This window comes from Olea europaea, chromosome 2 (assembly GCF_002742605.1).
Source record: "Olea europaea var. sylvestris chromosome 2, O_europaea_v1, whole genome shotgun sequence".
Taxonomy (NCBI): Eukaryota; Viridiplantae; Streptophyta; class Magnoliopsida; order Lamiales; family Oleaceae; genus Olea; species Olea europaea.
This window is the reverse complement of record NC_036238.1, coordinates 11,904,952-11,957,848: the sequence shown is the minus strand read 5'-3', so window position 1 is coordinate 11,957,848 and position 52,897 is coordinate 11,904,952. Positions and strand designations below refer to the sequence as shown.

General features: G+C 34.3%; 1 protein-coding gene across 4 annotated transcripts; it reads left to right on the top strand.

Moving 5' to 3' along the window:
- Window positions 1–16,294: 16,294 nt before the first annotated feature.
- Window positions 16,295–28,989, top strand: LOC111411024 (protein tesmin/TSO1-like CXC 5). 4 transcript variants are annotated; one of them, XM_023041604.1, is made up of 8 exons: window positions 16,295–17,030; window positions 18,193–18,303; window positions 19,621–19,798; window positions 26,712–27,068; window positions 27,141–27,262; window positions 27,337–27,431; window positions 27,984–28,433; window positions 28,532–28,989. In XM_023041604.1, exons 1-8 carry the CDS (start codon window positions 16,666–16,668, stop codon window positions 28,690–28,692), a joined length of 1,839 nt encoding a protein of 612 aa, XP_022897372.1. In that variant the 5' UTR covers window positions 16,295–16,665; the 3' UTR covers window positions 28,693–28,989. The 4 variants fall into 4 exon arrangements, with proteins under 4 accessions (XP_022897372.1, XP_022897378.1, XP_022897384.1 ...); XM_023041610.1 differs by having other exon boundaries at window positions 16,296–17,030; window positions 27,159–27,262; XM_023041616.1 differs by having other exon boundaries at window positions 16,296–17,030; window positions 28,017–28,433.
- The last annotated feature ends 23,908 nt before the right edge of the window (window positions 28,990–52,897 follow it).

Genomic DNA, 52,897 nt, shown 5'->3' with positions numbered 1-52,897 from the left:
TCCTCCTTCTTTGGGCGAGCCATCTTCCTCCTCTGCTGCCCCGGCACTTGTGTGACTTGGATAGCAACAATCGGGGGGCGGTCGGGGCAGCAGCAGGGGCTGCCGTCCTCTCATTTATAGCCACCCTAGTGGGAATTGTTGTTTGACGAAGGACCGGGGCAGCCCTCGCCACTGTGGGCCCCTTCGACAAACTGGCAGCCCTCTTCCCCCTTTCTTTGGAGAGCTGGCTCTGGATCCTCCTCTCCTGCAGGCTGGAGCTGCTTGCTCGCAAACACTAGGTCCTCCGTTTGCTTCTTATAAGCAGAGGAGGAGGTCTTCAGGGCCCTTGCCTCGACCATCATCCACTAGATAGTATTGAAGTCAGGCTTCACCGACCTCTTCTTGTTAAAATCGTCTACAGTAAAACAAAATGGATTAGCACAAGTACAATGAGTTCGGAAACAAATTACAATAGGTGCATTCCTGATAGTTACCTTGGGAGGCCATCAGTTCGTGCGTAACGAAGTGCCTGTTCTTCTTGATCAGCTCGTGATAGAATCTCCTCTTCAGTGGGAGCTGATAGACAATAAAAACTATGTCAAACGCCTCAGTGGATATCTCACACTGAGGAAAAGTGCCTGCAAACAACAAACACAAGTCAGGAATCGAACAGGAGCTCGAAAGAAATTCAAACACAGGGCGTCAGCACTTACTGAGCGATGAATACTTAGTTGGAACTATGATGGGCGCCAGGGGGTCCCCCTCCATCATGTCCCACCTTCCGGACGCCCAACACCACGACGTCTTTTAGTCCTTTATTGAGCTTGGCAGGTCTAGGACAAATGGAGTGTGGGCCCCCCAGGAGGTTAAGTAATACCACCCTTAGTCTTATCCCCCTGGCCGCCACTTTGGGGATGTAAAGGGTCTGGAAGACCAAAAAGGGCATCTCCTCCCCAAGAGACTCCTCCTTCCACAACATCCATGAGCCCACCGTCTGGCTTCAGGAGTTCGGGTTTAATTGGGTCATGCTAACTCGTATGACCTAAGGACACACCGAAAGAAAGGGTGGATAGGCAATCTAAGTCTAGCCCTAAAGATCACTTCACTCATAGCTACACACCCCGGCCTAGGGTAACAAGCTCGCTCATCGGGCTCCGACAATATAAGGTCTACGCTATCAGGGATCCTATACTCTGCTCTAAGTCTACCTAGGTCGGCCTCTCTTAACTTCCATGGGTAGTCAGAAGCCTCCCAATGTTCTGACATATCTACTTGGCTAATAAGCCTCTGCCAGATGTTCTTCCCCCTTATTATGGCCTCAACCACCTCATCGGACATCGTCAATATAGGCTCATCCACCCGAACTATGCCCAGTTCCCTCATCGAAGCGCTACTACTCTCAGAAACCATTCTTAGAATTCAAAAATAACGCGAAGAACTAGGAAAATACTTACTGAAATGAATGGGTTGGGTTTTTCTACGGTCGAAAAATAACAGATGGCCCTCTGTACTCGTCGGAAACTGAGAATATCACCGAAAAGCGCTTGAAACTCGCCAACAAATCTAAAAGCAATATGGATTCTGAATTTGCAAAGGTGAAAATGTTCGAATGGCGTTAAGTCCCCTTTTTATAGGAAACCTCAGATGATCCCCACCGTTGAATTCAAACGGTGTCCATCTAGACTGTTCATCTCGTCACAAATCTGGATTGTTGAAATGAAATGCCAGATTTGATCAACGCCCAAGATCTTACGGTGCCCTTTACGCACGCATAAAATGTGTCGCCTTTGGCAAGCAACAGCCGTCAGCAATAAGTGGTCGCAACAGCCCTTTTTCTGGGGACGGGCATCACATCCAACTGTCGCCTTGGAACTATGTGACAACTGTCACATCGATTAACGTCATAATAGGGCACTTCAGATCAGAGATAATCCATCCTAATTCACCTCAGATGAATGCACTCCCCAGCTTTGAAAGCTTCGACGCCACTGAAGCGGAGCCCCCTATGGGTCACCACCTCGATCGCACGACTCCAGCTTTGAAAGGCGTTAGCCATCTCCCAACGCGTCGTCCCCTGTGGGTCAGCACACCGATGGCAGATGAGCTCTTCACCTAGCTTTACAAGCCTCGGCACCACTGACGCGAATTTTCCTGTCGGTCACCACCTCGGTCGCACGATTCCTCAACTTTAAAAGGCGTTAGCCATCTCCCAACGCATCATGCCCTGTGGGTCAGCGCACCGGTGGCAGATGAGCCCTTCACCTAGATTTATAAGCTTCTGTGCCACTGACGCGGGGTCCCCTATGGGTCATTGCCTCGGTCGCACGTTCCCTCAAGCTTTACGAAGTGCCTTCCTCCAATCCCTCGTCCTATTTGGGTTGGAACATCGGTGGTGAATGTGCTATTCCCCCAGCGGAATCACCTCTACGACTCAGCGGAACACTGAAAGTTCGTCACTAAACAACGAATGATCGACCCAGAGAACGCCCCACCCACATCACCTCAGTTATCACTCGCCTCAACCAACAGGTGTTCGGCACATCTGCTCACTTCACCCTTTTACGCCAGCACCTCATCAGAATCCACAGTACTCACTCCAAGGCCGGCATACACAGTCGGAAAAACAAGTCCACCCATGATATGAATATTCATGCCTAAATTTGGGGGGATCACTGTTACGCACCTAACTAAGCCACTTCCACTTCGACACTAAAACCACTTCGACACAAGGTCACATCACTCTCCGAAACTCCACGCATCCAGCTGAAGTGGTTTCGAAGCGATGTCAATTCCTGACGACCTCAACATGACGCACTGCAAGGTGAATAGATCCAATGAAGCAATCGAAGTGTCCTTCGATGCCGAAGCGTTGAAGGGCCCTAGGCACTTCCTTAACAGATCCCTCCACTGCCACTGTCAGAAATAATATAATATAAATAAAAATATTTGGAGTGGGTATTGGGGATAGGAACCGTGTTCGTCCTTCGCATTCAATTATCTAACCACATAAGGAAATGGTATTTTGCCATCCCTATTTTTCTCCTACATTTGTCGCACATTCTCTTGTTTCTCATGCAATACAGCAATAGTCAATTTTTATTTCAATTATGGCTTAATTTAAAATGCATTAAATTCCCAAAAGAATGAAAGAGAAAAAAATTTGAAGTGCGGGACCGGCTCAGCCCAAAATTAGTAAGATGTACTCGCATTTAAAAAGTAATCTAAGCCTAGCCAGAACCATGGATCAACTCAAACCTGCAACATGCTTGAATCAGGCCCTCATTGTTGGTGGGTCGGTTCTATCTAGCACGTATCTGGGTCTCTCACTTAAACCTTTTATTTTCAACTTAATTTCTCAATAACATCGTGTTGTTCGTATGTATTAAATTCCTATTCGATTATTATATTTGACATTCTAAATGCATCTAGTCTGATATGGAATTAAAACCACTAATTGGTAATGGAAATGTTTATTTAATGAAAGTACACAACAATCAAAATTAAGTATTCACACCCTAAATTTTAGATGGATTTATGACCGGATATTTTCCCTTTTGCATTGAGGAAATCTTCTGTTGCTCTCTTATTAGGCTTCAGAAATTTCTTTAGCACCTTATGAATACCCCAAACTTGGCTCCAGCCCCAGCATCGCCTCTGTTGAATTGACTTCAACACCAAATTTGATTGCACTTGGTAGCTTGGCTCCAACAAGCTCCTCCCTAGCATGGCTTGCTTTAGCTGCACCTTGAATGATGTCCTCTCATATTGATCGAACAATGTGCTTTCTTCATCCCCAAACCTTTTCAGAATTTCTTCAATTTCATCCGTTGTCATCTCTAAGAACAAGTTCTTTATCACTAGAAAAGGACAACGTGATTGAAATGGATAATGGGCTTAAGGGTCACGATCCTTAAGGATGAGTGACTCAAAAATCCCTAATATATTCTAATTGCACAATGATGTTGACAATGAGAGACGCATTATATAAAGCGGTTTCATGCTGACAAATAATAAATATAGCACAACTATTTATGTGGTAAATCACTTTGACATTTAGGTAGGTGGTTACATTTATTAATATAATTTAAATTAGGCTATATTACACAATAGTCTCTAACCTTTGGTCAAAATTAGCAATTTGTCCCTTGTCTTTCTTTCGTCTGATTTTTATCTCCAACCTTGAAAAACTAATAGGTTAATGACATGTTAACAAATTCCATAAAAAAAATAGGCATCAAGTTAAGCCAACTGACTAACACCATGACTTTTAATGAAGGACAAATTAGTCTGCTCGTTATTTGCCTCCCTCTTTTTTCTATAAAAACAATAAACCAAAAATTTAAATTATTTTATTAATAAAATATTAAAAAATATATGTATATAAAACCACCGCTACCCCCACTACCCTCCCTCTCGACTAAATTTTTGGAGAAATTACTCCTTGATTTTACACATGCCACCACATGTGGTAGTGAAAGGGAAAATCCAAACCCCCCTGCCCCCTGACAAGGTAGGAGGAGGGTGTTCGTGGAGGAAAATATTTCTTTTAGATTTTAATCTTGTTAATTTATTTTCTTTTTTATTCTCCTTTTGTTTTTTCATTTAGCCCCTGTTTGATTCCCATTTTTGGGATAAAATGAATTATGGAATAATAGTTTTTTTGGAGAATGTGTGGTTAAAAAGTAAGGAAAATTTTTTGAAATTCGTGTATAATTATTTTATAGAAGAATGTGTGGTGGAAAATGAGTTTTAAAAAATGCATTCTTGAAAAAATAGAGATCAAATAATGGCTTAATAAAGAGTAAACTGTAAAATTGGCCTTTTCCTTTTTTGTCATTATGGTTGGAACATTTTTTTCCTCTTAAATAGGTCCTTAGTAAAAATTATTATTATTATTATTTTTTTTTCAAAGATTGGAGAAAAAAATTAGACAAAAAAATATTAAGGACTGCATCACTACTTTGACCAAAATTTGGGACTAAATTTGCAATATCCCTTCAGTTTTTTATTTCGAGAAGTAATAAACTATTTCATTTATATCATAAATGCATTTGAAGAAATTAATAATTCAAACAATCCGGTATACGAAATCCAGATATGGATACTATAAATCTTCATTTATTCGTGTTCTGTATGTTAATTAGCATTAATTAGGATTTGATTGTACTTTGTACCAGATATTATTTTCTGGCTACGGGAAATCTATTTACTATTTCATAAATGTGCATTAGTATTTATCTGGTAGGTCTACTTAAGAATATCCAACATGTTAAATAAAATATTAGAATTTCATGTATCAAATATGAATATTTTCGTAATCTTGAGTAATATAAATACCAGATAAAAAGTTTTAACATATTATTTCATGTAAATTTTTGATAATTTTTAGTTAAATAGGAGTTTACTAGCACTCTATGCTTTATTGCTTCATTAAAACTAGGGTAAATTTTAGGGAAATTTGGCCATTTGGACTAACTAAACAATGTATTTGATAAAATGGCCTTCGACCAATAATAAAAAAAAAAGAAAATGTAAAATATTTTAGTTGGTAAAATGCCAAAATTCTCCTTTAGTTGTTAACTTGATGTCTTCCAATTTTTCTCATTTCATCCCGTCATTTTTCTTTCAAATTTACCTTAAATTCTTAATTTCATTTTTTTTTTTTGAAATAACATTTTCTTCCCCTATTCATCTTCTTCAAGTTCTCAAAATTACATTCACCTAATTTCTTTTCTTCAATAGGGGGTTTGGTTAGCATACATTTTATATTGAAAAATCACATTTACATTTGAAGAAAGAGGAAATATGCTCTTAGAAATCTTATTTATGTTGTATTTTTATTATTAAATATAGTATTAAATAATATTTAGTTGGTATTGTTTTCTTATTTAGTGTGTTTTTTGTGTTATTTGCAACCATTGGATGTAATAACACTCCAACTACTATATGAAATATAAAACGTCACTTCAGTCATTATCTGTAAATTAAAACGATACTATAGTACTTATCTGCTACAGTTTGATTTTTTCAACGAAATGACTCTAATAATAGACTCACTAACGTATATAACACAAAAGGATTGATTAGTCACAAAGAATGATTGAAATGACACAACTTTCATGTTATTGAAATGGTGGAATTACAAGTTATCACACTTATATGTATCGATTAAGTTAAAAAAACAAACCAATTAACTTTTGTTTGTGTCATGTACATATTACAATAGAAATAAGTTTCACTTATTATTTTTCAGGAAATGAATGGACCGTGACTATTTATACTCATATTTATACATGTAACAACACAAGTGTCATTTTCATGTCCAGTAATGACACTTGTTATGTTTTAAAATTTTCACTAATGTCCAATTTTTTAAACAAAATAACATTTAATAATGGACTCCCTAACTTATAAAATATAAAGAGTTTGACAATGTCATAAATAATGTAAATGAGTTTCACTATTAGTTTTCGGGACATAGATAAAACGCAGTTGCTTTTACTCGTGTTTACACGTATAACCTTTATTGGAGCCTCATTTTTTTTTTTTATCAAAATACATTCCTAAACAGTAATTTGATCCTATTGTATTCACATATTTTTCAATAAAATAATATTACAAACAAACTCAAAACATTTTCTTATTTTTTAATCACACATTCTCCATTATAACACTATTACAAAAATCATTTTTTTTAAAAAAAAAAAGGTAGCTCAAACAACTACATAATGTCATGAGGGTCGTTTTCATATTAATAACGACACTTGTGTTGTCATGTTGATTTTTCCTACATTTTTATTAATGTTTTTTAAGTTAAATGTTTGCGTTTCAATTATACATTTATCTCTAGTTTGTTGTTATTTCATGATAATAGCACATATTATGTTATTAGAAATATAAGTATCCATGAGAATGATACAAGTGTTGTTACCGAACTCATAAGAGGAAGATGAGAATGATATAAGTGTTTTTATATTTGTTACAAAATTTCATGAGAACGGAACAAACATCATTACTAAAATGAAAATGTTTATGATTCATTAGGAGGTCTAATATATGAGATCATTGTACTGAAATAAAACTATAATATAGGAAAAATCAATAGAATGGTACAAGAGCCGTCACTGAAATGAAAACGACCCTTCCGTCGTTCTATCTATAAATATGAGTTGATAAATATACTCATTAATTGTCAGTCTAGCATCCCAATGATGATAGAAATGTCATTATGATTGTAAATTTATTTGTTCATACGAACGACACTTGTGCCGTTACTAAGATGAGAACGTTAGTTGTCTATATGAGAATAATACTTATATAGTTACTGAAATGAAAACGTTTATGAGAACGTCACAATTGTTATTATATTTGATTTATAAGTGTCAATGAGAATGACACAAGTGCTGTTTACAATCCTTGGGAACGGTATCACTGCCTTTGCTGAGATGAAAAGTTTTAATAGAACAGTACAAGTAACGTACATAAATATAAACTTCTATTATTATTATGAGAATTGCACAACTTAGGGTATCCAATTTTAAAGGTTGTTGCGTTGAAAACAAACGAAAATATAGGAGAAATCAACATAACAGCTCATATGCCGTTATTAATAATAGAATGGCACTTGTGCAGTTTTGTCTATCATTACGAGTTTAAGCAACCACAACCTATCCTCACTTCATGAAATAATAAGTTGAACTTATTTAACTTGCAAGGTGGATATGTCATTTAAAAAAATTAAGAGATATGCTCATTACTTGTATTTTATTGAAAACAATAAATCACTTGTGTCGATATTGAGATGAACAATTCTAAGAGAACGACACAAGTGCCGTTTAAAGAATGAATGTCATTTGTGCCATTACTAAGATGAAAAATTCTAAAAGAATGATATAAGTGCTGTTAACGAAAGATAATTTTTTCATGAGAACGGCACTTGTGCCGTTACTGTAAGGAAAACAACACTTGTGTTGTTCTGTTTATAAATACGAGTATAGACAGCAATGATTCATCCATTCCTCGAAACTCTTTTCAACTGCAAGATGAAATTTTCGTTTGCAAAAATTGAGAAATGTGTTCATTAATTATATTTTCTAACAAATCAATACAATGATTTATGATTTCACCAACTCGATATTGTATAACTTATGTCAATTCAATCGTTTTTATCACGTGATCAACATTTCTAACTTTCTTAAGTTAGGAGGATCCATGTTTAAGGTCGCTGCATTGTAAAAGAAATAAAATATTTGAGAAATCAACAGAACGATACTAGAGCTGTTAAATGACACTTGTATCTTTCTGTCTATAAAAACGAATATACGTAGCCACGACCCATCATACCCCGAGAATCAATAAGTCGAACTCATTTCACTTGTAATATAAATATTTCATTTACAAAAGTTTAGAGATGAGCTCATTGATTATCTTTTCTAACGAATCAATATAATGACTTGTGATTTCACCAACGCAATGTCGTATAATCTATGTTAATTCAACTGTTCTTTTTCTTATAATCAACTTTTCTAACTTTATTAAGTTAGGAGATCTAATATTTGAGGTTGTTACATTGGAAAATAAGCAAAATATTTGTGAAATCAACATAATGACATAAGAGCTGTTAAACGGAACTTGTGTCGTTCAGTCTATAAAGACGAATATACATAGCCATGACCTATCCATGTCCCCGAGAATCAATAAGTTGAACTCATTTCAATTGTAATATAAACATTCCGTTTATAATAGTTGAGAGATGTGCTCATTGATTATGTTTTCTAACGAATCAATACAATGACTTGTAATTTTACCAACTCAGTGTCGTATAATTTATGTCAATTCAACCGTTCTTATTTCATGATCAACCTTTCTAACTTTCTTAAGTTAGGAGATCTAATGTTTGAGGTTATTGCGTTGGAAAAGAAGCAAATATTTGAGAAATCAACAGACTGACACAAGAGCTGTTAAATGACACTTGTGTTGTTCTGTCAATAAAGACGAGTATACATAGCCACAACTCATTCATGCCTCGAGAACCAATAAGTTGAACTCATTTAGGTTGTAAGATGAACAATATATTTACAAAAGCAGAGAGATATGCTTATAATTTATATTTTAATTAAACAATAGAATACCTTATGTTTTCACCAACTTGATATCACATGATCTACGTCATTTCAATCATTCTTTGATTCGAGTTAGTAAGTCCATAGAGATATCTTATAACCTGGTACTTCTCCATATTCAAAATTTGAGGAGATATTGACTCAAATCTTGTTACAAGGGTTAAGAAAAGGAAAAAAAGGGTAAGGTAAAAAATTAAGCTGAAAAAGAGAGAGAGATACTATAAATAAATGAGTGCTCAAGAGCCGATTCTCGAGGACTTAGATAACTAGTAGATTTGAATCATTTGGTATAAACTTGATTATTTTTAAATCACTCATAATTTGGAAAAATTATTACATGATTAAATTGTCAACATTGTCTTACTCCTTGAAAAGAGAATGAAATAAAACAAGTTTGGGGATGTGTGAATTTTATGAGTGAGGAGAGGAAATAATTGACCATTTAGGGATGAGAATTGAACCAACTTGTGAATGTTGGCGTTACACTTGATTCTTCACATGTAACCACACATTTTGTATTGGATAAGTGGAAGTTTGGCTCTTGCATTGTTATTTTGAAGCTGTTCATGAATGTGATATAATGTTCTCAATGTTGACCCAAATGGCAAGCTATCTGACTAAGTTTTTGTTTGTGTGTTTCTGAGTTATTTTCTTTTCTTTGTATTTGCTCGAAGACTAGTAAACTATTAAGTTTGGGGGTATGTGACGAGTGTGCTTTACTTACGAGTTTTATACTATTTTAACTTGATTATTGGCTAGATATTATGAGTATTGAATGTTTTTGATATGTTTATTGATATTGTTTTATAGGTTGCTGAAGTGGTGTAAATTATTGGAAAATTGGAGAAAACAAGGCTACTGGTGTAAATCAAAGAGAAAAAAGGAACAAAAGGGCAAGAGAGTCAAATTTTTACATCCAAAAAAGGAAACATATGACAGAGAGGTGACGCTGGTGTTGCCTTGGCGCCACAAAGGAGAAATAGGCAACAAGGTTGTGCCCCTTAGCCACCATTGTCGTGTCTAGGCCCTATCGGTAATAAGAGAAGGCCAGTGTTAGGGCGCCCTAGCACCACATAGTGACATTGAGGCGACGCCTCTTGTTAGCTAGTGCTCCTTTTTTTTTTTTTTTTTTTGCATTTTTTAAAGCCCATAAAAACTCCTCATCTGATAAAAATGTTAAGGAATGTAAATACAAGAATGGAGGCACTTTTGAAGGATTCCACACATTAAGATACAAAGAACACAACTTGAGATTGAGGAGAGCAAATCAAAGGAAAAAATATCAAGAAATTAGGTTTAAGGCATTGATTGAAAGAAGAAGAAGATTTTTGTGCAAGAATCATCCCTTTTTCCACATCTTCCTTGTTTTCCCCATATTTTATGAGTAGCTAAACTTTATAGCAAACAATATAATCTATTTGAGACTCTTTATTTCTTAAAGTTCGCGTGTTGATTCTATTTATGTATTTAATAATTTAAATTACTTGATCAATAATTTAATGATTTTGTGAATATTTTACGAATCGAGAGGTGAGTTTTATATTTAGATTACACAGTAAAATTCAGTAATTTAGCATAATATGTAGAGCTATCTATATTAATTATTGTAGTCGTTGTATGAATTCTTAAAATAATTAGTGCGTTTAATTAAGATTGATTCACATAGAGTTACGTAATTGAATTAGTTAAATAGGTTTAATGAGAACTCGAGATGTGTAAATTAAATATATTAGAAGAATTCGATCTAATATTACATTAGATATGTGATCTTAAATTAAGACTTAAATGTGATCAATAGATGAAATTATTATGCTATAATATCCATTCCATATTTCAAACATCAATTCGTTCTTTATGTGCAATTTTGATACTTTCAATTAGTTAGAAGTAGTTAGATAAAAAATCACCAAATCACAATTCTTTGTTTTCTTCGTCAAATAGGAGTTAGAAATATTAAATTATAATCCTTGTGGAAATGATAATTCGGATTCAAAGGTCCACTATATTACCTATTATGAAATTATATGTTTGGGAGGGGAGAGGCGAGATGGGGTCGTGGTGTTGGAAAGATGGTTTCAGATCTTTTTCTTTTTCCTTTTTTTATTTAAATATTTTAATTGTTTTATATGAAAATATATAAAATTATTATTTTACCCTTATAAAAAATAATTAAGGTTAAAATAATAATTAATAATATGGTCAAAATCAATTTTTTGTCAACTAACAAAAAAGAAGAAGATGAATTCTATTCATTTGGACTTCAACTGTTAATTTTTAAAAGGCTTAGGACATTCGCTGGTATAAACTGAAGGTTAAGAAAATGTTTGCTAAAAATTCAAAAATATGGGATTGTTGATGCAATTTTCCCAAATAATAATCGAAATATTATAGAACGAGATATGATTCGACAACTATCACGAGATTAAGTATGGGATTTGACGACTATCATGAGATTAAGTACATGGTTATTCAACCAATGTTTTTTCCCCCTATTTAGGTAAGAACGCCTGAAAGAAGGGTAAAAAAGGCAAATGATCATAGATTGTTCCAACAATTTCATGTTGGTCATTGAATTTAACATTAGTTTTCAAACTTATTTCTATCCACACATTTCATGGGACCACAAATTTTATCAACTTTTCAATTACATATTTTTATCTAATTTTATAAAAATCTGCTAAAAATTTAATTCTATTAAAATAAAACACGAGTTTAATTTCATTCAAAACTGATCATATAAACTCTTATTTCGTACTAGAGATGAAGTTCACGATCAACATAATTAGTACTAGAGATGAAGTTCGACGACCGACATAAAGTCGTGACCATTTAGTATTAAAAACTCGTGATATCCTATTAATGGGGATAGACAACGACACTATTTACCTATTTTAATGTCAAAAAGGGATTTCACAAGAGTTAAAAAATGAATATCTATCTAGGATGCTGCTATTGGTGTTTGAAGATGGTCCAGAAATGATTGACACGAAATTTAAGCTTTATGAAAAGAGATTGCTTGTAAATAGAGACAACTTATAAAAAGACAGAAAGATTTAATAGAGCCAAAAGGTTTTGTCGAGAGAGTTTGGATAGTACAAATTTGTGAAACTCAAAATTATTGATCCGAAGTAATTGATTTTTGGTTCCTACTTGATCGAGATTAAAATCAGATTTTTAGTAGATTTTGATAAAAATTAACAAAATTTACAGTAAAAGAGTTGTGAATCCTATAAAATATATGCTTATAATTAATTATTGACTTTAAATTAGATTAAATTTTTAATTTTAATTCCCTCCCAACTTGGGGTCCTTTTTTTTTTTTTTTTTTGCATTTTTTAAAGCCCATAAAAACTCCTCATCTGATAAAAATGTTAAGGAATGTAAATACAAGAATGGAGGCACTTTTGAAGGATTCCACACATTAAGATACAAAGAACACAACTTGAGATTGAGGAGAGCAAATCAAAGGAAAAAATATCAAGAAATTAGGTTTAAGGCATTGATTGAAAGAAGAAGAAGATTTTTGTGCAAGAATCATCCCTTTTTCCACATCTTCCTTGTTTTCCCCATATTTTATGAGTAGCTAAACTTTATAGCAAACAATATAATCTATTTGAGACTCTTTATTTCTTAAAGTTCGCGTGTTGATTCTATTTATGTATTTAATAATTTAAATTACTTGATCAATAATTTAATGATTTTGTGAATATTTTACGAATCGAGAGGTGAGTTTTATATTTAGATCACTCAGTAAAATTCAGTAATTTAGTATAATATGTAGAGATATCTATGTTAATTACTGTAGTCGTTGTATGAATTCTTAAAATAATTAGTGCGTTTAATTAAGATTGATTCACATAGAGTTACGTAATTGAATTAGTTAAATAGGTTTAATGAGAACTCGAGATGTGTAAATTAAATATATTAGAAGAATTCGATCTAATATTACATTAGATATGTGATCTTGAATTAAGACTTAAATGTGATCAATAGATAAAATTATTATGCTATAATATCCATTTCATATTTCAAACATCAATTCGTTCTTTATGTGCAATTTTGATACTTTCAATTAGTTAGAAGTAGTTAGATAAAAAATCACCAAATCACAATTCTTTGTTTTCTTCGTCAAATAGGAGTTAGAAATATTAAATTATAATCCTTGTGGAAATGATAATTCGGATTCAAAGGTCCACTATATTACCTATTATGAAATTATATGTTTGGGAGGGGAGAGGCGAGATGGGGTCGTGGTGTTGGAAAGATGGTTTCAGATCTTTTTCTTTTTCCTTTTTTTATTTAAATATTTTAATTGTTTTATATGAAAATATATAAAATTATTATTTTACCCTTATAAAAAATAATTAAGGTTAAAATAATAATTAATAATATGGTCAAAATCAATTTTTTGTCAACTAACAAAAAAGAAGAAGATGAATTCTATTCATTTGGACTTCAACTGTTAATTTTTAAAAGGCTTAGGACATTCGCTGGTATAAACTGAAGGTTAAGAAAATGTTTGCTAAAAATTCAAAAATATGGGATTGTTGATGCAATTTTCCCAAATAATAATCGAAATATTATAGAACGAGATATGATTCGACAACTATCACGAGATTAAGTATGGGATTTGACGACTATCATGAGATTAAGTACATGGTTATTCAACCAATGTTTTTTCCCCCTATTTAGGTAAGAACGCCTGAAAGAAGGGTAAAAAAGGCAAATGATCATAGATTGTTCCAACAATTTCATGTTGGTCATTGAATTTAACATTAGTTTTCAAACTTATTTCTATCCACACATTTCATGGGACCACAAATTTTATCAACTTTTCAATTACATATTTTCATCTAATTTTATAAAAATCTGCTAAAAATTTAATTCTATTAAAATAAAACACGAGTTTAATTTCATTCAAAACTGATCATATAAACTCTTATTTCGTACTAGAGATGAAGTTCACGATCAACATAATTAGTACTAGAGATGAAGTTCGACGACCGACATAAAGTCGTGACCATTTAGTATTAAAAACTCGTGATATCCTATTAATGGGGATAGACAACGACACTATTTACCTATTTTAATGTCAAAAAGGGTTCACAAGAGTTAAAAAATGAATATCTATCTAGGATGCTGCTATTGGTGTTTGAAGATGGTCCAGAAATGATTGACACGAAATTTAAGCTTTATGAAAAGAGATTGCTTGTAAATAGAGACAACTTATAAAAAGACAGAAAGATTTAATAGAGCCAAAAGGTTTTGTCGAGAGAGTTTGGATAGTACAAATTTGTGAAACTCAAAATTATTGATCCGAAGTAATTGATTTTTGGTTCCTACTTGATCGAGATTAAAATCAGATTTTTAGTAGATTTTGATAAAAATTAACAAAATTTACAGTAAAAGAGTTGTGAATCCTATAAAATATATGCTTATAATTAATTATTGACTTTAAATTAGATTAAATTTTTAATTTTAATTCCCTCCCAACTTGGGGTTACAATTTAGAGGGTGTTTGAGAGACATTTTTATGTAAAAATACATTTTTGAATAGTAAATCGATGGAAAATGTGTGGTTGAAAAATAAGGAAAAGTTATTAATTTACGTATAATATTATTTTAATAAAGAATGTGTGGTTGAAAAGAAGAGAGAGAAAAATGCATTTTAAAAAAAATGGGTACCAAACGGGGCCTTAAGATGTGGGGAAAAAATGATTTAATTCAAGCATCAGGCCCTATCCTATCAACTTTGTTGCAACTTCGTACCCAACATACACTTATTGGTGGAAATGGTCCCCAACCTATCGATTTTGTAGCTTCATTGGTTATAATGACGAATTTTGTCTATTTGACTAATAAAGATCAATTATTTTATTTTATTTATTTTATTATTATTATTTTTTCGGGGGTTGAAAGACCTTTCTATATTATTCTTAGTGGATTAATCGTATTGACACCCACCCAATCGTCACACCAACTCCAATTAGCTCATTTAATTAAGGACTTCACTGCTGTAAATTAAACTTCAATTACCTAATTGAAGCTAGTGTGGAAATTAGGTGACTTCCACTGCAATTAAATTTTGATATGTGAACTCCGTTCCAAAAATCAATTTCTGACGAGTTTTTAACGTTTTAAAAATAATTAAACCCCAAAATTCTATTCTTAAAATTATTCAAGCGTTGGGGGAAAATGAAGAAAGAAATCTAGATTCCTTCCATATATGAAATCGAATTATTTGGAGTGGGATGTAACTATTCCTTTAATTAGAACTTACCTATTCCTTCATTTCATTTACTAGTTATGGAACAAATACGAATGATTTACTAAGCACCGATTCTCATTTAATGTTAAACATGATTGTAGTCTCAAGTAAATTCATTGGTGATTGATTGATCGGAAATTTCATTTGTACTCGGGCGTTTACATGCCCAGTTACACACCCCTCACATGTGTGATGTGTAACCAGATGTGTAAACGCTCAGGTACAAGTAGCTTGTTCCTTAATGGATAAACTTATGGTTAGCCTCAGCATTTAAATTAAAGCCTCTGTTTGTTTTCCATTCTTTTCTTATTAAAATGAAAAATATGAACGTTATCTATTATGTCAAGTCATCATATTTGAATTTCTATATCTTTTGTGGGGTCCATAACGATTATATTTTTCATTCTCATTTTTATAAAAATGAAAAACAAATGGAATCAAAGTTAAAAATTATCAATAAATTTATATAAGCATCGATTCTCGTTATATCGTTAGAGCAAATTTCTTAATTCGCTCGCTCACAATTTACCCGCTAGTCAACGCCGTTCAGCAATGTAGCGCCATAATGTTATTATTTTTATTTTAAGTCATTTTTTCCTTTTTGGGAACAGAATCTCATTATTCTCTTACAAATATTAACCTACTCACGACCTTATTACACCATTATAAACCGTCCAATCATATAACAACTACTCATGACGTGGCAGGTCTGAGTTAAGTAGCAAGTTGGAATTGACCGCACTGGACAATTCTTCACAACATGCTACAATTGTCCTCGAACATTAGACGCCATCCGACGGTCCAAAACCCACCTTGGTGGCTTCTATGAATTTAACCTGTTGGATTAATTATTCTTGGTGAAACCGTACGATGAGATACTCAGCTAAATCCGACCGTACAAAATTTGCAAAATTGAATTTCAAAAGCTTGGCTAGAGAGGGAGGAGCACTCAAAGCCTCCAACCCCTTCCCTTTCGAAAATCCCTCCTCCAGTACTCCTTTTTTTTCTTAGACAAATTATTCGTATTTTACATACGTAATTCTATACGTATATACGGATCAAGAGGCTTCTTGATTGAGGTTTTATTAGTAAGGAATTATAGAGCCTGACATAATTATTGGAATTTTGTTTGAATGTGACCTGTGTGAACAGAGATACTCTCTTTAATTACTGATTTTTGACCTTTTTAGATTTTGAATTTGGAATCTGTTCAATTTTTTGGTGTTCCTGTGAGGAAACTTGTATAAGTCGTGTTGATTGATACGGAAAATTGCGTTAAATTAGTTCCATTATCTAATGGAACAAAGTGAGGGAGGTGATTTCCTTCCAAAAGGGCCGCAGCAATCAGATGCTACTCCGGCAGCTGCCGCGGATTTTCCTGTGAGGAAGCCGGCGAGGCAACTGGATTTTACGGGGTTCGGAGATGGCGCATCATCATCAGTGGGATTGGCGTTGCCGGAGGTCTCTCAACCGCAACAAATACAGACGCTGAGCCATCTGAGCCAGCCTCTGCAGCAGCAGCAGCAGCAGCAGCCACGGTTAGTGAAGCCAAAAAATCAGCCTCCAAAGGCGCCGCCGCTGCCACAGATGCCATTTGTGACAATGCAACAAGCCCCACAATCGGCTGCGGCATCCTCTCATCCTTCTATGCGACCTGCTCTGTGAGTCTTTTCTTCTTCAAATTTCAATTTGTTAGGCAATTTGGATGTTTTGGAGAAAATAGATTTAGTGAGAGCTAAAGTTTAAAATTTATAAAAATCGGTTTGGTTTGCTGGTCTTTTATTTCAATGGATAAAACTATTTTGCCAGGAGGATTTGATAGAAAGCTTGACAAAATTGCACGTGGTAGTAGATGATTGGATGGAAAAGATTATTGTGTTTTACACTGTTCAATTATGTCAAGCTTTATGTCAATCTTGATGTTTATGTAAGATAATTATATTTCAATATAGTCACAAAGTTTCAATCTTTTCATTTTGAGCATTCATCATTTTTAGAATAATCTTAGAATTCTTTCTTTATATAAAGGAGTTTCCCCAGTAGAAAAATTTGTCATTTATTCGATTATAGAAATTTGAAAGTCAAATAGACTTGATTGTTCAAAATGCTTTCTGGCCCTTCAAAATATAATTTAGCCTGTTCAGTTAGAAACTTTGGTGGAAGTCTTTATGTATATGACTCTTTCAAGTCATTTTCTATTTGACTCTTCTGTTTTTAACTCTGTTGATGCGTAATTTGTGGGTTACATCACTACAAATGTGGATGCTAATCCCTATTCTTTGCTTCAAACATCATATTTTGCATTCTTTTTGCCTCACCAAGTAATTCTACAGAAACTTTATGCCTTAAGTGTAAGTTCTGATTTTGCTGCTAGTTTTGTTTTTGGTCCACTGATAAACAATCATGTGCCGTGTGCATGAGAAGGTTCCCATGTATTTTCTTGCCTTTAGTTTGCTTGCGACAAATATTTGGGTTAATACCATTTGCGTTCATTTGAATTTATTTCATATTTTTTCCATTTTTCTTTGCATCATAGTTCATAAAGATTCAGAAGTACATTCCAGCAAATTCTCCTTGTTCCATTCTCCTTCTCTGAAGCCTAGTAATTTGAAGACGAAATATTAAAGCTAATTCCGGAATGGTTCTCCATTTTGGTTCTTTTACTTTTCGTATTGTTAGATAGTGAAAAGGATAAGCTATTGATACCTTAATTAATTTTCTAATGATATCTACTCATGCCTATATTATGTATGCAGCATATAAATTGATATACCAAGACAGTTCTCTTAATATTATGTTATAATTCAGTCTTCATTCCTTCAGGAAACCCGAATCCCCAAGAGCGCGGTCAAGGCAAAACCAAGCTGAAGTTAAAGACGGTACTCCAAAAAAGCAAAAGCAGTGTAATTGCAAACACTCACGGTGTTTAAAGTTGTAAGTAGTTGTCATATTTCATGCCTTTAGTGTTATGGTAAAGTCACTCAGAAATATGTTGATTCCTTCACATTCTTGTCGTGAAATAATATAGTGAATGCTACAGCTTAAGCAACAGCTAATATGGTAGTAAAATTGGGAAATTGAAGGATTCAGTATGAGTGCCCCGGGGAAGGGGGGGGGGGGGTTAGAATAGCCTTCTCTAACTTTCTGCCCTTTTCAATTGGTTTTTGAGCCAACTTTTACGTGCTTGGTTTAGTATATAGTCTATTTTCCAGCTGGTGCATGTATAGTCCCCAACAATGTCAAAATCAAGGACATGGAACAGCCTTCTTGCTTTCACATTTTGAACTTTAGCCATATATTAGTGGTCTTGGCAGGAATTTGCCTATGTTTTGTAACTGAACTATTGGAGGACTAGCTAACTGATAGAATCCTTCGGAGATAATTCCAATTCTGGTCAACCCTAATGGGTAGATCAGTGGTCAGCCTTTGTATTTGATCCCCAATGATCATAATTCGAGTCCTCACAGACCACTGAGGTGAGTACTCGACTGTAAACTTCAGGATCTCGTGGGATTAGTCGAGGTGCGCATAAGTTGGTCCGGACACTCACGGTCATTAAAAAAAAAAAAGGTTCCAATTCAGGTCTTTCAACTATATGTAATTTATATTGACAAGTGTTACCACTCCCTTATGTGTGTGCAGATAGAGCTGATAACCTTATACTATTCTAATGTGTTTGAGGATACCATGAGTCTAGCCACAGGTATTTCACTAGTTGCTGAATCAGAATACCAGCAGTATTAATGGATATTTATAGAGATCTTAACTGATGTTTATAGCATATAGAAGGCGCCCATCATCATGGATCAATATTGATATCTTTACTTGATGTTAAGTAATCTCTTTCCCTTTTAGCAACATTGTTTAGTGAAATAATCTTTTATAAGATAACTATGGAACCTATTGGGTAACAAATATCCAAAAGACTTAGTTGTATGTTCATTTATTAACCATTATCTAACTTATGGTGGCAACTGGGCAATAAAGAAGACTATTTACAATTCTTTGAAGAATTTTGTTGACTGTGATAAATACCTTTTGTGTCCTCTGAGAAATCGTGTGAACTGTGCACACCTTTTCTATTAAATTGTACATTTTCTGAACTGATAATTTTGTCTGGGTTGCTGACTGTCCAATGGTTTGAATTCTCCTACTAAATTAAGCATGTGGGTGTAAACTGCAAGCTGCTTTGGTATGTGGTTTTTTATTTATATATTTATTTTTTATGATACATACTCATTTAATGGTCAGGTATTGCGAATGCTTTGCATCTGGCGTATATTGCGATGGATGCAACTGTGTCAATTGTCATAACAATATTGAAAATGACGATGCCAGACGAGAAGCAGTTGAAGCTACACTGGAGCGTAATCCACAAGCTTTCAGGCCAAAAATTGCTAGCAGTCCACATGGAGCTCGTGATTGTAGGGTACTATCAAAACTTAAAATGGTTGCCTATGCTTTACAATTGATTTGCTAGAGGACTTTTCTGTGATTAGCTTCTCATTGACCGCATCTCAATTGAACATGAATTAAACGAGTCTTTGGATTCAAAGCATGTTTGTCTAAGCTTAAAGAAGAAGTCACTTTTAAGCAAAAAAGATAAGTTTACAATTTTGTTGGTATATTTAGGTAAAATGTACTTCAATGTAAATTTCTGTTTGGCAAAGAAACTACTTAAAGTAAAATAAATATGGCAAATGACCAGAAACTTGTATACTATGTCAATGCTGTGTTTCTGTTGTAAAGTTGAGGGTACTTGGTCAAACTTTAAAAAAGTCAACATTTTTTTTGTTAAGTAGCCCATGTCTGGCTTTATAAAAAAATCCTTTAATTTTTTGCCAAAACCTATTAAAAGAAGCAACTTGTTTTCTAGTAACACATTTGGAAATTGTTAAGTTACATAAAATTAACTTTGACCAGCTTTTAAGCATAGCCAATCATGCTCTTATTGTGTTAATCTCACTTTTCGCTGCATTAAAACCTTTATCTTTTGTATGTAAATCTTTTGACTCGAGGACTCATTATGCTATTTTTTTGTCCCTTTTAATGTCCATCCCTGTATCTTTATAGCCTGACCAAAGACAATAAATCAGACCAAGTGTCCTCTTTATCTTTTGAATGCCTGTATGTTTTACTTAACTATAGGCATATCATCTACATATAGTGGTAGATAGACAGCTTCCGATATTCTATCCTTGAGTAATTTATGATGCTATCATGATGACTTCACTTGAAGACAATTTGAAATACAAACGCTTCAAACCATTTTTATTATTTCCTTGATGATTACTTCAATCTATATAGTGATGTGCTAAGAAGATACGCTAAATCCTGATTTTGTTCTTGATTAAATCCCATTGTATGGTTCATCTAGGTCATCTTCTAAGCTCAGGAAAGACAGATTTGACATCTATTCATTCTCGCTCTAAGTTGAAGTTGGCAACTAAGGCTAGAACAAATTTTATGGTGGTGTATTCTAGAACTCGAGAGAAAATCTTATTATAGTCAACTCTTCTCTGTGGATACTTATTTGCAACTAAACTAGCATGAAAACCTAAAAGGTTCATCAGTGGTTATTCTTCCTTTGCCTTATAGAAAGTCTCATGGTGGAAGAGGAGCTGTTGCTAGGTTATATGAAACAAATAGTAAGTTTTTATAATTTCTGATGTAGATAGGAGTGGTGATGGTGCACTGTATCATAATGTAAACACCCAGGTTGAATCTAATAAATTTCTTAAGACAATAAGGCTGATTTACATCGTATTTTAAGAGAGACATTTTTTACGCTATTTAAAATGTGCCTTTTTTTTTTTAATAATAAAGAGGCGCACAGTTTAAGAGAATGTTACATTCTTCTATTGATTCAACATACCCTACAGATTCAATGTGCACTAACTTATTGACCAAATAAAAAAGTAAACATTATTTAAGCATCTTTTTAATTTGATTTGCACCACAAAGAAAAATGTTAATATTATTTGTATTGACGTGTCCTAGTTTTCTAATAAATCACTTGTTGGCATGTTCATCTCGTGTGCGTCTGTATCCGTTTCTCGTGATGTTTATGTATTTCTTAGTTTACTATTAATCAATTTGTGCCTATGTAGTCTATTAACAAGCTAGCACATGGTTTTTATGCAGCTATACCATCTCTTTCGATATACCCGTAAGTTATTATGCTAAGTACTACTAGGTTGTTAGGGTCTGTAGGCTGGTGCATTAGTTGGTCATTATACATATTATTTTTTAGATGTAGACACTAAATTGTACAAAATCTTAAAATAGGAAACTCTTCATCGAGAGATCAATTATATAGCAATTAGACAGTATAGAATGAGAATTTTTTTTGTAAGTAATAATTAGGAGATCATTTAGATAGCAGTTAGATAATGTAGAATAAGAAGTTTCGTTTCATGTAGTGCCTGAAGCTCTTCTTGCATAGCTGGCTGCCAACAAGCTTGTGGAGATGACAGAGAATAAGAACGAGGCACTGCTATAATATCCAAAGATACAGTAAATCATGTATGAGGAAAACCATATCTAATGTCGAGTAACCCTGTTATGCCGTCGAGGTCCAATGTCAATTGGGCATGGACGTCATTAGCCTCATTAAACCGTACATCTTTCTTGGTATATCCAGATAATAGGTAGGAGCATAAACTGAAACATTTTGGAGCTACAAAGATAGTTATTAAATCGTTAGCACCACATAAAAACATTCCTCCTAGAGTAGCTGTTAATACGAATAAGAGAAACTCTGTTATAGCCATTTCTGTACATTCAATGTACTCTATGGATAGAGGAATACATAAAGTTGAACTTAGTAAAATAAGAAATTGAAAGATTTCATTGAAATTGTTCGTTTGAAAATTTCCCGAAAAGCTAATCATGTATGACACATCATTGAATCATGGAAGATCAGCTATCGAAAGGATTTGAGGCCGATGGAAATATTGATTTTCAAGGAAACTTTCATTTCTAGACGTTCAAACTTTGTTAGCTATAGCGTTATGATAAACAAAACCTTTCTAAGCAGTACTATACATATATACCCAATAAGACCACATCATGTAGATTGGACAACAAATTTGTAATGTTTAGTGGGTGACAACTGGACAAAAACGAACACGCCTAAAAGTATGAATGAATTTATACTCAGGATGACTACCTAACATGCAGTGGTATGAATAGTCAAATTGCATGGTCTGCACAGGCAAGTCATTAATCAAGTAAATGATAGTATATGAAGCTTTAACTAAGATTTTAGTTGGAGCAGAAGATTCAATTAAGGGAGTACAAACAACATCGAAGAGATATCAAATCTTGGGCCAACTACCCCTTTTTGTGGAGGGGTGTAGGGACAATAGTGTTGAAAAAGGATATCCTTCTACTTTAAGTAATTTTGAAAATTGTAAGATATATATTCCCCTGAATCAGAATAGTGATGGCAACGGGGGTTTTCCCCAAACCCAGCCTCACCCCGCATCCTGAGGCAGGTCGGGGCGGGGACGGGGCAACTTTTTGCCTCGTTTGTTGTCCCATTTAATTTTTTATTTTTTTTACATTTTTAAAGTTTCGAATTATGTTATTATTAGAGAATAAAATACAAATTCAAAATTAGTTTTTAACGGGTGAATTGTTTAGAAATAAAATTATTTTTGATCTTTTTTTTTAAAATTTTTTTTTCCTTCACGGGGTGGGTTCCACGACAGGGTGCCCCACCATGCCCCGCCAACCTGTTCAGGGCGGGGCCGATTTTATTGCCATCCCTAAATCAGAATGTAAGACTTTAATTCAAGTGAAAAATTATGTTTTAATTCGAGCAACAAAGGTCAGAAATACATATCATGTTAGGTTTAAATTGAAGAAACACTCATGTGAAACGACTATAATCATCGATGAAAGTCATAAAGACTTGTATTGAGCATGTGAAATGATTGGACTGATGCCCCAAACATCATAATGAATGACCTTAAATAATTTTTGTAGCATGACTTCCATGCATAGGAAAATGTAAGCTCTTGCTTTTGCTAACTTTATATATAGCACAGTTGAAACAGAACTAAAAACTGATCTTTATTCCCATTGACCATGTTTCATTAGACGTGTTAATGCTATGGAATCTGAATGGTTCAATCTTTTATGTCATATCCTCACTTTTATTCGGTACTGTAGTACAAGTTAAAGACATTAAAATAGGTATAGAAATAGAGAAAACAAACGTCCCACTCTAGGCCCATTTATGATCACCTTCCTAGACACTTGATCACGCATAATACAACCACCACAAGAAAAATGAACATCGCGGTTAGTATCCGCCAATTGGTAGACAGAAATCAAGTTTGTAGGCAACTTTAGTGATACAAAAAATTATTTGAAACCATGTCCAGGAGTACTAACAATAGTAGTAGGAAGCAAACTGCTATTAGCAATCTAAATGTATTGAGCATCTTCATACTTGCGAATACCATATAACATATCTATGCTGCTAGTCATAAGGTTTGAAGCACTCGAATCAACAAACCAAGAAGGTGGGAGTTGAAAATTCTTACCTTGAATTCTAAAAGCGGAGATAGTTGATGTAATCATTTCTTGCACCATCTAGGGTATGAGTCTAGGCTAATTATTACCCACTAGTCCAGTCGAGGTGGTTGCAACATTTCGTAAAAGATCTGAAGCCATGGGATTTGACCATTCATACAAAATGCCTGTGCCTGTCTATCTTGGAGTCGTATTCGACATTCCCTAATGATATGGCCATCCTCCTTACAATAGTTGCAAAATTTCTTGCTGCAATTTCACACAATATGTCCATAATCCTTGTAGTTATAGCATTGAATTTTTGATTGGTTTTTCCTTCTTCTCTAAGGGGCATAGGTTAAGTTCGCAAAGTTGTATTGAATCCTATCTTACGTCATTCCAAGTTGGGTGGACGACGACTACTCGTGTCTTAACAATTCACAAAGATAAACATCAAAGAGGGAAGGAATCACGATGTCCTTTCAATCTCCTAAACTAAAGGAGGATCTAGCTTTTACTCATGTTCCAGCTGGCGATTTTTTATTAGCAAGCTTGATCGGATAGTTTCAAATTCTGATCTCAACTTCATCATAAATTGAAATCTCTGACTCTTTGCATGAACCTTCTGAACTGCACCTAATGGTCTTGAGGAACTTAGCATGAATAATGCCCGAATACTCCATAATGGAGAAACCTACTATAGGACAGTTCAATAGATAGATGACCTTGGCTATAGTTACCGATCTCCAACTCCAGGTGAAACCTTCTAGCATTGTTGTGTTGACTGTAGATATGCCTCAAATATTCCCATATCTTTTTAGTAGTTGTGAATGAATGATGATTTTTCATCATGTGATGCTCAATAGATCACAACAGCCAAGAAACTACTATTGCATCCTTGCTTTCTCATTGAATTCCACTGCTAGGAGCTTTACCCTTGCCATCTATATGGCCCACAACTCCTTCCCTTTCACAAACATTCTAAATTGGAAATCCAGGCCAAACGATCTTTTCCATTAAAACGCACAGTAGTGTTTCTCGTGACATCATGAAACAATATTGACTTCTGAATTGGAATTCCCAGGCCAAACGATTTTTTCCATTATAACGCACAAGTGTTTTCTTGTGACATAATGAAACAATATTGACTTCTAGTGCACATATACTCCAGAAAAGAATTCAGGCAATGTGCAACAAACTAAATCTGCTCATAAGAAAAGAAGCTCAGAAAACTTGCACCACAATATCCATAAAAGATTGAACTCACTAGGTATCAAGAGACCTTGATAAAAAACCTCAACTAATACCTTCAAACTGCAGATATAAAGCAGCCAAGAAACAACAAATTTTTTTCCAAGAAACCACACCCCTAAGATCCACAAAATTGACTAGAAAACCAAAGAGCCTCGCGAAAGGGCTAAACTAGGATATTACGAGAGATTTAGACAACAAAGTATTTTGGTATAGAAAATAGCTCTGATATCATGTCAATCTGTCTGAATATGTATATTTCACCGTGTTACAAAGTCATGAATTTATGCAATTATATAGCTGTTTTTATGCTACAAAAAAGAAAAAAACTTCCTAAATTACTAACCTACAATCGTGGAATACTCTTAAAGTCAGCCTTAATTTATACAATTATGGAATCAACTAGCAATCAACCATCATCAGCAAATCAGCTAATAATTAGCCTTTGACTTCCCATTTTATAAGGATTAATTAGTTCCCCGATTTATGCTGCACATCCAATTGCTATGTCCAAGATGAGGGTTATAGTTTATGTCATTAACTGATGTTATAGTTTTAGTGAGCAAGACTATGAGATGGTAAATATTAGAAATTTGAAAGAGCATTTTGAAATATAAAGGCTTTTGTTAAGGTTTACTAAAGTGGAACATATATACTGTTCTTTTAGCCATAATAGAGAAAACATATGATAAGGGAGCTCTGATAAAGGATTCTATTGTTTGAAGGAGTGAGTATATTAGGAATTTAGATTAAATTGCTAATAATATGACTTAAACCAGATCTAATGCACGAGTTTAAAGTGGATTGAAAGAAATGGAAACATGATAGGCATTTTACGTTGGTTGGAAGTTACTTGTCAAGTTAAAATATCAATTCTAGAAAGTGAATAGATGAATCTAAAATGATTATTAACATTAAAGCATATAATGCCCATATCATGCACTTTGTATAGAAGAGACATTAAGATGGATGTGTCGCTGTGCTGGGGTAATATAAGAATAAGGAAATATAGAGGTGAAATCAGGAGGTGAGAATAAATTAAAGGAAGGATAACTTAAATTATTGGGAAAATAATTATGGACCAAGGAAGCTCTTGTTCACAAGAGTGATGTGATCTCCGTGGAGCATTTTAGAAGCGAGAGAGGTAGAACAATTCTTATATGACATGATGTGGAGACAAAACTTTTGATTTTATTTTACTTTTTTGTAGAAGTCGTATGGGATAAAATAGATGTCACAAAAAGTATTCATGTAGCTGATCCCAAGTTTTAGAATAAATATGTTATTTTCCATGAAAAAGGATTCACGTAGCCGATCCCATGTTTATGACTAAATCTATTGTTTGTCGTGGAAAATAGGCTTAAGTCATTGAGCAAGAACATTTCTGTGGAGTTAATGAAATTCTATAACTTAGACAGTCGAACCTTAATGTCATTTTTTTAATAACTACCAATGAGCTGTGTTGAAGAAACCAACATCATTATATAATGGAATACATCTTAAACTTGCTTTTTTAGGTTTTTTTGTGTATGTTTGGCATGTTTTGAACTGATTTGAAATATATTTAGGAAGAAATTGGGGAAGGTTTAGTCTTGGCAAAGCATAACAAAGGATGCCACTGCAAGAAATCAGGATGCCTCAAGAAGTACTGTGAGTGCTTCCAAGCAAATATTCTTTGTTCTGAAAACTGTAAATGCTTGGACTGCAAAAACTATGAGGGGAGTGAAGAGAGGCAAGCTCTGTTTCATGGAGATCATGCCCACAACATGGCATACATCCAGCAGGCAGCAAATGCTGCCATCACTGATGCTATTGGAACCTCTGGATATGGATCTCCTCCAATGAACAAGAAAAGAAAAGGTCAGGAACTCTTCTTTGGATCAACAGTAGAAGATCCTATGCAGAAGCTCCGGCATTTTCAACAGGTAAATATAATGTGATGTTAAAATTGACATACTTCTTAGAGTGGTGGAACATTGTTTGACTTTTATCTGAAGAATACTTTCTATTTACAGGCAGACCAAATCAAGGCTTCCTTACCTTCCTCTTCATTGCCATTGATTCCTGGTCCTTGTGCTGGTAATGCATTAACTTTGGGCCCTTCAAAATTTACCTACAGGTATAAATGTTACCTTCTATCTGGAAGTCCTTAAGTACTAGTTTAGACAACTAACAAGTGCATGATGTCTGAAGATCTCTCCTAGATGGTATCATTCAACCCCAGGACTTGAAGGAACTTTGCTCAGTGTTAGTGGTCTACTCTGGAGAAGCTGCCAAGATGCTTGCAGGTACATATAGATTTGTGAAGACTCCCAAGTCTCTCAGATCAGTCGTGTTATTTAAATTATCAGCACATCTTAGTTCCTATTGTTTATAAGAGGCGTACTCTACTAGCTAGCAATGATGTGTTCAGGAAAAATTCCTTCAAAATATTAACAAGAAGATGGAAGCCTTCATCAAATCTGTAGACTGTTGTATGAAATTTGTCAAATACACAAGTTAATACTGAAGAATATATTCAGTGCCAGATAGTTTTATTAAAGATAGTGTAATAGTTCCTTCAATAGTTTTGAGAAAGTTATGGATCCCAGATAATTTATTAGGAACCACCTTTTGATACCCAAGTGCGTCTCTACTAAATTATATTTCAAGACGATGTGTTTTGATCTTTGTCTTAAAAGCGAAAGTCGAATACACAATTTAGGCTTTTAGATGAAGTGGTTCCACATATTGCTTCAACAACATAAGAGATCCTTCACGGCATTTCAAAAAATGCTGATGAAGTACATTTAAGAACTTATTGCTTGTCGATGGATATGATTAATTTTTGCCCTTTTCAGTACTTGAAAATGCTCTAAATCATATTCTTCCAGAGCAAAGAAAAGCTGCAGAAAACCGGGCAGAAAACCCTAGAAAAAACTTGCCGGCTTCATCAATGCAAGATCAATGTCAATCCCCAAACAATGTAAGAGCCGAGAAACCTTTGATTGATGCTCTCTCAAGTGGAAACCAGGCTGAGACGAAAAACTCGGAGGAGTCTACTTCCAATGGAGCTGATGACTCACAAGGAAGGCCAATGTCTCCCAGTACACTAGCTTTGATGTGCGATGAACAAGATACAATATTTACTCCTGATGTCACCCCTAATGGGCTACCAGGCCATAATGTTGTGACTACACAGTCACTGAATAGGCAAGATCTGACTGAAACCTATGCAGAGCAAGAAAGAATTGTTTTGACAAAATTCCGTGACTGTCTTAACAGACTCATCACATTAGGAGAAATAAAAGGCTAGTTTATGTTTCCTCTTCATTTTGCATCTTGTCCTACAAATACACTCTTTACATTGGTCATGTGCAAAATACTGACTCATTTGTTGCATGTGCAGAAACGAAGTATTCTTCGTTGGCACAAACAGAATCACATCAGCAAAATGAGCTAACCAGCAATGGCACGAAATATGTGAGAACTGATACAAGGAGTCCACAACAACCAATTAGCAATGGTGTTGGAAAGTTGGTGTTTAACCACCCGGGACATCTTCAATAGGTAGTATTGCAGCAGTAGTTGCTGCCAATAATGAGCCACATTCAAAAAGTATCTGCCCCCAGCGTACGCTGTGAAAATGGGGTTGTAGTACCAAAAACTAAAGAGAGATGTAAATGTTTAGGAAAAGACATTTACACAGAAATATGCTGATCTCTGTAATATTAGGCTGGTTTGTGGTGCAGCGGCAAACATTAAATAGAGTCCATTGTTAGCTAGGATTGGGTAGAGTCTGAAACATTTTTATGTATTCACTGATACATTAACTTAATTTAAAATTTTACAAATATTATTGAAGAAGTTTCTTAGGAACATCTTTAAATGCAAATTATGTGGCTCTTTTAACTTCAAACTTGGACGTTTTGTAGATTAATGATCTATGACTAGAATACACATGACCAAAACTGATTGAGAAATGCACTAATTTGCTTGATATAAAATAATGTTAGTGTAAAAATATAACGTTTCTTCTTCCCCAAACCTCCAGTCTCATTGCCTTGGGATGTTAACAGGGCCGGGACAGCCCTTCTGATCCCGTCCTACGTGGGGATTTTCGAGATGTGGGGTGGAGATTAAAACTCCGACCCTTTCATTGTCTCGTGTCCAGATAGAAATATGAAGATGAACCGGATAAAGAATGTGTAAAATTTTGTCACCCTTCGTGACTGATTCTTATCTATACAAGGTGTAGTTTATCTCAAATTTATGGAGAACGAGACATTTTTGTAGAAAACGTAGTGCAACTGTGCATGAGAACAAAAATTGTAGAAATTAAGCCTATGTTTGAGCTTCATTTGCTGTTGAAAATGAATTTTGTAATAGTGAATTTTTAGATAATGTGTGGTTAAAAAACAGAAAAAAATTTGGATTTACGTGAAAAGTATTTATTGTAAGAATGTGTAATTGAAAATGAATTTGAAAAAATAAGTTTTTTTGATAATACCGATCAAACAAGGGCTAATTCAACAAGGGACCCAAAGAAATTTGCGCAGAAGAGACAAACCATGCTGTATCCACATATGATAATAGAAAATGTAACTGAGAGTCGACTCACAATATCACAAACTCTACCTTACTTCACAACGATGGACATTGAATATAGCATTCAATTCAATCAATGAGTTCTTTCAAGGTTCACTGTCCTGTAACTGAGGGGAAGGAGTTGTCCTCAGATCCCTTTTAGCTACTCGTTAAGTCCTAATGAGGGTGATTTGGAAGTGATCAACCATTTTTAAATTTTTAATATTTTACAGTGAGTTTCTAACACAAATATATACTAATTTATGTTGGAATATTGTTCACCATAAATTATGAGAGTGATTTGGAAGTGATGGAAGTGATCAACCATGAGAAAGACAAATGAAATCAAAACGAGAACAAAAAACAATGGAGGCCAGAAAATGGCCTGGGCGATTGCCCCCCAACTGCCCAGCCTAGTTTATGAATCATAGAAGCAAATTTAGGGAACTAGACGATCGGTACAAAATTACTGTTGACTTTGAACTCTGGTATCATTTTGAAGGGTTTCAGACCTTGTTTGACCTGATTTTTGCACCTTTTCGTGTATGGAGGTCGTAGTATTATATATGAATGATTTTCATGTTGGAAATATATATTTATCATCAAATTCATTTAATCACTTCCAGAATCAAAGATCAAACTCATTTTCATTATTTGTTCTAAAAGTTTCTTTCCAAGTTTTGTTTTGTTTGATTCGAACTTGGATTAAGATTTTGATTATTTCTACAAACTATTTGCCATAAAAGCATTTAAGCACTTATCCAGATGGTGACAAATATCATTTGAGAACAGCAATCTATAATTGTATTCAAACCTTTCATTTTGGTAAAATATCTTACTGCTGATTTTTCTTTCTTCATCAACTTTTGATCACCGATCATGGGGAAGAAACTATTATGGCTACGATTATGAATCAAAATCTTGTGAAGCTTTATAGATTCAACTGGTCAAACTTTACAAGTGGAAGGACAAGTTTTAAGTTTCTTACTCCTTTGAAGACCTTCTACATTTTGAATCTGGAATTGGAAGCATTATCGGAACCAACGATGGATGACACCGACGAAACAAAGGTGGAATGGAAGAAGAGATAAGAAGATGAATTGATATGTAGAGGTCACATTTTTAATGCTCTTTCCGATTGGTTATACAATCTCTACACCAACATCACTTCAACAAAGGAAATTTGGGAAGCGCTTGAAAACAAATACAAAGTCGAGGAGGAATGTACCGAGAAGTTTTTAATTTCAAAATAAATTGATTTTAAAATTTAATATAATATTCCCTTGTTGCCTCAAGTACATGAACTTCAAGTAATAATCAATAAATTAAAGGTGGTTACGATCGAACTTCCCAAATCATTGAAGTATGAGCAATTATTGCTAAATTACCTCCAACTTGGAAATGTTATATGAAGAAGGTTTTTCACAACTCTGAAGATTTTTCCATATACAAAAACATCTTCACATAGAAAAAGAATTAAGTGCACGAGATAAGATTGAAATTTTTTATAATGGCTAATTGAAAGCAAATTTTGTGGACAATGTCGGTCACTCCAACAAATTAAAAAAGAAGGGAAGGCCTTTTGGTCCTAAAATATCCATGAAAGTTAAAAATATGTCAAAAGGACCTTGCTATATTTGTGAAAAATTGGAATACTATGGAAGAGATTGCAGGCATAAAAAGTAAACCAAGAAACAAGATATGTGAACTCTATTGAAGAAATTATCGCTATGGTGAGTGAAATCAATGCAATCCAACGCAAAATTCTGGTATGGTGGTATAACACTTGTGATATAATCCATGTTAATTATAATATGTCTCTTTTCAAAACTTATCATGACATTGTTGATGGATAAGAGATTCAAATGGAAAATGAAGGAAAATCTAAAGTGATTGGTAAAGGGAACATCGATATCATCTTCATGTTGGGAAAGATGATTATTTTTTACTATTGTTCTTTATGTACCAAAGATGAATAGAAACTTAAAAAGTGGGGTTCTTTTGGAAAATCGAGAATAAAATCTGTCTTTGAGTCTGAAAAACTAGTATTAACCCGAGATGGATACTTTATTGGTAAAGGCTATTTGAGAGAAGGAATGGTCAAACTATGTAAAATAATTCTTTTGCTTATATAATTGATTTATCATTCTGTAGATAAATGTTTATATAATAAAGTGTGATAGGATAATTATATTTATATGTCTTTATGTGGATGATATGTTAATTATTAGTAATGACATAACAGGGATTAAATGAACAAAAATGTTTTTATCATCCATGTTCATAATGAAGGATCTTGGACAAGTTTATATTATCCTTGGCATTAAAGTTAAATGGCTAAACAGTACGAAACCCTGCCTATTTGGCAAATTTTCGAAAACCCTACCTTTTGGAAATGGCAGAAAACGTTCCTGTTTGAAAAGTTGAGCATGAAATATTTCCCTACCGTCCATTTTCTCAATAAAAATTTATGAAATTACAAATATACCCTCCCAATTAAATAAAACAAAAAGAAAAGAAGAGAATAATAAAAAGCTAATTGCAACTAAAGCCCCAAATGTTTTAAAAAATTACAAATGATCCCAAATAAATTATTAAAAATCAAAACTGAAAAACAAAAAACCACTTCTCTCCTTCCTTTCACTCCCACCACCACCATTCACCGCAAATGTTTTGTGCTATTTCGAAAAGGTAGAGAGTTTTCGACAGTTTGCCTAATAGGTGATGGTTTTGTGCAGTTTAGCAAAATTAAAAAGGATAGTGGGGGTTATATATTGAACCAATCACATTATGTTGAGAATATGATAAATAAGTTGGCAATAGCTCAAATTGAATATGCAAGTGCAATTGAAAGTCTTATGTACGTGGTACAATATACAAGATCGGATGTTGCATTTGCAGTGAGTAAACTAATTAGGTTTATTAATAATCCATGTTCGGAACATTGGAAAGCCATAAGGTTCTTGGTTACTTGAAGAAACCAAATACCTTGGACTACAATATACAAAGTTTTTGACTATCCTTGAAGGATATACCGTGCTAGTTGTATATCGAGCGCGGGAGAAAACAAGTCTACTTCAAGTTGTGTATTTACTTTTGAAAAAGGTGTAATTTTTTAAAAGTCTAAGAAACAATCATCGTTACATACTCAACAATGGAGTCGGAGTCTGTAGCATTGGCTGAAACTAGAAAAAAGGCTAAGTGGCTAAGGGATCTTTATAAAATTCCATTGGATGTAAAGGATTTTTCTTCTATACCTATCTTGTGTGTAGTTAACCCACTTTAGCACGAGATATAGCGAAGTATATAATGGAAAATCTAGACATAGTCTAAGACATGCGTATGTGAGAAAATTAATCAAATATGAAATAATTTTTCTTACATATGTTAAGTCTAGTTAGAACTTAGCCAATCCATATATTAAACCTCTTACAAGAGAGTTAGTAAGATAAACATCGAGAAGGATGTGATTGAAATTCCTTGATTAAAAGTCCACTAATGATAGCAACCTATCAAAATATAGTAAATAAGTATATCTAGGTTTAAATGGTAATAACAAGTCATTTAATAAGGGGATAAGTTTTAGCACTATTAACCTATTTAAAACCCTATCCTAGATGAATAGCGCTGCTTGTCACGGATAGGAAGGTTGAATTTCTATAACTCTTAATAAAGTTTAGATCGATGGATCAAGTGATCTAAAAGTGACAAAGATACTATTAGAACTTTGCCTATACAAACGACAAAGTGGGCCTCCTTAGTAAAGAGTAGGAATTTCTCTCTTAAAATCTTGTGCATAGGGGAACGCAAGGCCATAAGAGTGCTAAACAAGATTGTATAGAACTAGAAAATTGATGCTTATGTGTGTGATTTCACCGGTATCATCACAAGGAATAATATGTTAAAAGCTTTTATGCAACCTAGGATTGTGATGATCACTTTGTGAGATTTAACCTAAGGTTGGATTTAAATTGAAATATATCCATACTCTATGCATAAGTGTAGTTAAACTTGAGTTTAAATTCATTATATATTTGACCGAGTAGGAAATTGTTAGAATATTGTTCAACATATATTATTAGAGTGATTTGGAAGTGATGGAAGAGATATCAATTACAAAAAAGATAAGTAAAATCAAAACGAGAACAAAAAATGGTGGAGACTGAAAAGTGGCTTGCGAGATCGTCCAGGCTTAAGGTAGGGCAATCGTCTAGCCTAGTCAATGAGTTACAAAGGAAAATCTAGTGAATAGACGATCTTCCAATTTTGTACCGGGCGATCATCTAGTACAATCATTTTTATCATTGGCTTTTGAATTCTAGCGTTGCGTTTTGAAGTGTTTCACACTTTTTAGCTTGGTTTTTGCACCTTTTCGTGCATGGAGCTTGTATATATGGATGTTTTTTATGTTGAAAAACATATCTTTAATGTCAAATTCATTCATTCACTTCCAAAATCAAAGATCAAACACATTTTCAATATTTGTTCTAAACGTTCGTTTCCAAGTTTTGTTTTGCTAGATTAAAACTTGGATTAAGATTTTGATTACTCCTACAAACTATTTGCCATAAAAGTTGATCTGTGCTTTAAATGTGATTAATTATCTTTAAATTTGATGACTCATGGCTTCATTATCGTTAATTATGTTTGTAAGGTAAAACTCGAGAAAAATTGGGTGAATAGGAAGAAATGAAGGAAAAAACAGGCGAAAACAAAAGAAATATAAAGCTCAGGTACCAAAGTGTAAGCATCCAATAGTTGATTCGAACTACAAAATGAATATTGAAGACCATATAGAAATAACTGGATGGAATTGGAGGTCAAAGGAGTGAAATATAGTTAAAGTATTCGCACAATAGATAATTAGCATCAGATTGGGACCCTTTTTTTTTGGATAGAAAACGTTTGAATTGAAAATTTTCTATTTAAAAATTGTAGCACATTGAGTTAACTTTCCAACGTACATTGAATTACCTCAATCGGATATGGAAAGAGAAAGTTATGTCCAAAATACAAAATCTGCTCAAGGACAAAGTATGGCAAATCGGCTCTTGTGAGATAGCATTTTTCTTGACTTGAGAGCAATCTAAACATGCTTGCGAGCGTGCAATAGGTAGACATGTTTGTGGGCTTAGGCAAGATTTTTTTTTGACGAGCTAATTTCCTTTTTTGATTCAAACTTTTATTGGTAACAACATTAGGACAATTTCTTAACCTGAATTCGATCCTTATAAATACAAAACTTGGGAGAAACTTGGATCAAATCACTTTCATATCATAAAATCATTCAAGAACGAGGGACAAATTCATCATAAGTTGGATAGGAGAATAAATCTAATACATGGATTGAATCAAGAAATATTAAGAACTTGAAGAATCAAAACTCGAGATTGAAGAACAAGAACAAGAATTAGACAATGACATCTCTTTCTTGAATTTTTAAATTTCAGGCGATGCTTTTCCATTCTTGTTGTTTTATCATTAGAATTTAACTAGATTCTCTGTATTAGATCAAGTCCTAATTTTTTTTAATTTATTTTAATTCAAATTAGTAGTTTGGTAATTCTTTTTTCTTGATTAATTTTGTATTTCAATTGCATTATTTAATTGTTTGGCCATCAATTGAATAATTAGCTTGTTTTATTATTGGGAGATTCACAATAAATTTCGAACGTGACAAAATTAACACATATGTAATAGATACTAAGAATAACAATTATTATATGTGTAATCATATAGATAATCTAAAATTTAATCCATTATAATCATTTGAATTCGAACTAGGAATAGACTCGGATTACGGTTATGATAGATTTAATTTGTCTTGAAAAAAAATTATATATCGTAGCTTTATCGATTGTCAAGAAAGCATAAACGAAACTAAATTACAAATCGAGAACTGAAATAGATAGCAATAGGTAAATTCAAAATTCAATACAATCAATCTTTAATTTAATAAAAATAATTTTTTTTTTATATTTCTTAGATTAATTTAGAATAATAAAATCAAAATCTCTTTTGTTTATATAATTTGGATTCCATACATTACTAATAAACTTGAATTGAAATTTATTTCGTGTCAAACGATAACTCTCAACTCACTTAATCTATTATTTGTCAATGATCCTGTACGTCTGCGAGATTTTGCCAAACAAATTTTTGGCACTATTATCGGAGAATAAAATATATAATTTGAGTTTATTATTTTACATAGGATTCGATTATTTATTTATTTTTTTGTTAATTTTGGTTACCTGTCCTGATTTCTCTTGTACTTTGTATTCTTCTAGGAACTATTCAAAAGTACGGGCATGATTCTAACAATAGCAAGGGCAACGAAGCAATAACAATATTTCAGCACGACATGGATAATGAGGAAATTTTTGCAGAAGATGTTGAAAGATCTATAAGATTTAGGGATTATTGTTTTTTTGTTATAGGAAAAAGTAACTTGATTATTGTAGATAAGGCTGATACAATTTTTATCCATGATTTCATGGGATTTAATGTTTGAATTCCTGGTTACCACATTCAGCAGGATGTTGCTGATTTTAATCTCTATAAACCTGTGTTGTACTTGGTCAATGAGTAGAAAATATAAACAAGATTTCTCTCTCTTTGTATACATATACCTTTATGGTATCGGAGCTTTAACTCTGCTCTTTTTGTTCAGATCAATTTCTATTTGTTCTATTCCTTTTTCTCTTTCAAAATATATCTGGTGGTTAAGTAAGGCATGGCCTCATCCTCCGAAATTTCAAATGTTTCATCTACTCTTACCAACATTGTTTCCAACAATCCAATCATTCTGATCCTCTTTCTTTACGAATCACTGGACATTAACTGACTGAGCGAAATTATCTTCAACGGTCACAATCACTCATGCTCTTTATCTGCAGTAAAGGGAAAGATAACTACCTTACTCGAGTTGCCAAGGCACAAACCACCGAAGATCCAACATATCAAGCAGGAAAGTAGAGAACAACATGGTCTTGTCGTGGTTGCTAAATTCCATGACTAAGGAAATCAGTGAAGACTTCATGTTTTATGGCGCAACCTAGGAGATACGGGAGGCTACAAAGGAGACCTACTTTGACAATGAAAATACAACAGGGCTATTCGAGATTACGTCTTCTAAATGATCTTCAATAGAGGGAAATGACCGTCACAGATTCAAAATCAGTACTGGAAGCAACTTGATCTCTTTGACCACGAGAAATTTGGTTGCACTGAGTGTAGTCCTAAATATAAGAAAATCATGGAGAAAGAAAGAATCCTTAAATTCCTATTTGGTCTCGACAAATATTTGGATGAAGTTAGGGGGAGAATCCTTGGTGTTGAGAAGCTTTTTCTGAAGTTAGGCGAGAAGAAAGTCGTAAGAAGGTGATGACGTGCACTCAAAATTCAATAGATTTAGCAGAAGCACTTGTCCTTCAAGCTCGTGGCCGAAACATAACTCGTAATAGTTTCATGAAAAAATGGATGACCATGGTGTGATCATTGTCGAAAACCTAGACACAAAATAGAGACATGCTGGATAATACATGGCAATTTGGCTGACTGGAAATTCAAGGGAATATATCAAAGATATCAATTTAGAGTCGAGAGTCGTGGATTTAAGCTTCTAGAGAAGAACAATCTGTCCCTAAAGTTCTCATTCAGCAAAGAGCAACTTCAATTGTTACAGAAGCTGATTAACAAACAAAATGCTTCTAAAACTATATGGTTCGGGTCCAAGATTCAACAAGTTAATATTTCCACAGTTTTAAGTTCTCATATGGTGCATCTGATCACACGATCGATAATCGTGATTTATTTCACACTTTTAATCCTTGCTCTAAAAATTCTATTGTAGGGATTACTAATGGTTCTGTATATAAAGTTACTGAATTTGGAACTATTATTTACCAAGATTTAACTCTGAAATCAGTGTTATTTGTTCCAAAATAACCTTTTATCTATTAGCAAGCTTACCAAGGTTTTGAAGTGCGCAACTCATTTCTCACCAACTTATTGTTATTTTTCAGGTTTGGAATCGAGGAGGACGATTGACGATGCTAAGGGGTATGTGGGACTCTCTATCTTCTCAAAGGCCCACGTAATCCTAGAAAACAAGCTCATCAAGCGTCTTTACCCGTTTTTCCAAACATTTCAGATAAAGAAAGTGCAATCGTGTTGTGGCACTTTAAATTAGGACATGTCAATTTTCAATATCTAAGGAAGTTTTTTTCCATCAATGTTCAATAATGTGAATGAATAACTTTTGCAATGTGAAGTTTGTCATTATTCAAAACATGCCAGAAACAACTACCCCATTCAAAATTACAAATCCTTTCATGCTCTTGCATTGATCCATAATGAAATTTGGGGACCATCTAAGACTGAAACAGGTTCAAGTTTTAGATGATTTATACCATTAATTGAGGACTACACTAGGTTAACTTAGGTTTACCTCATGAAAGAAAAATCAGAAGCCAATACCATCTTTAAATTTTTCCATAACATAATTCAATATCAATTTCAAACAAAAATAAAAAGATCTGATATTGCTAGAAAATATTTCAATTCTATTCTTAGGGAATACGTTCGAACTCATGGGATAATATATACATCAACAAAATGGGATAGTTGAAAGGAAAAAAAAAAAAAGAGATTTGCTTGAAGTAGCAAGGTCCATCATGTTTACTATCCATGTTTCTAACATTTGTTGGGGATGCAATTTTAATAGCAACTTATTTGATAAACTGAATGCCTTCATTCTCCAACTGGAACAAACTACTCAAATGCTATACCACAACACACATCATTTCCTCATTACCATTAAAAGTTTTTGGAAGGACGGTCTTTGTTCACTTTCATTCTCCAAACTGGAACAAACTAGATCCTAGAGCCATTAAATGCATTTTTCTGAGGTATTCTCCTAATAAAAAGGGTTACAATGTTATTCACCCAATACTCAAAAATATTACACCTCAATGGATGTAACAATTTTTTTGAAAATCAACCCTACTTTACCAAAAACTCTATTTAGTGGGAGAACTTGCAAAAGGAACTTAATTTTTGGTACGTCATAACTCAACAAATCCAACAACAGTCACCAAAAATAAATTCAAATGATAATGTTAATATCCCAACTGAAATTGACCCTCTCGAAGTTGACTCAGGAAGAAAATCTTAAATTCAACCTAAGCCTCAAACTTCTTCCATTGAAAAGTCTCATCTTGAACATGAAAATTAGTTACATGTGTTTATACAAGGATGAAAAGACCCCAAGAGTTATTAGAGATCCCAATTCTTCCTGAGCAAAGCCGTGAATCAATTCGGTTCTAAGAAATTCAAGTAACAATGCTTCTAATGAGTCTATTGATAATGATCTCGATGCCCATATTGACATAAGAAAGGGTGTACAGGAATGTACTAAATATCCTATTCAAAACTTTGTGTCATATGCGGGCCTAAGGGTAAATTGGAAAAAGAATACTAGTAGAAATAAATCATCTTGATTTCGGATCGGTCTCATAAGACCATTTTGGAAGGAGAATGACAAGGGGAACAATACTCACAATTGCCGTGATGTACGTTGAATTTCAGCAGTTCGAGTTTGTTTAGACCTCGAAAACTGATTTTTAAAGTTTTAGCACTATTTTTGTCAATTAGTTTATTTTCCTTTTTTTACAATTCTAGTTTGATTAAATTTTTTTTTTATTACTTTTAGTTGTTCTAAACTACGTTTCTATGTAAACCCTTATAAATAAGGGCTTAGCTCATTTTTTTATTATCTTTTCATTAAAAAATTCCTGAGTTTATTTTTTTTATTATTTGGTGGATTCCAAATTGCTTGTTCTTAAGGTTTTCGCTTGAATTCCTTTCTTTCGCTGCGTCAAGTGGTATCAGAGCCGGCTTTCTTGTCTCTATATCTTTGATTCATAAACATGGATGATGTACCAGTTACTAGGGTAGATTTAGATCCCACAAATCGACAGATTGGCGATCTCACTACTCAGATTGAAGAAATTTGTCAATTGCTTCTATGGGGTGCTGATAACAATGGGTAGAATGAACAATGGGCAATTAATAATGAGCAAGTGGCTGAGCCTGTAGTTCGTAGAGAAAATAATAGAAGGCGTGTAGTAAAAGATAGTGAATTAGAGTCGGAGGAGGAGATCGAAGTACCGTCGCATCATCCTAATCGTCAAAATCGAAATACCTTTGATGATTATCGGATCAAAGCAGACATTCCTCCATTCTTTGGAAACATGAAGATAAAGGACTTCTTGGATTGGTTGGTGGAGGTTAAGAGATTCTTTGAAATTGAGGATATTTCAGAGGACAAGATGGTTAAGATGGTGGCATTCCGTTTGAAATCTGCGGTAGCAGTATGGTGGGATTAATTGCAGAATGCTCGAAGGAGACAGGGAAAGAGTTGGATTCGAACTTGGAGAAAGATGAAGCAGTCTTTGATGGATCGATTTTTACCTGCAGATTATGAACATATTTTATATCAAATGTACTTGGGATGCACACAGGCGAATCGTACAGTGTTGGACTGCACCAATGAATTTATGTGATTGGCGGAACGAAATAGTTTGTCAGAATCTGAAAATCAAAAGGTAGCCAGGTATACTAGTGGTTTGAAGGTGACCATTCAAGATAGAATTGAGATGCAGAATATTTGGGCGTTGCATGATGCCATTAACATGGCGATGAAAGCAGAGATGATGGAATCTAATAAGAGAATGATTTCATACAGGAGGCCCTTACCTGCCTAATCATCATCATCCACCCCTTTAGACAAAGGAAATGCTCCACAACAAGCCCCAGTCAATCCTAACAGGAGTGAAGTTGACAATAATGGTCGTTTTGGGAACAGAAGTCAGACTCGGGGAGTGCCTCAGAATGCAAATCCATATGCTAAACCAATGGGAAAAATTTGCTATAGATGTCAAAAGCCCGGGCATCGTTCCAATAACTGTCCTGAGAGAAAGCAAGTCAATTTGGTGGAACCGGAGGTAGTAGATGAGGAGGAAGATACTGAAGTGGAGGATGAGTATGCGGGAGTAGAGTTTGATGTGGAGGAATGAGTATAAAGACTCACTTTGGTATTGCAACGAATCCTTTTATCACCTAAGGAGGAGGGACAACGTCATTGCATCTTTCGCTCACTTTGTTCTATCAAGAATGAGGTGTGTGAAGTGATTGTGGATAATGGAAGTTGTGAAAACTTTGTGTCGAAGAAGTTGGTGAATTTGTTGAAACTACTAGTTGAAAGCCATCATAAACTGTATTCACTTGGTTGGGTAAAGAGAGGTCCTTTTGTTCAAGTTGCTGAAACTTGCAAAGTACTTATTTCCATTTGTAAGCATTATAAAGATAAAGTTATGCGTGATGTCATAGACATGGATGCCTGTCATATCCTATTAGGTCGTCCATTGCAGTTTGATGTGGATTCAACTCTCAAAGGGCATGATAATATAGTACTCTTTTCATGGGCAGTCATAAGATCGCTATGGTTCTTGTCAAACAGACGGAGAAGTCTACACATCAACGAACTGAGAGTTTCCTTAAATTTACAAATGATTAGAAGGAGATTACGAAGTCTGTAAGAGAATCTGATTGCTTCTATCTAGTTGTAGTTAAAGGGCTCTTTACAAAAAATAACGAAGATGCGAGTGTTCCTCCTGAGGTGTAGGAAATTTTGATAGAATTTAAAGATTTGGCTTCCGATGAATTGCCAAATGAGGTACCTCTTATGGGGAATATTCAACACCAGATTGACTTGATACCTGGAGCTAGCCTTCCAAATTTACCTCATTACCGAATGAGTCAGAAAGAGAATGAGATTCTAAGGGAGCAAATTGAGGACCTGTTGAAGAAAGGGTTCATAAAAGAGAGTATGATTTCGTGTACAGTACCTGTCCCTCTAGTGCCAAAGAAGGATGGAAAGTCACGTATTTGTGTTGACAATCATGCCATCAACAAGATAACAGTAAAATACAAGTTTTCCATTCCACGGTTGGAGGATATGCTTGGGAGTTCTAAGGTCTTCTCGAAAATAGATCTCCGCAGTGGTTATCACCAGATCCGTATTAAGCCAGGGGATGAATGGAAGACTGTCTTCAAGAGTAAGGACGGACTTTATGAATGGTTGGTGATGCCATTCGGACTTTCAAATGGCCCAAGTACTTTCACGAGGATGATGAACCAGATTCTCTGTCCTTTTATTGGGTCTTTTGTTGTGGTGTATTTCGATGATATCCTTATTTACAGCAAGTCTAAGGTGGATCACCTAGCTCACTTGAGGCAAGTCCTGGAGGTTTTGAAGGAAAATCAGTTGTACATCAACTTGAAGAAGTGCACATTCTGTACATCTAATCTATTATTTTTAGGCTTTGTGGTAGGAGAAGATGGTCTGTATGTAGATGAAGAGAAGACAAAAGCAATCCGGATTGGCCAACACCAAAGTTAGTTTCTGAAGTAAGGAATTTTCATAGGTTAAACTTTCTACGGACGATTTATCAGGCATTTTAGTATTATTGTGGCACCTCTCACAGAACGTTTGAAGAAAGAAAGGTTCAGTTGGGGAGAGGAACAAGATAAGAGCTTCGCCTTTATTAAAGAAAAGTTGTGTACAACTCTAGTATTAGCCTTGTCAAGCTTCGAGAAGATCTTTGAGGTGGAGTGTGACGCTAGTGGTATTGGTATTGGGGCTGTTCTTTCTCGAGAGAAGAGACCCGTGGCTTTCTTTTCAGAAAAGTTAAGTGATGCCAGATAAAAGTGGAGTACCTATGAGCAAGAATTCTATGCAGTTGTCAGGGCTTTAAAGCAATGGGAACACTACCTGGTATAGAATGAGTTTGTATTGTTCACTGATCACCAAGCCTTGAAATTTATTCATAGTTAGAAACACATCAGTAGGATGCATGCTCGGTGGGTGACTTTTCTTCAGAAATTTGCTTTTGTAACTAAGCATAAATCCAGAAGTACCAATAGAGTTACAGATGCACTGAGTCAGAAAGCTCCCTTATTGATCACATTATCACAGAAAATTGTTGGGTTTGAGTGCTTGAAAGAGCAATATGCAAATGATCCTGACTTTAAGGAGATTTGGAATAAGTATGTGAATCGGGAATCAATGGTGGATTTCTATATTAGTGAAGGGTATCTATTCAAAGGCAACCGGCTTTGTATTCCCGTTTCATCTCTACGTGAAAAATTGATTCGAGATTTACATGATGGAGGTCTAAGTGGACACTTGGGGCGTGACAAGACAATAGCCAGTTTGGAGGCTAGTTATTATTGGCCACAGTTGAAGCAAAATGTTGGAATTATTGTGAGAATGTGTTATACTTGTCAAGTGTCAAAGGGTCAAGTACAGAATACTGAGTTGTACATGCCACTTTCTATCCCTCAAGGCATATGGCAAGATCTGGCTATGAACTTTGTTTTGGGATTACTTCGTACTCAATGGGGGGGTAGATTTTATTTTTATGGTGGTTGACAGGTTTTCCAAAATGGCGCACTTCATAGCTTGTCGGAAGACTTCAGATGTATCACATATTGCCAAACTATTTTTAGGGAGATTGTTAGATTACATGGAGTTCCCAAGTCTATCACATAAGACCGGGATACAAAATTTTTGGGGCACTTTTGGATTACCTTATGGAAGTTGTTTGGAACCAATTTGAACCGAAGCAGCACTGCCCATCCTCAAATCGATGGACAGACTGAGGTTACTAACCGTACTCTTGGAAACATGGTTCGAAGTGTTTGTGGAGATAAACCTAAACAGTGGGATCTTGTACTACCTCAAGTGGACTTCGCGTACAACAGTGCAGTTCGTACTGCTACACGTAATTCTCTATTTGCTATTGTGTATATAGAGGTGCCTTACCATGGTGGATTTGGTGAAATTGCCTAAAGGTGATAATAAAAGTGTTACTGCTGAACATCTGGCAGAGGAAGTGATACCAGTTCGTGATGAGGTAAAATAGAAGTTAGAGAGAACTAATGCAAAGTATAAGGCAGCAGTAGATTCACATAGACAGGATAAACAATTTCAGGAAGGGGACTCAGTGATTATTTTTTTGAGAAAAGAAAGATTTCCCATTGGTACTTACAATAAGCTGAAACCAAGAAAGTATAAGCCTTTCAAAGTGCTTAAACGGATTAACAACAATGCCTACATTATTGATTTGCCAGAGTCTATGAGTATTTCTCGTACATTTAATGTGGCAGATTTGTATGAGTTCTATAAAGATAATAAGCCTTTCTATCCAGAGTATAACTCAGGGTCGAGTTTTTCGGAGGTGGAAGGGACTGATGTAGGACATAAGGCGTATATTGAAAAAAGAGTACCAGTAGAAATAAATCATCTTGTTTCCGAATCGGTCTCATAAGACCATTTTGGAAGGAGAACGAAGAGGGGAACAATACTCACTACTATGCCGTGATGTACGTTTAATTTCGATCGTTCGAGTTCGTTTAGGCCTCGAAAACTGATTTTTAAAGTTTTAGCGCTATTTTTTGTCAATTCGTTTATTTTCTTTTTTTACAATTCAAGTTTAATTAAACTTCTTTTTCATTACTTTTAGTTGTTCTAAATTACGATTTCATGTAAATCCTTATAAGTAAGGGCTTAGCTCATTTTTTTTTATTATCTTTTCATTAAAAAATTCATGAGTTTATTTTCTTTATTATTTAGTAGATTCCAAATTTCTTGTTCTTAAGGTTTTCACTTAAATTCCTTTCTTTCGCTGCGTCAATCCTATTCAAAACTCTGTGTCATATGCGGGCCTATTTCCCGAATTCTAGGCATTTACTACTAATCTGGCTGGTATTGAAATTCCATTGAATATCCACTGTTCTGGAAAGTTTGAATGGAAGAAAGCTGTTGAAGATGAAATCAAAGTTTTGGGGAAAAATGGTACTTAGGAGCTAACTAATATGCCACAGGAAAACGACCAATTGGCTGTTAGTGGATTTTCCACTATAAAAGTAAAATCAAATGGAAGCTTAGATCGCTATGAAGTGAGGTTGGTTGCTAAAGGATTTACTCAAACTTATGACATAGATTATTACGTCACTTTTTCTCTAGTTGCAAAACTCAATACTGTTTGTGTCCTTCTCTCCTTAGCAGCTAATAAAGATTGGCCAATTCATTAGTTTGATGTCAAGAATGCATTCCTTCAAGCTAATTTAGAAGAGAAATTGAACATGAATATTCCTCTTGGTCTCGAGATAAGAGCTAATGCTAACAAAGTGTGCAAGCTTCAAAAATCATTATATGGACTCAGACAATCTCCACTAGCTTGGTTTGATAGGTTTACCAAAGTGGATAAAAGGCAAGGATACTCCAGGGACAATCTGACCATACACTTTTTATGAAATTCTCAGCAAATGGAAGGGTGGTAATCCTCATTGTTTAGGTGGATGACATTATTGTCACTGGAGAATTTAATGGAGAAATAGTTAGACTGAGATAATTCCTTTCTAGGGAATTTGAGAGAAAAATTCTAGGAAATTTGAAATACTTGCACTAAAAAAATTTCAAATGAGCATAAGAAACATCCTTTCTATCTACATAATCTCTGAAATCTCAAAATTGAAATGAATTGGTGAAGACTCGTTGATTAGGTAGTATATCGTACAAACAACTTCACTCCAGAATGACTTACCTAGCCATCCTTAACATGTTTCTGACCTTATCTACAATTGTCCCAGTCATTTTCTTTTCACACCATTGTGATGTGGGGGTACTAGGAACTATCTTCTCAAGTCTGATACCATGCTCTGAGCAATAACTTTCAAGTACTTTAAACATGTATTCTCTTCTATTGTCAGTTCAAAGACACTTCAAAACCTTTCTACTACTTTGTAAATCATCATCAATAGAAATAAGAAAATACTCAAATCTACCTAAGGACTCTATCTTAATGGGACAACAAACATCAAAATAAACCAAATCTAGAACCAATAGAGCACTTCTGAAAAGAGACTCTATGTTCTTTACAAAGTAAACAAAAATAAAATCAATTTAGTGGTGTGTGTGTACTTTTGGTAAGAGGAATAAGAATTTTTCTTGCCAAAATCTGCAATCCTTTCTCGCTCATGTGAGCTAGCCGCTTGTATCACAAGTCCAGTGAAGAATCACTTTTAGTGACCTTCACCACTTCACTTCACACCTTTACTTGTGTCTTGTAAAGTGTGTAACAAATCTTTCCTCGAGCAAATACCATCGACCCTTTTATTAGTTTCCATCTTCTAGTATCAAAATAACTATCAAACCTTACTTCATCGAAAGCATGTATAAAAGCAAATTCAGGCGCATGTCTAGAACATGTCATTCATTCTTCAATATCAAGCTACATCCAATATTTGTTTGAAGATAAATATCACCAATTCCTACAATGCTTGTAAAAATATCATTATCCATCTCCACCCTGTCAAATTTATCTGATTTATACCATGTAAATAGATCCTACCTTGGAGTAACATTGTAAGAAGTCGTCAAGTCAATAACCTACTCAACAAATGGATTTGTAATATCTCAACATTGCTCATCTTGTGTAGAAAAAGCCGGCACAACTATTTCCTAATCTAAAGTATTACTTGTTGTATTTTGATCAGTCTTCTTATAATGTTTTTCCTCTTTTAGTTGGTTTTTCCAAGCATTGTAATGTTCTTTATATGACCCTCTTTATCACATGGAAACATCTTACGTTTTCTCGTCTTTGACTGACTTCTGAAGTTACCATATCACTTAGGATCTTTGCTTTTACTCCTTTCTTTGTTCTTTGTAACAAGAGTTTGTGCATCATTCCAATCCAAATATTTTCTTCATTAAACAAACTGTTTTTAACTAGAGTAGGTTCAAGCAAAACATATAGAGCAGAGTTACTAAGTGATACCACCAAAGTCTTCCAAATATCAAGCAATAAACTTAGAAGTAACAGTAATTGCATCTCATCATCTAGCAATATTTTTATTGTGTCAACTAATTTACTAAGTATTGGAATATGCTTACTTAACAACTGATTTTCCCTCTTTTAGCTTCAAATTTACAAGCTTTTTGCAAAAGCTTTATTTTGAGTCGTCTTCCTCTCATAGAGCCTTCAATTTCTTCCATAGTTTACTAGCATCTATCTCTTGAGATATGTGATGGAAAACACTAAGGTCAATCCACTATTTAATATACCCAATAGCCTTCTGATTTTTCTTTTCCCATTCCCTATTTATTCTGTGCTTGGCTTGGCACTATTACCCTCAATAGTGTCATGTAAATCTTTATAGTAAAGGATATCCTCCATTATTAGCTTCCAGATGGAATAATTCGAAGCCGTGAGTATAATCATAGTACCTGAAATATTCTCCATTCCCTTTACACAAGACAATTAACCCACAGCTTAAATCAAGCTCTAATACCACTTTGTTGAGCAATATCTCTCATCCTGTAAAATAAATTACAACCCCAAGCAGATAGACTGCAAATAAGTAAATAAGAAATACCAAGAGGAGAATGCACCAACTTGTTACGTGAAAAAATTCCTCTAGTGTAGAGGGAAAAAGTCACGAGGTAACTCCAATCAAATCCATTGTAAAAATAGAGATTACTATATTTAAGTTTATGCCCAAAACATGAATGTAAGCAGAATTTATCTCATAACACTTTCTAATTCTGTTAGGGACTTAAATTCATCAATACTCTCTTTTGAAGACACTCTTGGACACCTTGATAAACTCAGGATCAAAATTAAAGATTTGGCCACTTTTAAATTTGTTGATTAACATTTTGGAACAATGACTTGATGGGTGAACCAAGTTTTTAGGATTAGAAAATCAAATTGTCTTGTTGTTCAATTGAATAGTTATATTTCTGAAGTCTTAATATTAAGTCCCTTTTGGGAGTGTTGGAAAATAAAATCAAAAACTTGTTTTATTGTAGATGTCTTGAAAAATATCTTTGGGAGTATGGGTTTATATGTCTAAAAATTTAGAGAAAACTTTGTATTTTATTTTCGTATTAGATGCCACCCTTCCTTTCTAAGAAATTTATTTTTTTGCGCATCCTAAAATCAACCTCTAGCTCCATTCCTACTTAAATATATATTTTAACACTACATTTCAACAATTTCATTATCGCATCTCAGTTCATGATGGGGGTAGGAAAGGAGTGTATAAATGAATTAAAATTGATGAATGTATTTATTAAGCAGCTTCAAATCATTATTTATCTTATCTTAAATTTTGTAGGCTCCTCGAACTTATTCTTTTCACTCTCCCAAAACCAATTTTGGAAATGACAAAAACATCGTTGATCTCCTCACATGTTAATCTCTTCATGTGTCTATCCAAATGCATCACTTGCACTTGGAATAAAGGTGGCTGCACCTTTTCTAAGTGTGGACGTTCTCGTCCCACCAGAATTAGATGAGGGATTAAACCTCATGTTATTCATAGTCTTGAATTCTCTCTTCTACTTGGAAATCAACTAAGCACTCTGGCAAATTTTTTGGGTTGTTGGAACAGTAATCATAACCATGTACTTCTTTCTAGCATCTCGATATCTTCTATGTTGATTAGGACTGAGGTTCCGATCTTCACCTCATTCCAACCATGGCATGCCTCAGGATCAAGAGTGTCGTAATTGCACTCATCCACTGAAAATCCTTGATAATGAGTAATGAAGGGCCCTTGACTCCAGTCTACTAGTCCTACCCATTCAGTTTTATTCCATATGTTTGCTTCTATGTGCATGGAGTTTGATGGATAACTCCTATATTTGAATACTCTTATTGGTGTCCCGTCTATAAAGAACCTATATACACAAAATCAACAAAAATATGAGTCATATGTTATCAATTAAATGTCTAATCATGTAATATTTAGAGTAACGTAATATGAAAATAAAAAGGGAAAGAGAATAAAGTACTTAATTTAGGTTAATATGTTAGGTTCGAAGGCTAAATTTATATAAAAAATAATCCATAGTCATCATTCGAAAATATCCAGAATCAAAATCCTGTTTTGAATGGCATCCAGCTCTTGCATAATTAATAATTAATTAGAGCAAAGAAAAGGCCTAAAATTAGCTTGAATCCACAATCTATACCTAATATATACAGATTCGTTTACCTATTGTCCCTTACATGCGGCATGAGGGCATAAGACATAGAATGCATGGGTATATAATCCAATGCCCTCTTCGTAACATGCTAATAGAGAGAGAGAGAGAGAGAGAGAGAGAGAGAGAGAGAGAGAGAGAGTCTATTAGCAGTTGGACTACCCGTCCTTGATCAAGAACAGAAAGATGATCACCACCCCACTGAGGAGAGTAGCTTTGTTCAAATGGGAATTCATTAGCATATCCACAGGTAACAAAGAGAATTAGGAACATGCAAATTATTGCATAGTAATCCATCAGAGTTAGAATCTTCTTAATTAACTAATTGACCTGTATTTAAATATAGTACTAGCGAAAGTTTTAAATTATTTGGCTAATTGTCAATTCAATAGTGTGTTAAAAAATAGGTACTAAGGGATGAGATACCAACTACTCGACTTCATATTTTTCTTTTTATAATTACAGATTTTCTTATGCAATTTGCTAGAGTCATTATTGTTGAAGGACATGAAAAGAGATTGATAGAGTTCCTAATTCATTGTATTGCCTCATCCTAAATCCGTTTCTACTTTCATATGCCTAAAAGTGAATGCTTCTGCATTGGCGAAAAATTTATAAGGAGAAATATAGTGTACCTGTATCAACTTTCTACAGGACCGAAATGACTTTAGAAAATTACAGTTACAAACATTTATGTCAAATTCTTCTCTTCAAACATTACCACATGGGAGAAAAATGATTTGAATGTATTTTGTTGATGATATTGCTTGTCGAGCTATTATTGTTTTCCAATTGAATACATTTTAAACTTTTCAGTGAAGATTGAAGGAAATGAAGCTTTTATTTAAAACTCCTAGCTTAGACCATCTTTTTCTTCTACAGTACAATGTAATGTAGGCTGCAATGACAATGTCTATATTCTGACTTTTGTATATTTTATATTTTATATGTAAAAGGCAGTGTATGGGCTACGTATGTAAGGGAAAAAAATAAATGAAAATCTGACTTTTTTGTCCCAGTAATTGTGTCTTTGCTCTGTTCTGTTTTTGTAATTTTTTCTTTGCTTCTTCAAGTAGATTGCTGGTTCTCTTTCATTCTGGAAGATAAAAAAGAGCAAGTTCTTGAATTCTTTTACAAGAGAAGAAGGAACTAACATTTGATATCAGAGCTACCATTGATCTTAAGGGCTGTGAGAGAAAATAAAGATGGCAGGAACAAGTTCTTCTTCTTCACTTCTACTACCAGCAGTGTTTGCTGGAGAAAATTATGATTTTTGGTCTGTCAAAATGAAGGCTTTCTTGATGGCACGTGATCTGTGGGAAGTGATTGAGCAAGGGTATGAACCACCCAAATCTGATGCAAACTATACAGTGGCATAGCTGAAGCAACAGAAGGATCAATCCATGAAAAATATGAAAGCACTTTCATTCTCGTATATAGCTGTGTTTGAAAAAATCTTTCCTAGAATAGTTGCTGTGTCTACAGCCAAAGAAGCTTGGGACAAGCTTGAAGAAGAGTTCAAAGGCTCTGAAAAAGTAAGGGCTATAAGGTTACAAGCTTTGAGTAAAGATTTTGAAAATCTCAAAATGAAAGAAGCTGAACAAATAAAAGACTACACTTCAAGAGTTGTGGACATTGTTAATCAACTCAAGTTAAACGGGGAGAAAGTTTATGATAAAAGAGTGGTTCAAAAAGTGCTAATTAAATTGCCTGAAAGATTTGATGCTGTAACAATAGTTATAGAGCATACAAATGACCTGTCAAGTCTCTCATGAATGAGCAAAGGAAGAAGTGATACATATCCTCCTTATGGTGTTTGTAACAAAACAAACCATTTGGAGAAGAATTGCTGGAAGTCTAAGCAATGTAGATGGTGTAAAAAAATTGATCATGTGGAGAAGTTTTGTAGAGACAAACCCCAGAATCAGACCTCAGTACAACATCAATCAAGACCTCAAAACCAGCAAGCTTCACTTGCTCATGAAAGGAAAGAAGAGGATCATTTGTTTCTTGCATTTCATATGTCAAATATGGTGGGCAAAGATTCATGGTTCATTGATAGTGCTTGTACAAACCATATGACAAGCAAGGAAGAGATCTTTTGCAACTTCAATCCTGATTGTAAAGCAACAATCAGAATGGGAAATGGAGAAGCCGTTTTAGCAAAAGGAATGGGAACCATTGCTGTCCAAACAAAGAAAGGAACAAGGTACATTGATAATGTTTTACTTATACCTGGTTTAAGCTCAAATTTATTGAATGTGGGTCAAATGGTTCAAAATGGTTATTCATTCAAATTTAAAGATCATTTGTGCAAAATATATGACTCACATGATGTTGAAATAGCATGTGTGCCTATGAAGAACAAAAGTTCCAGTCTTTATTGGCAAAGTGTTATTGCAAATGCTTCGGAAGTTGACTTTGATGAGTCAAATTTATGGCACAAGAGATATGGTCATTTTAACTATAAATCCTTAGCCCACTTACATTTACATGATATGGTAAGAGATTTGCCTAAAATTCAAGAGCCAGGAGGAGTATGTTAAAATTGTAATTTTGGTAAAATGCATAGAGAATCATTTCCAACTGAAGGAGGATGGAGAGCAACACAAAAACTTCAACTTGTGCATAATGATATTTGTGGGCCTATGAAAACACCTTCATTGAGTCAAAATTTTTATTTTGTGCTTTTCATTGATGATTTCACCAGAATGTCTTGGGCGTACTTTATGAGAAATAAATCAAATATGTTCCATGTTTTTAAGAAATTCAAAGCTCTTGTAGAAGCACAATCAGGTTACAAAATTCAGGTGTTGAGATCAGATAATGGCAAGGAGTACACTTTAACAAAGTTTGATCAATTTTGTGAAGAAAATGGAGTTCATCATCAACTTACTATCCCTTACACTCCACAGCAAAATGGAGTGGCAGAGAGGAAAAATAGATCAGCCATGGAGATGGCAAGATGCATGCTAATTGAGAAGGGACTACCTAAAAGATTTTGGGCTAAAGCAGTCTACACTTCAGTGTATTTGCAAAATAGACTCTCAACTAAAGCTTTGAAAGATATGACTCCAATTGAAGCATGGAGTGGAATGAAACCCACAGCAAAACATCTCAAAGTGTTTGGATCATTGTGCTATATCCATATTCCTGATAAAAAAAGAAGTAAGTTGGATAACAAGGCAGTAAAACGAATCTTTTTTGGCTATAGTTCTCAATCAAAGGGCTATAGAGTGTATAACATAGAAATTGGAAAAATTTCAATTTCTAGAGATGTTAAAGTTGATGAAAATGCTAAATGGAATTGGGAGGAAGCCAAGCCACAACAACAATTTGTTCATTTTCCAATTATGCAACAGAACACTCCAATCATAGTTCCTGAAGTTCAGCCACATATGGTAGAGTCAAACTCTTCAAATGATGGTCCATCTGAGTCTTCTTCTAGTTCTAGTCCACCTCCTAGAGGAACTAGACCTTTGAATGAAGTTTATGAAAGATGTTACATGGTAATTGTTTAACCAAACAACTATGATGAAGCAGAAAAACATCGTGAATGGATTGAAGCTATGGAAGAAGAAATGAAAATGATCCATAAAAATCAGACTTGGATGTTGGTGCCAAGGCCCACAGATAAGAAAGTGATTGGAGTGAAATGGATTTATAAGGCCAAAGTAAATCCTGATGGTTCAATCTACAAGTATAAAGTAAGACTTGTAGCTAAATGGTTTGCTCAAGAAAGTGGTGTTATCTCTTTGAAACCTTTGCTCCGGTTGCAAGACATGACATAATCAGGTTATTGATTGCCTTGGCTGCTCAAAAAAAATTGAAAATACATTAATTGGATATAAAATCAGCTTTTCTCAATGGAGAACTGGAAGAAGATGTGTTTGTTGAACAACCTGAAGGTCTTCATTCAAAATCAGATCCAGATTATGTGTGCAAGCTAAAAAAATGCCTTATATGGTTTGAAACAGGCCCTAAGAGCTTGGTACAATAGAATTGATGGATATCTATATGAAAATGGATTCAAAAGGAGTGAGAGTGAACATACACTCTATGTTAGAA

What these genes read in the sequence shown, in the direction of transcription:
- LOC111411024 (XM_023041604.1), top strand. Translation starts at nt 16,666, where the DNA reads ATGGAACAAAGTGAGGGAGGTGATTTCCTTCCAAAAGGGCCGCAGCAA. An exon ending in AGCTCCGGCATTTTCAACAG is followed by an intron (nt 27,069 to 27,140) that starts GTAAATATAATG and finishes TTTTATCTGAAG; the next exon opens with AATACTTTCTATTTACAGGC. An exon ending in CCTTCAAAATTTACCTACAG is followed by an intron (nt 27,263 to 27,336) that starts GTATAAATGTTA and finishes TGATGTCTGAAG; the next exon opens with ATCTCTCCTAGATGGTATCA.